Source organism: Fringilla coelebs (genome assembly GCF_963513975.1).
Source record: "Fringilla coelebs genome assembly, chromosome: 13".
Classification (NCBI taxonomy): Eukaryota; Metazoa; Chordata; class Aves; order Passeriformes; family Fringillidae; genus Fringilla; species Fringilla coelebs.
The window spans coordinates 12316038-12386851 of record NC_140039.1 but is presented as its reverse complement, the minus strand read 5'-3'; the positions used below and the strand labels follow the sequence as shown (position 1 = coordinate 12386851).

The 70814-nt window shown below is 47.0% G+C and overlaps 1 protein-coding gene across 4 annotated transcripts; it reads left to right on the top strand.

The window, feature by feature from the left end:
- The first annotated feature begins 39393 nt into the window (after positions 1-39393).
- SLC41A3 (solute carrier family 41 member 3) lies at positions 39394-65258 on the top strand. Of its 4 annotated transcripts, none has more exons than XM_084214380.1 (11): positions 39394-39517; positions 40558-40874; positions 51200-51307; positions 52116-52187; positions 52991-53135; positions 55083-55229; positions 57832-57976; positions 58862-58941; positions 60736-60870; positions 61654-61802; positions 64380-65258. In XM_084214380.1, exons 2-11 carry the CDS (start codon positions 40584-40586, stop codon positions 64563-64565), a joined length of 1458 nt encoding a protein of 485 aa, XP_084070506.1. In that variant the 5' UTR covers positions 39394-39517; positions 40558-40583; the 3' UTR covers positions 64566-65258. The 4 variants fall into 4 exon arrangements, with proteins under 4 accessions (XP_084070506.1, XP_084070507.1, XP_084070508.1 ...); XM_084214381.1 differs by having other exon boundaries at positions 39413-39891; XM_084214382.1 differs by lacking the exons at positions 39394-39517; positions 40558-40874 and adding an exon at positions 44504-45702.
- The last annotated feature ends 5556 nt before the right edge of the window (positions 65259-70814 follow it).

The window sequence follows — 70814 nt, the reverse complement described above, 5'->3', positions numbered from 1 at the left end:
ATCTTGAGTGATGCACGTAGCCTGTGGTGTTTGCATGATAAAATATTGTGAGCAGTTGAAATAGTTCCCCATTTAGATGTGCAGTCATAAAGGCTTATTCTGTTTGATGATGGAAGTTTAATAATATCCAAGCATGAATGACAAGCAATTATGTTTCTGCTGTATTATTTGCACAGAGGGACTCTCATAAAATTACTATTCAGTACCTGTCATTTGCAAAGAGAGAGCATGAAGCAAACTTGTAATAATCAAAGCACAATAAATATCCTGATCTCAGCAGGAATGTGGCAAATTCTGGCAGGCAGTGTTGTTTCTAGAATGGTCATGTCATAAGAGAGCAGTGTCCTTTTTCTGAGTAAGTACTGCCTTTCTCTATTGATCCACTTAAATGCCTTCTTGCTAAAAAATCAAAGCAATTTGGTTCCTGCCCGTGAATATCAGGGAATCACATACAGCTGGCATTAAAATTGTGGTTATTCAAAATGTTAATAATTCCCCAGTGGGGTTCTGTGCAATGAGTTGAACTTTAAACCAAAAGAAAATGTTGAAGATGGGGAAGAAAGGTACTGCTTTTGAGCAAAGCAGGAGGAATGGAACCTGCACAGGGGCTGCTGGTTCAAGGTTTCCTTATGCCCTTGCCCAGAGAGGTGTTCCACAGCCCTCTCAGAGCAGTCACTGTTCCTGCACAACCCAGCTCTTGTCCCTGCACAGCCACGGTGACTCCAGGCTGTTAATTACGTCTCTCACACCCAGTAAAGCCCAGCTCAGCTCCCCTCCATCCCCCGGCCCTGCAGATCTGGCCTCTCGCCCTTCGTGCTCCCCACACCACCTCACCCTGGTTGCACAAGTCAGCCAGCCAGCCAAGAGAAACCTCTGAGCTCTGGCTGGAGCAGCGCTTGGTGGGAGCCAGGGTTTTGCTGTATCATCCCTCCAGGGGCTGGAGGAAGGGCCAGGCTCGGGCTCAGGGGGCTGCTGGTTTCCTGGAGCTGAGAGGGACTCAGCCCTCTCCCCAAATCCTGCCCTGGCAGCCCCTGCAGCAGGGGCCCTGTGCTCTGAGCAGGATCTGTCACCTGGGACCCCTCTGGAGGCACGGTGGGTGTGAGAGGGGAGGATGGAGGGTTGGGACGCGTGCGACGACGCCCGCTCGCCAGCCTGGGGCTGATCTGTCTCTGTTGGCTGCTCTGTGTCTCCAGGATTTCCATCACTCCAAGGCACCGTGACAAGTGTTTGTTTATTGCTCTAGGCCTATTCCCGACCAGCAAAGCATAACACACAACATCTAAACAAAGAGAGTAATGTGGGCTAATTGATTCCTGATTCGGGGAAACAAAAGATAAAATCCTAAGTAAACTAAATTTCCCTAAAGTTAAATAAATAACACTTCCCACCTACTTCCTCCCCTCTTGTGCTCCTCCCTGTGTACAATAAAATGGCCACAGCTGAATTAAAAACATACTGGGCTCAGCTGGGGTTTGGAGGAGCACCAAGAGGTGATCTCCAGGTTGTGCTGAGGAGGATTTTGCTGTGTAGCACAACGTCTGAAAGCAAATGCTCCAGTGACACAGGCCAGCTTGGCCACCCTCCCCTGGGAGATGGGGCTTTGCTTGTCCAGGGTCTGAGCTGGGGCATTTGGGCTGGTGTGCTCCCAGAGGAGAGCTCAGCTCCTGGGACTCAGCTCTCCCTGTTTTCTCTGAGGCTTCTGCTCTCAGTGGCTGGAGAGCCTTCTTCAGTGGACAGTTCAGACTATATAAATCTGTATAATGAATCCTATATTGGCTTTCCTATCAGAGGGGCTCATGGATAGAAGATTTCTTAAATGCCTCAGTGGATATCTTCCCTTCTTCAGGATCCCTTGTTGCTGTTGTAGGAGCTCAGGACAGGGGATGCCATCAACTACAGACATTACACAACGTGTGCTGTGTGTCAGATGTCTGTGCCTACCTCTGTCCACACTCCATAAGGGAATGCCCACGACTCTAAACTCTTCTTCCAGCAGCAGTTGGCACCAGGGCTTCCAAGAGAAAAATTTTGTCTGCCGGGCACTACCCCTAGAGTAGAAAGACGGCTTGTCACATCACGTTTCATGTCTTCGGTGTGGGGTGGAGTTCACACCTCTTCCCTCTGCTCCGCTCCACAATTCCCCTTAACTCTGTGTGCTCGAGCATGGATTTGTATCCCCAAAGTATTTCTCCATCTCCTTGAGAGAGTCCCACTGGGTAATCTTTATTGGTGACTGTAAACTGACTGTGAAAATCTGGGCCTCCTGGGCTCTTTCCATTTCATTCTCTGTGGAGCAAATCCTGAAGGCCTTTCTTCCAGTTCCTGTAAGTCCCATAACTGGGATTTATCTTTCCCAGATTTGCTAATATCACTGTTGCTGGAGGGTATTCATGAGCTGAACACAAGATATTGGTGCTGGTCCAGGGATGGCTGGGTGATATTATATGGGCTGTTTTACACTGGGGCTCAGAAAAGATAATTTGTTTTTTAAAACTTGGGTTCAGTGGGAATATCACCTGTCAGCATTTGGCACTGTAAATTGCCATGTCAGTTTGTTGGCAGAAACTACGAATGGGACTAAAAGTGCCCCTGATTTACACCACTCAAAGCTGATACTGTTTTTTGTTAGCATCACAGGGTACACGGGAACAGCTAAAAAACTATTCTGGAAAAAAGTTGAAGTTAGACATTTTCTTCCTACTCATGGGAGCTGAAAACTCAAACTTACTGTAAACAGCCTTGGAAAACATTTTATGTTTCCAGAGTTCTGAATCCAAACATTTACATGAGGCAGTGACACAGTTTGAGAGTATCACACTTCTTTTATTTTTGTTAGTATATTTCTTGCAGTAGGTGTACAAGTATTTTAAATACCCTTCTTGCTTTTTGGGATAAACATCTCTCTTCTCAGAGCAGATTTCGGTCAGAGGTGGGGAAAGGGAAATGTGCACTTCCTTAAATAAATACCTATATGTGGTTTTAGTGTTCCTGAGAATTTCATTTTTCAAGCAGAAGCTTTCCTTTTTTTTTTTTTTTTTAATAGCCATCGTTTAGTGCTATGGAAAAATGTACAAGGTTGTTTTGGCTGGATGGAGCGAAGCAGTGGGTTAAATTTTAGCACATTGAGTAGCACAGAGATCTCTCTCCTGTGAAAGACAGGATTGTATTATGTAACAGCCAGGCTGCCAAATACTTGTGCTGGCAGTGGTCAGCCTTCTATGCACCATTGACATCAAAACCCAAGGAGGTTTGATCCAAAGGAGGGATTTGAAAGGACGTCTTGTTTTCCTTCGATCTTTACAAACTGAACTTGTTTAAGAAGAGGGTGAAAAAAAATAGATACAGAGTCTTGTTTGATAAATGAGGAAAAGCAGTGTTTTTCCTCCAAAGTTTTGGATGTTTATTGGTTTAACAGCTATTGCTCAGAACAAGTCGTTTCTATTTATGTTGTTTATCATATCATCTAACCTGGGGTGATGGATGGAGGGGGCTGGAGGTTGGTCCTGCATGTGTTTGCTCCACAGGGGCTCTCTAAGCTCACCCTAGGGTCCAATATTTACACAGAGTCCTCCTGAGCATTCAAGAAACAGGACTGAACGAGTGTCCTGCTCCCTATAGTGTTCATGCTAAATAAAATGTATCAGCAAGGACAAGAAACAGCATGCAGGGGTGCTGAGCTTGCTGAAAGCTGCCACTGAGCTAGAAGCAATATACCATGGTACTGTCCCAGAAGGAATAATCTTTTGCCAAAAAACAATTCTTACTAGCTTACCTAAAACTGTAAGGGTGTGCTGCTGGGTGAGAGCACAGGTTTGTCTAAACTGATGTTCTCTCTGGAGACAAGGGCTGGAAGGAAGGGATCAGGGCATGTGTTCAGTGGTCTGTCCCTGACAGAACGCTGCCTGGCAGGTTAGCCCATTTCTGAGCCGGTGATTTTAATAGCCTGTGACCCTGTGAAAGTGTTTAATCCCATTTTGAGCTCATGTGGTCACAAGCTCCACAGCTGGCATTGTGTGGAAAACTTCTTCCTCTGGTTTGTCTCAAACTTGCTCTCAGCTTCCCCTGACTGAGGCTGCTTTCTCCTGGTGGTTTTGTACAGAAACCCCCTGGCTCTCATGTGTGGAGAGTGCTGCTTCAGACCCTCCTGCTCGTGATTTCATTGCAGGGCAGCCACAGCTGGCTTCGGCACAGCACAGGGGGATGTCAGCTCATGAGCTTGCCTCATCATCATCATCATGTTTTAGGGTGGCAGAGTTGCTGTGATGTAAGGATTTAAATCAAGAATGAGATGGATTTTTAGGCTTTTATTAGAAGCAGCTTCCCACGAGGTGTAGTGTGGTTTGGGCACCCACGGAAAAGGGAGTATGGAGTTTCTCAATTAAAATAAATAGCAGAGCTGCTGGCACTAGCAAAATGGAGACAGGAATTCACATGTGGGTAACACATTGATTATTTTACACAAGTGTGTTGCTTGCCTTGGGAACAGATGTCAGAGCACATGTGCTTGCCTTAGCCTCACCCAGGAAGTTCAGTGTCCTCATGTTCATTTGCCAGTAGGGAAACCAGGGGATAAATACCCCAAATGAAATCACTGAAAAAGTCAGTGGCCAAGCTGGGGTTACAGGAATCCAGGAGCAATGTCTTTCAGTTATGTATTTAGTCTGATGCTTGCATTTCTGGAAAAGTATTTCTGGTCACTATATTTATTAGAGGTGTTAACTCAAATGAAGTTTGACAGTTTTGCTTGTATTTCTGCTTTCATCTTGAAAGTTTCAGGGCTCTCTTGTCTGTTCAACAAGACCTGTCAAAGCTGCTTAAGGGAAAACTACAGAGCCTGGGATTATTGGTAGTTTTTCTTGTTCATTACTTTAGCTGCTAGCAGAGCTCTTTGATGATGGTCACGTGCAGGAACAGAAACATGCTGATAAAGTGCAACTGTAGTGTCTGTGGGTTTTACTAACCATACAGGAGTAGAATATGAATGATAAACAGCACTGCCATGTGATGGACTGCATTTCATGTGCAGGTCTCAGCATCCTCTTCTCTCCCCTAGAAGAGGTCCCAGTCTGCCAGGATCCTGGAAGCTGGTTGCTTGTAAGGTAACTTGTTAGAGGGATGAGGTTGTTTCCCCCTCTCTTTTTCTCTCTTTCTCTCCCTCTATTTTCCTTCCAAAGGCTCAGCATGTTTCAGATGAATGCTGTGCCAATGAAAACTTCTGCATTTAAATGTGGCCTATGGTAAATGCAGTCTGATATCACAACACTGCAGATTTCTTCCTGTTAGGAAGGAGTAATTCTGCTGAAAGCTCTCTGGTCTAACACTGAGATGTGCAGAGGTGTCGGGACATAGACTCAGAAAACACCAAGTAAGAGCTTGACACCTTGACCTGATTTTGATATTTTGAAGTGCACAAGTTCACGTGGCTTTCAGGAGCTCTGCATCTCAGCATCTGTAAAGGCAAAGTAAATTACTGAGAGATTCTGCAGGCACCCCCTCGGGGGAGGGACTCTAATGATGGGCCACAGAGCAAAGACTAATGGGGGCAAGACTAACAGAGACCCTTGGGAAAGGGTGTGAAATTCTATCCATTTTGCTATCACATCCATTTCTCCTTTTCTATTCCAATCAAGATGGGGATAAAGAGAAGGATTAGCAAGTTATGCTTGTATATCCTGAAAACAGCAACTGTACCCCTATATTGACAGCTCCTGCATTTGTAGGAATGGGCAGTTCAGACAGACATGACTGAAACCTGAGCCAAATTTATTTGTGTGAGGATCACATTTCAAAGTGGTTTTGTCCCTCGAGAAGGCTGGTTGGGGACACAATTCTTAAACTCATCTTCATTTACTGGCTGCATTCACAGCTGAAAATCTTGGGATGGGGAGACTTGGCTAACCTTCATGCCCTGTTTGTGGTTGGCTCAGGTTTGTGTGGAGGTTTAGTTCAATCTCAAGGAATCCATGCTTGGATTGTGAGGTTTTTGATAATAAACATCACGGAATAGAAAAATTTTGTAGTTCAGTCTTGTCCTCTTAGTGAAAGTAGAAACTGGTTAGAGATGGACTTAGGAAAAAGAGAGTTTCCTAAAAGTCTGTTTTAGCACCCCAGTTTGGTCTGGCTCCACTGATTGTGGAGGAGTTGTGTTCATGTCAAAATACAGTGACAAGAGGATGAATTATGTTCTGAAATTTTTAATGCAGAAAATAAAATCACAATTTAAGTTGGAGTAATTTATAAGTATGAACCTATTCCATCAGTGAAATTTGAAGAAATAAGGGTGTCCTCTTTCTAACAGTACATAGGCCAAAACCAGAGAGCAGAGTGTCCAAATAGTTTTTCAGAAACCTGGCTCAACACCCTATTGTTGGTGCTGCTTGACAGCTAGACTCTGCTGATTGGTTATATTAATGCATAGTAAAACAGGAAAATGGTTGGGTTTTGCTTGGTAATTAATCCAAAAATGCTGGTGTCTGTAAAACCTTTACAAGATGTTATTCAATACAGGTATTGCAGCAGAACATAGCAGAGGATATTAGCATAACACCTCAAATGCACTCAAACTTTTCCCAAATACATCTATATGTGGCTACCATGGGCTTGGGAGAGTGGAGGAAAAGCACCAGACTTGGCAAACCCCAGAATGCAGGTTTGGCTTCCAGCATCTGCAAAGCAGCTTTGGTCAGTGCCCAATTTGCAAGCCAGGCAATGTGCCTAGGCCCCAATATTTTGTTCTGCCCTCGTTCTGGGAACATGGCATGTCCAAGAAGCCAAGGCAAACATGGTGTTTGCTTTTGCAGGGTTATGTTTGGCTGACATTTCCTGAAGGAAAGAGTTCAGGAAAATAAATCCTAATTTTTATTGAGCATCATAATAAGAATAATAGCAGCTCATTAAACAGAGCAGTTGCATTCACCTTACTTCTGAGAGGCAGTGTAGATTACAGTGGAGAGCAGAGATGAAATCTTCACGGATCAGGCAGAAAGTAACAGTTTACACAGAACTGTTTTGGGAATTAGTTATACTTTTGTATCTAAAAGCTGGGCTAGGTACCCCAGATCTTGTATGGCTTTTACAGGAAAAAACAACTTGCAGTTACTTAGTTCTGCTCTTAAGCCATTTGAAACGGCCACATCTTAGCATCTGTTTTACACAGGGAGCCAAATGCAAGCAGGGTCCTTTCCAGTACTCAGGAAAGTCAATAGAAGGACATAATTTGTTTTTGATTTGAACCTCAGACAAATCTAATGAGGGGGTACATTATGTGGCACTGTGGCATCTAGATTTCATGGTGATTTGTTTATTGTAAATAACGCAGAGTAAAAAAAAAACAAAAACGCCTGCAGGCAAATTTTGTAATAGCTGTAAATTCATCTCTTTCAACCACACAGATGCAATAGAACATCTGGAAAGAACAAAGTGTTCCACAAACAAGAACTGCCTACCTAAATCAGAGGTGTAGTATGAGTCAGCCTCCATATTATCAGTTGAATTCTCAAGATCAGTTCAGTGGCTGGAATTATCTGCCTCTGCTCCAGGATGTAATCTCTGTGTTTGCTTTTGCAGTGCCATCTCTGCCATTGAGATGCCAGCTTTTACTCAGAAATCTTACCTCTCTGAGATTTTTGTGTTCACTGTATTAGGGACCCTGGATACAAAAGAATAATAAAAAAAACCCCAAAACTGTTTATTTTGATAATTAAGGACTATTGTGGGATAATTATTGATACTGTGGCTCTAGAAGGTTTGCCCAGCAAAGGGATCAGAAACCAAATCCAGTAAAATGTGCAAACACCTTTGCCTTGTATAATTGTATTTGCAGCTATTTAAATCCAGTAGCAACAGCTCCCTAAGGGATAAAAGCAAAGTATTTATGATTACCTATGGGCTAACATAGGCAATTCTGCACTGCATATTGGCTCTCATGAATTTCACTGTTGCTCATGAACACATCTAACATCTAACCAACAGTAAGCATTGCAGAGCTGGCCTTTGCTGTTTGGAAACAAAAGGTAAAATCTTCATGTTTAGCAAATGTATGAACAGGCAGGATGGGAGAACTGCATCGTGGCACTGTGTGTTCTGAAAATTGATTAGGAAAGCTGTTTTTTTAAATTATTATTCAGGGAATCTGCCTTTAACAGTGCTATGCCTTTGTTCTTGGAAGGTTTGCCCTCTTAGGAGGTTTCAGGATAGACACAGTGAAATTAAGTCCCCTCAGCCATATATTGTGATTTTCAAATGAAATCTTGATGTATTTATTACTGGGGGAGGGGGAGCCCAAACCCAGCTGCAACAAATTGTTCATTCATGATACAAGGAAAGATAAACTTTTATTGGTTTATGGGTTTGCTTCCCCCTTGTCACTTGGCTGTTTCTCAGGGTCATAATCAGTACCTTTTAACACCAGAATGAAGCAGATTTGGTCCATATGTTTCATACTGAATATTGCTCCACTATCTGCTCTAGCTGTGCCCATGGCCAATGACTCCCATGTCAGTGCTGCAAGAGCCAGCAAACTGCAAGCTCTTGGCAATAGCAGCAACTATTCCCCCTGAAAATATTGCATTATATTCCCTGGCAGAGGAGAACATCTAATGGAGTACAGATGATGTGAATTAATCTTTGAATAAGCATTTAATTTGTTGGCCAAAATCTGATTGCCTTTTTTTTTTTTTGTAGTGTCCTCATAATGAACATAAAAAGATTACAAGATTTGTGAATGTAGTCAGTCCTCTGGAAGCTCTGGCAGCTGGCTAAGCTTTGACTTCTTTTTCTTCTTTTAGTAATTAAAAACACTTCTACAAACTCAGAGCCTAACCATCATTAGGGACACTTCCAGAGCAAGTTATTAGATTCATAACTAAATCACCTCAGATCCTGCTTGCCAGAGATGCTAAAGAGAAGTATCCTACTGAGAATTTGTTTGAAAAGTGTATTTCTTGCACAGGTCATTAGAATTGAACAGGTTGGCTTGTCTACAAACATATGAATTGAAAGTATTGCTATAGCTGAGATACAGAACACTTAAATTAATCCTTCCTCTTGGGTAAACCCTGCTTTCATTAGGCTCAACACAGAGCACACTGCCAGGCCTAGAATCAGTCTCACTCCCAAACCATCTCCAGAATGAGATAGTGCAGGATAGTGAGAATAGATGCTAGTAATTACACATAGGTTTGGTTATAAATACTTGGAATATATTTCAGCATCCACAAACTCATCCCCAGAGCAGAAGAGGAGGACCCTGTGGCTTTCTGTACAACAGAAAGGTCTTGCACCAGCAGTGTCATGATGGAGAGCATTAGGGAATGGAGGGAGCAGTGAAAGAGAGAAGCAGAAAATCCAAAAGGGTTATTTTGAACTGGATCCCAGAACCAGTGGGATATAGACAATACATTACAGCAAGACTTGTCTCAAAGCCTTACTGGTGAAATCAGAGGGCTGTGGGTGCTCCCAGTAGCACAGCACCAGCCTCCATCCTGCTCCATGTGGGATCTCATATTCCTGATGCAATCTCCAAGGCTCTGCTGGGCTGGCACTGGCTCTCATCTCACCTTTCCATGTAGGGCAAGGGGCTGGAACATCACACACTGCACCTGGTAAGGTCAGTGCCATGGGCAACTGGGGAGGCTCCACGGGAGAAGTGGAGTTTGCTCTTCCCCATGGCCAGGAGTGACTGAGGTCTGAAGGAATGGGGATGCAATCCAGATCTTGGCATTTAAAAAAGGAGGTGGTGACAGGAAGATTTGCAGGCAACAGATGTGGAAGGAGAAGGAGAGTTCAGGGACAAGGAAGATGGTGCAGTTGGTTCAGGTGCAAAGAGAAGGTGGCTGGAGACGGCGTGGTGGGATCTGGGCCACTTTTGAGAGTGTCTTCTCAAAAGGCTGTGGATTTTTATTTTTTTTTGTTCATTGTTAGTGCATGTGGCTGGCTGGCAGAGCTCAGAGCTATGATTACAGCCTGAGGGCTCTTGTTTGCAGAGGAAGTTTCTCTTGAGCACATGTCTGCAGGACTTGTTTTAAGAGGTGAAAATATATGGCCTTGGGCTAAAGCCAAGGAGTGGAGCAAAGATAGCTGGGGTTTATAGCTGATTCCAACACAAGTGTAAGGTTTGCAGGAGTCATTTAATCTTCTGTTTCCCTTAATGTAAAATAGAATATCTAAAAGGATATTTTAAGGCTAAATTCTTTAGTGAAGCACTTCTAAGGTAAAAACTGCTGGTGAGAGGTGAAAAGCTTTGAAAGCAGTGTTAACACACCCAGGAGTCCTGTCTTTGACTTTTAACTCTACCCCAAAGGACATCCAGGTTTTGACATCTGTCCTCCTGTTTTACAATGTTTGTGCAAGTGTGTTTGCTGTTTTCCTTGGTGTGAAGGTCAGATAACTTCTTGTCTGATCCAGAAATGTCAGACTGACTTTGACAGCAAGCTGCAGCAGGGCCCAGCCATGGACACCAGGTGCCTTCTGCAGATCTCCCCACTCTGCAGCAGTGTTGTTGGTCTGGTTTTGGGGCAGTTTAGCTGACAATTAACTGAAAATATTGAGGGAAAGGAAAAGCGAGCAACAGCAGGGAAAGTAAGTTGCAGCAGGTAACAGTGACAATCTACCTATTTCCCCTGTGAATATCTTAGGACAGAAAAATTCCCAGACCATGCATGATGCTGAGCACTCCTGTTTCCTTTTCCTTCCAACAGAGAATCAAGACATTATTTTTTATTAATCCTGGTGGACTGATTTCTAGCAAGAAACTACAAGGACGAGAAATGCAATGGCACCGTGACTTTCACATATTGACATGATGCAGGAAAATCTTAAACTTTTTGAAGTCCTCCTGTTCTGTCAAAATTAGCAATTTTTGTGTTCACCAGAGTACAGTCCAGTTTGCATTATGCACTTTGCTTTGTGTACCTTGCACAAAACAAAGTACACAGGTGTCTGTCCTCTCCCAAATATGAAAATGGCTTCAAGCACTGACTAGGGTTGTGTGTCAGGAGTGGTCAGTGTCCTGCTGGGCTGAAAACCTCAATAGATCAGAGAAGAAACCCCAGCCAGAATGGAGCACTTTTGTTCCTGGTGTATAAATGGGAGAGAAAGGCCTCAAAATGATGTGACTTTCTTGGGATTGTGGTGGATATGTGTGGCAGAGCTGCACTACAACCTCCACCCCTGGGACACAGCATTTTAGCTCAGCCACTGAACCACACTGGGTCTCTCCTGAGGCCTCAGCAGCGGCTGGTACTTTCAATCTTTGCTCAAACAGGTTGATTAAATTCCAGCTATCAGGATCTATTTGGCTATTAGTAGAACTGCTAAGTGTTTCTGTGGGGTTTCTCTCCTCTCTCCACTCCCCCTCCCTGAATTTGCTGTGTGCAGCTATGTATCCCTTAAGTTTTCCTTGAAAACTCTGATTCATTCAGTTCCATGAATGCACGATTCACAGAGGAGCTGACACATTTCATTAAGCTCAGCACATTGCGTAGAAGTTTGGCAAAGGGTCCCTGGGCTTTATTCAACCCAGACACACTGTGTGACCAGCTGTCACAGACTGGTTGTAAAATTAGAATAAAACCATAAAACACAGTTGAGGGAAAAGGAAAAAATTGCCCTTCTCTGGGGACAGCACTTTGAGCTGTGACAAAAGATTCACAGAGCACATCAGACACAGACACACACAAAAGCTCTGTGCAGAACTCAGCTGGTTTCATTTTTCATGCTTGCACATTACACCATGAGTAGGTGCCATGGTGTAAAGGATTCACCTTGTTCCAGCTTCAGCACGAAGCTCTGCTTTTAGCTCAGCTGCCCAGAGCACATTCCGTCTTTAGAGGAACAGTGTTTCCTTTTAACCAGGCTGCAGGGCTGAAAACAAGCGGTAGAAACTTGCTGTGCCACATGAGAACAGCGGGAGAATGGAGAGCTGTGCAGCCCTTCTTCCAGGAGCGAGCTGAGATGTGTTTCCTCAGACCTGTGCCAGCCTGTGTGAGGCAGACACTCGCACTGTCCCTGTTCCCAGAGCCCTTTCCCCGCTCGGGGAGGGAGCGCACTGTGCGGCTCCTCACCCCACAGAGGCACCTGGGCACGGATGTTTGTTCCTGCAGCTCCTCAGCGGCCCAGCCCCAAGCAAAGACATGAGCCCTTGCTTTGTCTCCATGTGGGAAACGGAGCTGGGGGGCTGCTGCAGTGCATTTAATGCTGCAGTGCATTTATTGCTGCAGTGCATTTAATGCTGCAGTGTGTTCCGCCACTGGGCCTCTCCTGGCCGGATAGCGAGACGGGCCCAGGGTTCCTCAGGCGAGCAGTCTCGGGCCGGGCAGCTCAGCCTTCAGCAGGCCGAGTGTCTGAGCCCTAAATGCCCTTAGCCTGACACCTTAGCAAGCTCAGTGATTATCAGCTCTTAGTGATTTTCAGCTCTTTCATAATTTCAGCTCTTTGCTCTTTTATAATTTCAGCTCTTTGCTTGCTAAGATGCTGGCCTCAGTGGCACCCACAGAGCAGACGGGGAGAGAGGAGAAGGCGGCCTCGGAGATTCCACGATGGTTTATTTGCAGGGAGTTTGTGAAGGGTTCCAACAGCAGCTCTCCTACCCAGAATGGGCCAGGGAGGCTGCTTATATAGGGTTAGGGGGGATTGAAAACTGACCAATTGTAAGGGTTAGTGAAAACTAGCCTGTAGGGTCACAGAGATAAGCTAGGCCAGAGGACCTAAGTGAGGACTCCAGGCTTAGCTATTCTGACTCAGCAAATGCTTATCTCAGGCTTACATCCTCCACGGGGCCCTAGCCATCTCAGTGTCCACTACACTGCAGCAGGAGAGAGGGATCTGCACTGCAGCTGCTCCAGGCACCTTTTGGGGGGAACATCAGGCAGGAATCAGCTGCTGCATGGGGCTTGTTATATCTGATTAAATGGCTAAGGAATCAGTTCAGAGTTGAATTGTAGGACTCTCTGCTGCATTTGGGAGCTCACTTGGAGGCAGTGAGAGATTGATTTGTAGAGTACCTATATTTTCTCTTGGTAGAGATCTTGATTGTCTGGAACAGGAATTCCCAGATTAGTGGATATGAAGAAACTGTGGCCTGAGCTGACCACAAATAACAAGTGAATAACAGAGCTGGGGCAAAATTTCCATTTCCTGACTTTCACTCTTGCAGTTTAACTACAAGGTGTGATTTTTATTGTCACTGTTAGGTAATTGGATGATGTATAAGTAGGTCATAACTTTGGCAAAGAAATTATTGAAGACCTCAAGGCCCTGATAGGTGACTACTCTAGATGCTAACAAAATTAGTTAATCAACAGTGATGAAATGATATCATGATAGAGTAAGTAAAGCATGCAAACAGCATGACTGGAGCCTGTTTAACACCTGTTGTTTACCTTGATTCTTGCCAATTTATAAAATGGGTTAAGCTATTTCCATTCCAGCATCCTGTTCTCCATGCGGGAGCAATTTTGTCTAGTGAAATGTGTTCAACTGAAAAATTATTTTTTGAGGCTCTTTAATTTCTTTCTTCTGTGATAAGGAGGTGCACTTCCATGTCCATGCTGAATTCTGACCCCTCTGGAGCAGAGAAGGTGGCAAAGCATGCAATCAGGAAATTATTTTCTTATGTTTCTTTGTGCTTCATGGTAGGACTGCATCTGGGATGGGATGGATGGATGGATGGATGGATGGATGGATGGATGGATGGATGGATGGATGGATGGATGGATTTGGGCCAGGGAAAGGCCACACAGCTCTACTTCAGCAGGTACCCTGCATTTTACTCTTCCTAGGTGTAGTAAGATGCTATGAATCTAATTTACAGAATTTATTAGGCTAATCCTGCCTGGTTCACTCTGTAGGAACAGAAGTGGCTTTTTGCAATATATAGACAGAGGTTCCACCTACAGCATTATTTTATTCATAAATGTATTTTAAAATCCCCAGAAACAAAAAAAATAATCACTTCTGATAATGGGAAGCAGTAGGCTGGTACCTGATTCCAAAATGGGCATCTTGATTGTGAGCATGGGTCTGATAATATGAGGAAAATGAAATCATGATCCAGGGGTTTAAGTTGCCTTATTCAGAAGGAGGTGACAATGTTCAGCATCTCACAGGATTTAACCCTGCAAGGGATATCTGGCATTTCTCAACACTTCTACTGTGATTCTATAAATCCTCAACATAAGATTTTTTTAAATAAAACTTTTCAAAAATTGCTTTTATAAGAACAAATGTCAGGTACAGACACACTGACTCACACAGAGACACTTGTCCCTGAGGAGATTTGGGATTTCACAGCCCTTTTTTTTCCTTTCCTTTTTCTATTTTTTCCTTTATTTTTTTTTTCTTTCCCTATTCCAGCCAGGGATCTGAGGAACAAGGCTGTTTGTCAGGCAGGGTTTTTGTCTGAAGTGGGATGTGCCTGGCCTTCCCAATGAAAGGCTTTGAAATGGGCTGCCTGAGGGATCTCCCAGCCAACTCACCCTGCTGCAAGAGTGAGAGGCTCTGCTGTGGCTGGGCAGGCAGGATGGACACACAGGAGTGCAGGCTCCTGAGCAGTGGAGCCAGCTGGAGTGTCCTCTTGACTGAGCAAATCCTAAAGAGACTCCTTATTCTGCTGGGAGGACACGGTGGGATTGGCTTTGCTGCCAGCCTCTGGCAAGAGGGAGCTGCTGGTGGCAGGGGAGGGCTTTGTCCCCAGGCACTTGTGATGTGGCTTTGCTCTGTGTCTGGGACAGAGCTGGCCTGCCCAGGAAGGGGGCCAGGGGAGACACTCTTGAAGTGAGAGTGATCCTAAAATTGCTTCAGTGGCAACATGAGTTCAACCAGACCCCAAACCTGAGGAGCATGGATATTACTTTGTGTTACTTGTCTTCTTTGCTTGTCCTTTGCTCCCTCAGTGTTTCCAGAAATCCCTTCATGCTTTGTGTCTTACTGGCCATTTGCTGCTCTTTATTTTTGCAGACAGGTGTTTGTATGGGTTCTGATATGATCAAGTGCTTAGTGTTGTGCCCAGTCCTGTTATTAGGCATTTTTAAGTGCATAAAACTGCCTGGCTGGCACATGCAGTATTGCATTGCCTGGAGATTCAGACGGGGTTTTTTTCATTTGAAGCAAAGGTTTTTCACTCTAAAGCATCTTCCCCAAGCAGGTAATAGAAGCATTTTTCCCTTTAAACAAATAATACCCCCAGGAAATAAAGGAAAATGCTAATGCTGCTGTTCCCTTGGGGTTTTATATCCTGAAGGGCCCCTCACCAAAAAAAAAAACTACTGCCAGGCTGGGCAGGAGGGTTGGACCTTCAGAAATGTGGTGGCTTAGGGCTTTTAAATGCAAATCCATGTTTCTGGGATCCCATTTAACAGAAAGAGCTGGTGTGAAAACACCACCTTTAAGTATGGGCAGTTTTAAAAAATCTCTTCATTTGAAAAATAATTTAGCTTTGGCAATTTCCTGTTCATATGACAATTAATACATTTTTCATGGTAATGGCTATATTCTTAAAGCTGGAAAAAAAATCATACTTCTATTAATCAGGGATAACACAGACTCAGTCTAGTTTGTGTAGACTTGCTGATTTCTCAGAGACTTTAGCAAAGGACTCCTTTCTGAAGTGAGAATTACCACTAGCATTAGAGAATACTTGAGATTAAATTCTGCTCTCAGCAAATTCAAGTCTTGAATATAGAGAATGACAGACAGCACTTGACTTACTAATTGCTGTCTAAAAAATAATCCAACTGGGCAAAATTCACAGGCACAAAATCATTTGCACAGGTCTGCAGTGAGGTATCCCTGGGTGTGTAAATTGCCCTAAGCAAGAGCACAGAGCAAGGCAGGGCAAATGCATGGGAAGCCGGGGGCTACACCTTCATTCAGCTTTCTGTTTCTACACCTCAGTCTTTCAGTTTGTGATCTGGGAGCAAGGAACTCTTAAAACTGTTGTGAAACTTCATGGGGGAGAATTTATAGAATGATTTGAGGTCCTCTCCAGTGGGGTGGCATATTATTAGTATTGGAACTGCACCAGATACTGAGTTCATGCATGGGCCCTGGGGACCATTGCTTGACTCAGATGCTGTAGGTAAATTTAAATCTGTGCCACAGTTGCTACGTCTGCAGAGAATGGCTGTTTTCCTTTTAATCTGCTGTTCTTCAATGGGTTTCCAGCCTTTGCTAGCCTGTCTTTGTGAAATGAATTTTCACCATTCAAAAGCAGCAGTGTTTTATTTTTGTTTTAGCTGTGCTTGGGAATGCAGAGCAATTCAATCAAGAGGAAAATACACCATGAAAAGCTCTGAAAGCCCTGAGGTCAAGGATCTGAAGTTACCCACAATATTAATGACAAACCAGTGGCTGCACCATGGCAACGGACAGAAGAATACGTGGCGTGGAAACCATAAGTAGTTTGGGGCTTTGAAAGAGCACAAACGGGAGAAAAATGGAAATTACATCATGTTCTCTCTGTTCTGTGCTAGGACAGCCATGTACAGTCTAATTCCCAGTGCTGGTGAGTCCAAGACTTTCACAAGGGCCCCATAAGAGAAAGAGAAAGGCTTTGGAGCTAGAATTGGACCCGTGAACAGTCTTGTTGAAAGGGGGAAAGGCTTGGATGGGAGCAAGTGAGATGAAGTTACTTGAAAAAAAAGGATGCTGATGCTATGGGATCTCCCTTCTTGGGCTCTCCTCTGGGATCCCCTGCTGGGTCCAAGTGAGTCACTGAAAAATCAAACATTGGTGTTGAAGCTGATTAGAAATATGAACCTCAGCTCCTTTGCCTGAGCTGGGAATTAATGGCAATAGGTTGTGCTGTTGACTTCAGAGGGTGTTGTTTCCTGATTAAGACAAGAAGGGATTGTTTCCAAAAACTCCTCTAGATAGGATGGATTGTTATTCTTTATTTTTAATGAAAGATTACGTTTCTGTGACCATCCCTGCTGGCTGTAGCACATAAGATAATAAAGAGCAGAATATATGGAGATATATATGAACTGTCCAGCTCTGGCATCTCATGACAGTGCTATTGAGCAGGGATGGGGGAGAGAATTGGAAGAGTTAAAGTGAGAAAACTCATGAACTGAGATAAAGGTGATTTAGTAAGTAACCCAAAAGCTGAGCACACAAACAAAGCAGAACAAGGCATTCATTCCCCCCTTGCCATGGGCAGGCAGATGCTCAGCCATCCCCAGGAAAGCAAGGCTCCATAGTGTGTGTTATGGTCACTGGGGAGGACAATGGCCATCACTCCCAGTGTCCCCTGCTCCTTTTTCTTCCTTGAGTTCTGTGAGCAGAGCAGGATGCCATGTGGTGTGGGACATCCCTCGGGTCACCTGGGGTCAGCTGTCCCCTCCCACATTCCTGTGTACCCCCAGCTGACTTGCTGGTGGGGTGAGGGGGAGACAGAAAAGGGCTTGACTCGTGTGCAAACTCTGCTCAGCATTAATGAAGCATCCCTGTATTATCCACACAGTTTTCAGCACAAATCCAAAACACAGCCCCATACCAGCTATTGTGAGCAAAATTACCCTTCTTACAGCCAAAACCAGCACACAGTGGTAGAACTGAGCTCTACAAACCAGTGATGATCCCCATGGCCATACTTGGCTGCCCCAGTCTTGAGTTAGGTGTGGATTTTTGCTGTAGTGCAGCATGTGCTGAAGCTCTGCCCAGCTCTCATGTGGCAGATATTAACGTCATGGCTTGGACAATGCTGGCAGCTGCAGCTCTGCATTTTATTTTGCACAAATGCCTTTTTTTTTTCTCTTTTCTTCAGCTGTACGAACACATCAGCCATAGAACCATCCACATAGCTTTTTATGGAATAAATGTGAATTTTTCTTTTTTTAAGTCAAGCTCCTACATTTTGGGACACCAGTGGTACAGACTCAAAACTGGGTCATGGTAAACTGCGTCACTGAACAGCCCAGAGTTCCACAACATCTGTTGCTGCAGCATTTGTTGTGTACACTTGCAACCAATGACCTAATTCTCTTTGTGTGAGCAAGGAGTGCACTTGGGCAGGGAGAGGGCTGAGAACATCTTGAGGAGAGCCCTGTGCAGGAATCTGTCCATTCAGTCCAGCTGGGTAGATTGCAACAGCTCAGTTGCAACAACTGAAAGAGAAGAGAGGCATGGAAGGCAGCATGACTTTGTGGAAGAACAAGAAACATCCTTGAGGGAGTGGGCAAAAAAGCCATTTAAAATCAAAACAGGAAGATTTTAAAATAAACACCAAATTTCCCCTGATAAAGGCAAGAGAGGAAGCGGTGAGCTTGTTGCAGTAAATGCTGCAAATGATCACTTGGTGACTAAAATATACCCATAAGTCCTTTTAATGGCATGGAAGGCAGTAGCTCAAGAGGTGTTAAATTTGAGACAGGAGTGCTGTGCAGGGCACTCTGGTGAAGGGTTTCCTTTGAAGCACTCTGATGACTTGGGAAAAGCTGGGATTAAATGACAGAAGGGGACAGAAAGTTCAGCTGCTGGGACATGAGTTCAACTGCTGAGAAATGTGACTGTGTTTCTTCTTGCTCTTGGTCGGCATTTCTTGAATCCCTTTTAATTTCTTGCTCAGTGCATTGTTCAGTGTCTATCCAGATGACCTTGGGTGTTTTACTTCTGAACATGATTTGCTTCTTTCCATATTTTCTAATGCTTGTGGTGACTTAGCCCCTCAACAAAGAGAAATGAGATTAAACTGCATAGTCATGAGTACACTTATTTCCTGAGAGCATTCTTCTTTCCAAAATAATCCTAATTATACCAGTTTACCTATTTTTTAGCTGCCTTCTTTTCTCCTCATACTTGTTGAAATGCCTGACATGGTTGTGAATAGATAGGAATGGAGATGAAGAGCAAGAGGAGGAGTGATGGTGAAATGTGCATCTGAGCAGTCAGGGTGATCCACACTTCAGTTTCTGTGGAATTGTTTTCCTGACTAGTGTTCCCAGGGCAGGGCCATGCTCTGGATTCCTGCTCCTTTTCTGTGACTGGCCAGAACTGGCTGGCAGCAGAGTTTGGTCCCATGGAAGATCTGCAGGAATTTGGCATCTGACTTAGAGGGAATGAGCAGGACAAGACTGATGGCCAGGTCTGGGGCAGAACAGAAATGTTGTTTGTCTGATGGTGAAGGAACCTGTGTGGGTTTTGGACTTCAGTTGCTTCCAAAAATTTTTAACAGCAGGATCTTCTAGGAGGGAGAAAGGTAAAAATAGTGGGCGCCCCATCTTAAATGACTCTTTAGAAAGTTGTCACAGGGAAATCTGGGAGGAATTTTTGTAACATCCTTGTTCTCTTGTGCTCTTGCTTTCTCTGAGGCTTGTTTTGCTGATCAAGCCAGATATTGAATACTCTAAGCTACTCTCCACTAAAAAATAGCCCAGATGTTCCACTTGGACTAAGAAGGACAAATCTGCCTCTCTCTGGCTGTTTACTTGGCTACCCTCATTAGTGCCTTGATCTTCCTCAGGATGGTTGTGTGGCTCTGGAGCCACAGCTGCCTCCTAAGCACAGCTCCTCACGCACTGACTGTGTCACACAGCACCACTGGGGTCTGCAGGGCCCTGGGGGCTTCTCTGTCACTGCAGAGCTCTCTGCAAGCCAGCCAGGAGGGGGCTGAGCTGCTGCTGACAGCGCGTCCAGCCTGGTGCCAGCACACACCGGAGCAGTGAGACCCCAGGGGAGCTGCTGTCCTTTCCTTCTGGGATATTCCCAGCCTTGCAGGATGTGTCTTGTGGCTGTTGGCCCTGCAAGACTCTCAGTATGCAAAGGAGGGTTGGCCACTGCTCTTCCAGCTGTTCCTAAAGCGTTCCCTGCCAGTGGTAACCCTTTGTATAATATCAGAAACAGCAGCTAGAGATGGAAAATCACCAAAGTGCAAGGCGTGCTGACGTGCCCAACGCCTGACATCAGATTCCTCAGAAAGGATCCTGAGGAATCCGGGAACTGTGGCACATGATGGATTATTTCTGGTTTGGCCTGTCTCCCCTGTGCAACTTATTTCTGTCAGTCTCTGCTCCTCTTGACAGCTGGAGGGTTGTGGAAATGCAACTTGTCTCTCGCTGCCTTTACTATTCCAGCTCTGCTAACAGGCTGGCGTAACTCTGAGGGTGACACACACGGATGGTGATCATATGTCCTGAGGTGACAAAGTCCTGGAGTACAGTCTGCTCTGTTCTTTCCAGCAAGGATGCAAAAATAATCGTGCCTGCTTGCTGGAAGCAAAAGGCATGATAAAACTCCAGCCCCTGTGTCCCTTCACAGTTTGTAAGCAATTAGGCACCCAGAAAAAGAGCTTGCATGGGTTATAGGGAAAAGGCAGATTTAAAGTCACTGCTATCTTCTGATCCCTTCAGGCTGCTCCCAGGCCTTTCTAGCTCACTGGGGGGCATGCTCCAAGCTCTCCCACCCCAGCTCTTTCCCTGACCTTGTTGCTGCAGTCAGATGTTAGCAGTCTGCCCGGGCAGCATTGGGCACAGCTTGCAAATTGTGGAGCACCATGTCCCCTGCCTGCCAAGCCCTCTGCAAGGCTCTGAGCTCTGTGCAAGCGCAGGGTGAGACACAGGGAAAGATGTTCTATGACAGCACAAGCTTAGGGCCCAGCCTGTCAAAGGCTAAAAGCTCCTCAGTGATGCCACTGGGGCTCAGGATAGTCAGTGCCTGGTGTGTGGAGGGGCTTGCTCAGATATAACAAGAATGGTTTTTATTTCAGGCTTGAGTGATCCTACTTTGGTGTGGGAGACGTGGCTTAGGCAGCTTCTTTTGTTCCAGCCTGTTTCCAAAAGACTCAAAGAACAGTGCTTCAACTCTGTGAAGTTCTGATAGTTCAGCTTTCACCCTCTAAGAATGTCCAACAGCAGGAAGTAATCTGTCCAAATCTTACCCTGAAGCATGCAGATTCAAAAAAAAAAAAAAAAAATAGAGAACAAGAAATCAAGCAATGTTGCTGGATAATCCCACATCTGTAGTGGGTCTAAACCCAGGGCTGAAGTCAAGTTTGCAGCAGCATCTTCACTCTGGATCCAAGTCTTCTTTTACAGTCATATGTTTATGCACTGTGAGTATGGTGGTGGCTGGACTCACAAGAGGTTACCAAGTAACTATTTTGTGTGGTTAATGCTGGGGTCAATACTAAACAGCCAGTCCCTTTCACTAACATTGAATTTTCATTTCACTCTGCACAGAAATTTATCCCACAGCTCAGGGCTTAGTAGGGTCAACCTATCTTTGTGTTCTTTCTCTACAGGGTGGGGCAGAGAACCTTTTCTAGCAGAGATCACAGGAAAATAAAGGCACTTGTGGGAAGGGTGATCTCACCCCAAGGATTGTTTGAATCCTTTCGCACAGGTAGAAGGAGGGGCTCACTGCAGAGACCAGTCTTTTCTGGGCACTGGGGCCAAATTTGTTCTGTCAGCAAATACACTCTGGTAGCACATGACACCTTCTAGGTATGCAAAGGGGGCAAGATGAGCCAGAAGCTCCTGCAAGAGTTCCAAAAAAAGAATGAAACTCCTGCACTGCTTGTTCATGGCCTCCCTGGAGTCAGCACAGGGGGAATTTAGAGCCTTCCCCTGCCATCTTGCTTCCCATGAGTACCTGGCAAAGAATGCCTGATGCAAAAAATAAACCATGGCAAATGCTCTGTTTCCATTACTGTATGGGGAATGACTGGCTTATGTAATGTGCAGTGTGAAACCACTGCAGGGATCAAATATAAATATTGCCCTATTGTGGAATGCACTGGTGGCATAGCTGATATTTTTGTGGCTGATGAAAAATCAAAGCTCATTATCACTCCTGAGGTTTGCCCTCTGTGTGTGTGTTGGTGTGTGGGTCTCTCTATTTCTATGTATTAAAGGCTCTGGGTCAAATCCTGATAATTCTATTTTTACTTTGTCACTACTCAGGCAAAACTTTCACTGACACTAATCGGAACGCTACCTAAGGAAGGGTGTTGAGGGAGTTGAGAAGCTGGCTGTAACTTGCCTTGATTTTGGTTTGTGAAAATCTCTTTCTTGAGATTTACTTTATATTACATGTACTTCTTAATGCAAGTTTAAAGTTGGTGCAAATTTACGCTGCACCACTGGAGCCATACATGGGTTCATTTCAGCTGGGGTCTGTTTTGCTCTGCATTTAGGGTAGAGGTGTCCTGTGTGCCTGTGGATCTGCACTTTGCAGCCCTTTCCCCAGGGAAGGGCTGAGGGAGGATCTGTGTTTGAATGGCAGTGGGGCAGTGCTGACTTTCACTGGCTGTACTTCTGGCATGCAGAGTATTCATCTTTTTTGGCTTTTTTCCCCTTTCATCACTGAAGGCATTTGGAGTTTGATGGAGGGATTCAAACAAGTCCCCTTCAATCTCAGCGCTTTTTCCTGCTCTTTTCCTTCCAGCTTGCTGCTTCCAAGCTTGTTCTCTCTGAACTGCTGCCACTATCTGACACGAAGGTGGCAGTTTGTCACTTGGCAGGGAAGACCCCACGTGAGAGACACCTGGGGAAGAGCTGGCTTGTGGAGTGAGAGGCTTATCCAGCAGAAGAAACATGAGGGGCATATCCAGCAGATGAAACAATCATCTGGCAGTGAGCTGGAAATGCTTGCCAGGTGGGAACCCTGAAGGAGGGGCAGTCAGAAAGATGTGTCTTCTCTCATCATTAGCCTGCTTTTTGATTTTGGACTCGTTCAAATTGTGTACTTGGTTCTCAGGAAGAACTTGGTTTGGGGAAAAACAGACAAATCCATTCTGGACAGATGGTGCTGCAAAAAAGAGTGGCAGAGAGGTGGCAGGAAAGCAAAGGGAGGAGTGGGTGTGAAAGGAGGATGGAGAGAGGGAATATGTCTGATGCAGGCTGGAGCAAGCCTGTGAGGAATGGTGTGAGCCAGCCCCTGAAGGGAGCCAGGGAGCTCGCGGTACGTGAAAATCGTGTCAATAAGAAGGAGCTGGTGTGAGTGCACAGAGCTTTCTTTTCCCTTCAGTGGCACTAATGAGAGTTGTCAAGCTGCAGCTACTTGCTGGACACAGTCACAGGCTTTGTTCTTGTCTTTCTCTCCACATCCTGAGCTTCTCTTCTTTGGTGCTACCACTCAAACTAGCTCCCAAACTCCCCTGGGAACTCGGGAACAACCCATCCAAATCCTTTCTTACCACCCTTTCTTGCCACCAGCCTGTTTTAACCAATTGGGATATTTTCTAACTATTCCTAGAGAGTGTGGATGAGACCATGCTTTGGGCCACAGTGGCGTCATGGAAAAAAAAAGCATGGGAAATATTCTGATTAATGTCATGTTTTGTTATTAGGCAACCAGCAGTGGAAGAGCTGCCAAGAGCTCATCGCTGAGCAGAGAAGAGGTTCCCAAATTGCACAGTTACATTTAGTGGTACTCAAAGTCCTCTTTGCTGTTATCAGGCCTCTGAATCTCTCCAGAAAAGGGGTTTATCCAGCCTGTGCTCCCACACCTACAGGAAGGTGCTGTCCTGCCAGAACAACCTTTGAGAAGAGATGGTGAATAGATCAGGAAATAAACAGGTTGGTTATTCTCAGTGGCACATGAAGCTCTCTGGAGACAGCAGAAGGAATATCTCTCCAAAAGCAGAGGTGCTTTTACTCTGGCAATATCCACAGAACAAGAAATTTCTTCTTTGTCAATCAACTTTACCATCAGGTAAAACTTCAGGTTTGATATGTTTGATATGACATGTTGTCCAGCTATTGGTCTAGCTATTGATTCAGCTGCAAGAAGGTAAATTAGGCTTCAGATGCAGCCCTGGACTTCTGGGGAAACCATGCTGCTTTTCCTGGGATATCTGTAGAAACAATAAAATGTAGAAACCTCTTTTATTACAAGCCTTTTTCATGAAGTTGCTGACTGACTATTTGGAAAACAGAAAGGACTGTGTAATTTGGGTAATTTTGCATATGAAGGCTCTCATGTTTCTCATCTTCATTCATTACTATACTTAATGTATAATTACAGTCAGCTATTAGCCATTAGCAGTTAATTCCCTGTTACTGATGAAGATGGAATTGAGTTGCCACTTCCAAGTGTCTTATTTCATGCTTCTTAGTGTCTGAGCCTCCAGAGAAACATCTCTGAAATATCTCTGTAGGGCAGGCAAAGCATGACCTTCCTAGAGCTGGGCTGGAATTGTGTTGCAATCTAAACAATAAGCATTCAGGATTTTCATTCAGTTTTTCATTTCACAACATTTGAAAATGTTTTGGAGCCCTCCAGGAGGTTCCCAGGATTAAATGAGCTCCCCAGGCAGGTGGTTTTCCTTTTGTGTGGATGGCCAGCATGACTTTCTGTGTTTAGAAATGTCCGTGTATGACTCCAGCTTCAAATCTAGATTTTCATCCCTCCTTCCCACTGACAGTGCAGGAAGACAGGAGGTGAAGGTTTTGGCCAGTTCATCACCTGAAGTTTTCTTCCACTGCACTGGGAGAGGAGTTTTTCCCCTGTGAGAATGTGGGGTCCCTCCCACAGACACAGTTCTCAGTGAACTTCTCCAGTATGGTTCCAATCTCACCAGCAGCAGCCCTACCCCCCTGCTGCAACGTGAATTCCCCCCACAGGCAGACAGTGCTCCCAAAACTGCTGCAGCGTGGGTCTGTCTTCCCAGGGGGTGCAGTCGTCCAAGGACAGGCTGCCCCAGCCTGGCAGCAGGGCCCCCTCTCCCCCCTGGGTCTCCCACTGGATCACAGCCTCCTCCAGGCACCCACTGCTCCAGCATGGGCAGCTCTGCCACAGGCTGCGGGTGGATCCCGGCATCCCCATGGATCTCTGCATCCCCATGGATCTCTGCATCCCCATGGATCTCTGCATCCCCATGGATCTCTGCATCCCCACGGATCCCCAGGGGCTGTGGGTGGATCTCTGCATCCCCATGGATCTCTGCATCCCCCATGCATCCCTGCGCATGGATCCCCACGGGCTGCAGGTTTTTCCAGCCCACAGTGTGTGTGTGATCCACAGGAGTGCACTGAAGAGTAAGCACATAGCACAGCTCTCTGCACTGAGAAAAATCCTAAGGGTGCTGTGCCCTGGAGTGAGCTTGATCCTTTTTAAACAGATATGTTACTTGTTTAAGAGCAAAGAAAGGACTGGACATCGCTTTAGAGCCTGAGCCTGCCATGGAATAGACTCCTGCAAAGTACTGGGTGACCTCCAGGCACTGATGAGTGTGAAAGCCAAAGCTTATAGCACATAGCAAGATCAGCTCCTTAATAAAAGTTGTGTGATGTGGGTTGAGCAAAATTTCCCTTCCTGCGCCAAGAAGGAAATGAAACATCTTCTGCAGGCATCTCTTGCACTCTGAGACACTCATTCTGTGTTTCTTTATGCACCTACTTTGATCCTCTGGACAAGAAGTTTCCGTCTTAAAAAACCTGAGCCTCTGTTCCCAGTCTGGTTGCTTCCAAAATGCTCCTTCCTCTCAGGCAGCTCAGTGGAGTGGCTTTTCTGATCACTCATTTCCTGGGACCATGCCAGCCCTTTAAAGAGTTCACGTTCAATTGCTCCTCTGTGCCGCTTTCTGGTCACCAAGGAAATGCCTCCAGCCATCAAGGAGGCAGCTGATGAGGATGTTTCCAGCCAAATCCCTCAGCAGGAGGGTAAAAAGACACAGAAACTTCTCAGAAAGCCATGCTCAAAGTAAGAAGTGATCACTTTAGGAGTATCCATTCACACCTTCCCTCCAGCTTGCCTCTAGATCATAACATCCTTTAAAAATAATTATTGCTGCTACTATGGTTTGGGCAATCTTGAAATAGGGGAAACTCTAGAGAAAAAATAAATCTAAATATACCTGTCAACCGCACAGGATAGTTTCATATGTAGCTTGCAAAGATGTTGTATGAATAATTGATGGCATGGTTGATATTGTGCCATTGATTAGCTAGGCACTGATTGAACCATCCACCCCACCCTATGGGGATGAAGGGCTGAATATTTTTGTTGTCATTATCATAATTCTGGCTTTCAGTTCCATGGACAAGGGCCAGAACTGAAACTCCAGCTCCAGCCCCCCCAGACACAGGTGGTGTTAGGAAGCTGACCCACAACTGAGTTCCAAGGTTAGCAAATCTTTGTCATGGCAGAAACCCCCAGGTGTGACCAACCTGGGGTCAGTCTCTGGCCTCACTTGAATCAGCAGGGTTTTGGATGTGGCTAGATTTGGGGACAGGAGTTCTGGCTAGTGAATTTCAAGCCAGGATTGTATTTACAACTTGATTGTACCTTAAATTGGATACCTAAGTGTTCCTTGGTTCGTACCCTCTCCTAAGGATCTAGGTAGAAGCCAGCTAATTAACAATGTTGTCTTAAGTGTCTTGTTCTCAGCCATTGGGGAAAATGTTATGATCTTGTGGGATCCACAAGTCCATTATTAGATGTTCTCACTGCAAATGGTTTAGCAGGTTAGCCCATCATTTCTGGAAGCATGTAGGGAATTTTGTGCTCTGAAGGATATTTACCCCTTTAGCCATCAGTGTCCCTCTAACAGCAGGCTTTCACTCACTGGGAAATGGGTGAGATGAGGGTGGAAGTCCTTGATGGGAATGTGTTATGAGGACCTCTGCCAGAGCCAGTGTTGTCTGTAGCTGGTTGTAGTCAATCTAATCTGGCAACCTTGTCCTCCCAGGGACAGCTCAGGTTTCTCTGTCTGAAGAAGACCCTTGTATTAAGGTGATGATTTTATTCTTCTTGTCAATACACAGAGGTTGGAGGTGAAAAGAAAAAAAGAGCTGCTTCTTGCAACCACCTCTGTTCCTTTTGCACTTGCATTGTGGCCAAACTTGAGTGGCTGTCAGGCACACACATGCCAAAACACACTGAGTGCTGTGCTTGGAATGAAGGGAGCCAGAGCCAGCCCTGTGCCAGCTGTGCAGCAGCTGCTGCCCTGGGGTGGGCTGTGTGCCTGCTGTGTGACACTGCCTGGTTTGTGACCCTGCTCAGGGTGTGCCTGCTGTGTGACAATGCCTGGTGTATGTGACACTGCTCAGTGTGTGCCTGGTGTGTGACACTGCCTGGTGTGTGACACTGCTCAGTGTGTGCCTGCTGTGTGTGACACTGCCTGGTGTGTGACACTGCTCAGTGTGTGCCTGGTGTGTGACACTGCCTGGTGTGTGACACTGCTCAGTGTGTGCCTGGTGTGTGACACTGCCTGATGTATGTGACACTGCTCAGTGTGTGCCTGCCCAGGCTGGCTGTGACCACAGCACAGGGCTCTGGCACCCAGCCTGCTTTCTGCAACTCTTAACCACATTACTCTGCCCCTTTCCAGCTTGGCTCTCCATTTCCAAAGGCTTTAATCTTCTGATGAGTTTTGAGCTTGAGGATCCATTTCTTCAGGCACAGGTAAAGGAGAAGTAACACACTGAAAAATGAATGTGTTATGGAAGTGTCTGTACTACTGGTGCAGAGGATGGTTTGTCAGTAGGCAGAGGCAGACATTAGTGAACTTTTCTGCTGCCTGGGACAGGGCAGGATATTGGGCAGGCACTGGCAAGTGAAACAGCTGTGTGACAAGGAGCAGTAAGTGATCTGTATTTTACTCTGGGGAACTCTACCAAGCCATATCAGTATATCTCATCATGGGCTTTACTTTTTCCTTGCTCTAAGAGGGTCACATTGTCAGCATCAGGAAAGGAATGCTGAACACTTGTATTCCAGTGTCTCCTTACGCAGAATCCATTGCTATGTGCAAAAGATGCAATGACCTGAGGCACTTAGCATGAACTGTGAGGATTAAGGCTATAACGTGGGAAAATGTTGGGCAGGTTTCTCTTGAGAGGCTCTCACAGTGTTCCTGCAATACAAACCTCCCTGCATAGCTGCAGGGCTGAGATAAGCAGCTCTGCCAAAAGAGTAGTTAGCCAGATGAGAAGAAATCCACCTCAGTCTACAGGCATGAGCCCTGAAGCCACTTGGATCCTGTGTTCACTGTAGTCTGAGCAGAAAGCCTTCCTCCTTGTCCTTGTTTAACCAAAACCAGCACATCCATTACAAGCAGAGAGGTGGGCAGTGTTACTAGGCTTTGTTTACTGCTGAAGATTTCTTCCAGACTCATGTTGTCTGTTTACTTTAAAATTCAGTGTTTAAGGCGGATTCCTTCCATAGCCAGCAGAGAACAATGAGCACTTTTACTGGGTCCCATCTGAAGAGATGTGTTTAAGATGGATTTGATGATTTGCTCCCTGGCTCTCTAGCCTTCCTGATGTTTAATGGGTATGATCCAGCCTGTTTCAATTTTGACATATTCAGTCAGGGGGTTTAGGCATTACTCATCTGGGTTAACAGTGCTCACAGCTTACATTTTCCTCCTTATCTATGAAAAGCAAAGATTTATGTAGCTCAGCTGACGTGCAGTAGCTGAGTAAACCAGAGCAACTCAGTTGAGTGTCTGAGAATGAGACACATTTAACTGCAATTTATGAAATACAAAAGGATGTACCTCTAGTTGCTTACACTTCATTACTTTCAGAAAGTGGGTAGTTGATGTTTATCACAGCTAATTAACAAACTGTGCAGTGGGAAGGCAACTCTAAAAGCCTTCTCATCCATCCTCTGCTGCAGCTACCTGTGCTTAGAGGTTTATGCCTGTCAAGATGTCAATTATTGGAGACCTGCTGGCCCAATGCTTCATTATCTCAGTAGCCTGGAAGCTCTTCCTAAGCTGAAGCCAAATTTACCATGTCTTTGTGGGTGCTTGTTAGCATTTCAACATAGGTAATTTAACTAATGTATTAATGAACAACAAAATATCCCAAAGGATGTTTAAGTGGACAAGGGAGGAGAAGGGAGGTGGCAATACATCTGCAGACATGACTAGATTCTGACAGTGAGAAGATAGTGACTGTCTATAGTGTTGAAGAGGTGTTTTAGGAAGTGCTCTGTTTGTGGAAGGTTGGAACATTTACCTTTTTTTAAGTCACTTTCTTTGGAAAAACTGCAAGTGACTTTGAGGGCTCTTCCAGTTCAAGTTAATAAATATTTAATTATAGAGCAATTTGAAAAGTCAGGAGAGCTTCAGCAAGGTCCTTTTTGCACCTGTACACAAGACTCTCTCTGGTCCTTGTGATGTGGTATTTGTTCAGTTGGAGTGATAGTCCCTTGGTGTTAGAGATGGGAAGGAAGTTGTTTCAAAGCTCATTCCCAGGCAGAGCTTGCTGGAAGGGTGCAAATTCTTCAAAAGCTCATTAAATTATTACCTTCATCCTGGGGTGCACACTGCAAAACATTTACTCCTGGTTCTTAGTGCCACCATCCATTCAGACTCATGATTACAGGGCAGGTCAGGGATGTAATGTACTGCTGACAGTGCTGCCACAGGCTCCACACGCCCCACAAATATGGGAAGCTCAGGGCTCACATTCTCATGGCTCCCATTACTCCAAACCACTTTGCTGCCAGCTCAGAGCTTGCAGGCAGGGCAAGGCAGTGTCCATTCACCAGTGTCTGTCTCTTGAGGCACAGCAGAACATTAAACACATGGTGCTCAGCAGATTGGGGCTCCTCAGCAGCTTGGCTCTCCACACAGACAAACCTGTTTGTCTGTCATTTCAAGGACTCTGGTTTTTTGCTTAGCACACAGGGACATAAATAGATCTTGTGTTAAGATATCAAAGCTGCTTTGGGTCCTATTTGTGGCAGAAGCTAACTGCTAATGGAATGAAAATCCATAAATGTTGTGGGCAGCTTTTATCACCCAAATGTTTAAGGCAGCTTTACCAGACTGTGCTCAGTTGTTAACTGTAATTATCCTGGTAGCAGACATGAGAAGACTGAGAACAGGAGACTAAAATGCTGCTCAAACTAGCAGCACATGCAGTTGTAAGTTTTGCTTTGCCTCCTCCAAAGCTGCTTTTTCAGCAGCTGAGCTGTGCTGCTTCTGAAGTGCCCAGCACTGCCAGAATCCTTCAGAATCATATCAAAACTTTTGGTAAACAGATTGAAGAGCTACTTAGCATATATCATGTGCTATGGCTGCTCATTGTTTCTGAACCAGAAGGGCTCTGCATTCAATATAACCAATATAACTGCTGATTAAGGCAAGCAAAGGTTCTCCCTATGGCCAGGAGTGTGTGGGGGATTGAGTAATATTGCAGGTACAGGTTCCTGAGAAGCAAAGGCATGTGATGGCTGCTGCCAGCAGGCTGGTATGAGACCTGCAGGCAGCATGTGGGTTGCACACCCATGGGCAGGGCCCTGTCTGACCATGCACTTCTTGCATGCAGGAACGGAGAATTCCCCTGCACCACATGAATGGTGGCACACAAGCAAGAACACGAGGCCTTTTCCCTTTGCCCAGGCTGCAAATGAAAGGAAAAAAACAAGATTTCCTAGAATTATGTTTGTCTCTGGTGATTACACACACATTTGCATGTAATCAGAATTCTAAGCTACTTTGACAGAGTATTTGGGCTGGCATATCAGGATGAGATCTCTTTGCATGGCAGGGTATAGGAACAGCCCAGATTAGAGTCTGAGTCTGGAAAAATGTTCCTCATTATTAGGGAGAAGAGGTTAGAGAATAATGAAAGTGATACAATCTAGAGGTTACAGAGTCTTTTTTTTTACTTGTTCTTCTACAGATATGTCTGTAGCTTTGTGTGAGTTAATTAGAGCTCCTTGTGTCTGAGTTTCTTTAATGTAACACAAGAGAAATGAAGCCTAAGTTGGAAAGGGAGCTCTATGTAAATGTTCTAGCCAAGTATCTCTAAAGTCTCTCACAAATAGAAAGTCAGTTTCAAAACAAGCTCAGCTGGACAGGGTAGAATGAAAGGCACAGAAATAGTGTCTCCTGCTCCTGGAATGTACCCATGTCTGGGACTGAATGTTACAGCAGGGCTTTTTTCACAGCCTGGCACAGTAGTTCACAGCAGGGTGGAGGGATCATGCACTGCATACCTTTGAAGAAGAAATGGTGATGCAAATTTGAAGAATGTAATCTCCCCATGCTGAAACTCAGAGATTATCTGCACAAGAAACTTCTTTCCTTCAGTTTGCACCCATGTTTGACAGCATTTCTTTGCCTTTGTGCTCTGGTGGCAGGAGACTGACTGCAGAGAACTGTGAGGTGTTGGCAGGGCAGCTCCAGAAGCATCTGTGGGTGAGTGTCTGCCTGCATCCAGCTGTGTTCTGCACGTGGGCACTGCAGCTGCTGCACTGCCTCACTGCATGGAGGCATGCAGAAATACATGCTCACATTTCCTTCAAAGTGGGCACCCCCCAGAAGATCTTCTGCAGTGTTTCTAAACTTGCTGTTTAGGTGGGAGCATGCCCTTGAGTTTGGGCTCAAATGGCAGAAGTGATCTTACTACAAGATCACAGGACAGGGGCTCATGTGGTACCAAAGGCTGCAGCACAAAGCATCAAGTGTATTCAAACTCCAATTCTCTTTTTCAAGTACAAAACAAGAACTCAGAAAAACCTTGAAAATTACTGCCTTCCTTTCCTCTTAACTGTGCAATTCTAAGTCTGGATCTTCTGACAGGTTGAGAATAAACTAATCCCTCTCTAAGCAGTAAACAATTATGCTATGGGACTCCACTCTGTGGAAGACTGGACCTGGAAATATTATAAGTATAGTAGCTTATGCTCAAATAGAACCAAACAAGTCCCCAAACCTAATACTACCGGGGTTAATCAGCTGGGAACACTTTCTATTAAATATAGAAACCACTTTTCCATCTCACAAGCCAGTTATAAATAAATACCTTTTCCCTTGTCTTTTTTTTTTTTTTTTTTTTCAGGAGAGCCTGGCACAGCCCCAGTGAGCCTGATCAGCCTCTGCTGTGGAGCTGAGCAACAGCAAACACACTAAACACAGGAGCAGGCTGGCAGGCTGCAGCCCAGCTGCAGAGCAGGGACACCAGTTTTCCCCCTCATTTCTCTCTGCCTGGGGGTGACAGGCTCTGAACAGGGCTGCAGTGGCTGAGGATGAGCAACATCCCTTTCTCATTCCTGCCCGTGGAGAGCACATTGATGGGGAAAAGAAACTGGGCACTTTGCTTGGTGTTTGGGAGAAAAGTCACGGCTGAAACAGAACTGAAAAAGTTGTTGCTGTTGGTTTTCAGCGAGGGGAGTTTGTTAGGTTGGGACTGGCACAAATAAATGATACCATGAGCAAGAGTTTGCAGGTGTGCAGACCTGCAGCCAGGGAAGCACCGTGGGAGTGCAGGGTAACTGATGGGGGGATCCCCTCAGTATTTGCACTTCGAAGGGGAGTCTGGGCTCTGTAATTTGCCTTTTTGTGCCTAATAACAGCAGCATCAGCACATTTATGTAACATTTATCAACTTTCAGAACGCTACTTAACAAATAAATCTTCCTGAGGAAGCTCGTAAATTGCTCCAAGATCCTTGGAGGAAATCTGACTCTGTTATTTTCATGCTGCCACCAAGCCACAGCAGACCCTGCTCTTAGGAGGTGATCTGTGACATTTCTGTGTGTCTGTTCCACGACAGGGGTAGGACACTGGGCCCCCAGGTGACCAAGGGCTGGCTGAGCAAAGAGCAGAGCCTGAGGGTGTTGTCAGGGGAGTGTGCCCTGACCTTGGTGCCTCCCATGGCTCCCAAAAGGTCCAAATGCTGTCCTGTGGGAGTTTTGCATTGAGATGTCTGGGGGATTAAAATACATTTGCATAATAACTATGTGCAAGCCTTGAGGCAGGGTACACAAAATGCACCTGCCTTGTTAGATGACTCCTTTGAAAAGGTGTTCCTGAAACCCTATAACTATGCTTTTTAAAAGCCTATTTTTGGTAATGAATGTGTCCACACTCAGACTCCATCGTCTTCTTTAAGCCCTGAGTTTTCTGCTAAAACTACCAAGCTTGAGGCCATTTCTTATGGTGATCCTTGGGACACTTCAAGTGCATATTCTGTTTTGCTAAACAATATTGTTTGGTCTTCCCAGATCCTTTCTCAAGAAACCTTCAGCTGTTCTGGAAAGAGTTCAGAGAGGAAAGTTTGTTGCTATTTGCAGCAGCAAACAGCTAAGAAATCAAAGGCAACAATTCATAACACAGATCAGCAAAAGGTAAGAATGAAACTGTTTCCTGAGGAAATATCCTAACAAACCAGAACAACATTTCAAAATGATATTTTTTAAGTCACTTAATAATATTCATTTCAGTACAGCTGTGCCCTAAGGAATAAGTGTGTATATTTAATTCCTCTTAAGCAAGAGGCATTTGTCTGTAGGGAAAGGTTGCTTTGTTTGTCTTCCTTGGGGGCAGTGACACAGCTCCAAAAACATTCAATAGTATCCAAGTTTCTGCAAAACTGAGTGATTTTGAAAGATGGTTTATTTTAAGAGCTATTAAAAAAAAAAAAAATGAGTAGAAGGATCACTGGCTTACTTTGAGGTATCAGTTCCAGGCAGAACTGAATGGAAGAAATTATGCTCCTGTTACCTACATTTGGAGCTGCTGCATCCCAGCAGAAAGAAAAACCCTATTATGAGGCTGTGTCCTATACCAGGGCTGTGCAAGTGTCAGTGTTCTTGAATGGTTCTGCAAGCTGTCTTGAAGTGATCACTGCAAACTGGGAAACTGAGAAATACTGAGTACAGCCTTTACCTCATACTCTGGTGAGAACTACAGGGAACTAATTGTAGGGCTTAGCATAAATACAGCCATCTTATTTCTTACCAAAGGTGCAGTTATGCTAAATTAAACATGCTGAGATGACTAAGAATAACTATTCATCATGATATCTTACTGAATTTTCAGGGGTCAGGAAGATGACTCCCTTTTTAATACTAAAAATAGCATTAGCTGAACAGAGCACATTTGATGTAGTCATGAGTAAGCTTGGGAGATGAAGCAGACTGAGTAACTGCCTGTTGGTAACTAGAAAAAAACTCTGCCCATGGCAAGGGTGTTGGAAATAGATGATCTTAATAATTCCTTCCAACTGTGATTCTGTGAAAACACTGATTTTGGTTTTTTTTTTTTCTCTCCTTCTTACTCAGTAGCCTGAGCTGTTGGTGGTGGTGAGAAATGTACCCTGCAGAGGCAGCAAAGCACAGGTATGTTCCAGGAGAATGGAAAAAAGGCTGTGCTGTGTGTCACTGCTTGTGACAGTGTTATTAGTCAAAATAATGGAAGAGCTCAGAGGTGACTCATGAATGAAAATAACTGGGTAATTAACACCAGAGAACATTTATTTAGGAAAAAAACGGGTCCCTTCAAATTAATCCAGTTAGGCTGACGGGTTACAGGCAGAGATCTGTTACTGATGGGCTGGAGTGACACTGTAACACAGTGACAGCCTCCTGCTGCACAGGCAAACAACCAGCACTTCAGCTGTGAAAATCCATGGGTCAATGGGCCAGTCTTCAAAGGTCTAGCAGGGCTAAAATGGTCACAGGTTTGACAAAAAAGGTGTGGTGCCATAGGGCAGATAGCATGGTTCTCTCTGGATTCAGCACTACTGGGCTCTGTGGTTTTGCACACTGCTTGGAAAGTGAGTTAAGTGGGAAGTTTTGGGGAGACCCACACAAGTGAGTGGAAGCCAGTTTGATTGTCCTAATGTGAGGAACTCAAGGAGAATGACAAAAAAGGAAAGGGCAGCTTGCAAATGAGCTTATAATGTCATAAAAATGTAACTGTTTTCAGGGGCTGAAAGATGAAATGGGTAAAATTTAGCCTCATCAAGGCTAAACAGAATATTCTAACATTCAGACATTCTAACAGAACATTCTAACAGAATTTCTATCAGAAATGCTCCACTTCAACCAGGAGCTAATCTGATGACAAGTTGTGTGCTTTGAGTCACACAGGACAAGGGTCCTCTCTGGCCTTTCAGGATATCAATCATGGATGTGCTGAAACCACAGGCTTCCAGTCTGGGATCTGAGCCTCCTAATCAGATTGGTGAGGTTTGTGTTAAATGAAATAAAAAATGAATACATTATAATCTGTTTCCTCCCATTTTGCTTCAGGGGCACTAACTGTGGGAAAATCACAAGGACCTTGAATTCTTCCCAAGCTTGGGCAATAGCCCACATCTCAGAGGCAAGATGGCACATGAAACATTTCCCGTTTCCAAGCATTTCCTGTGGGGCCACCAGGTGCCCCTTTCCTGCAGTCCTGTAACCTGTGCTGCTAATTCAGCATGGAGCTGGTGAGGAAGGACAGATTCCCTAATGCATTTCTGTGTTTTTACTGTACTGCCCATGGCACTCCAGAGAGCCCAGCGATGCAAACATACCCAGATGTGTGAAACATGCCCTTGGCCTCTCTGCCATGCTGCTCTGGGAGTGCTGTGGAGCATTTCCATTCTGGGTTACCAGTTCCAGTGGGAAGGGGCTGTTTGGACAAGAGTACCCACGTGTACAGCGGGCCTGCCTGCATGTCCTTAAAATAAAACAGCTGGATCCCATCCCTGGCTCACACTGGCATTTTCTGTTGTGTGGTGGCACTGGCACCATGAAATGTCAGCTCTCAAAATGGAAATGGCTGGCATTGTTTAGGACTGGTTCCAGCAGATGCCTTTTGGATAGAAGCACTCTCTTGCTGCCCCTTCTCCGCTACCTCGTGAGGAGAAGTATCTCAAATAGGTCATTGTTACACATGGAGAGAGCCCTGCTCCCTAAGCTCCCTGTGTTTCCAAGTAAACGAGCTTTGGAGGTAAGTTAGCAAAAGAGGCTGATTCATTAGCAGCAGGGGAAATCTGTGTGTTGGAGGGCAGCCCAGCTGCCCAGAGGGATTTACGTAGTGACATGCTTCTCAAATCTTCATAGAACAAGCTGAGTGATACACACACAGGCTTGAACTGTATCACAATCACATGCTTGCTAGGCTCAGTTCTTATCTCATGGGTTTCTCTGGAGAGTATCAGTTGCTCCAGTCCTTCACAGGGCTTTAAAATTGTAAGGGAAGAAGTCACAGTGAGATGTCCTTTAATGTGAGAAAATTCTGTATCTGTTTTCTTTTCCAAATTAGGTCACCTTGTAAGGCAGTTCTGGATGGAGTTTGTCCCTGCAGTTATAGAGGCTGTAAATAACATAGGTATTACAACATGTTTGACAGGATTTCATTGCGCCATCACTACTCTGTCCGAATATCATATCTCAAATTAATAACAAATTAATTTTATCTGCTGAAAGACCCCAACTGTCACCCTGCTGCCCAGAATGAGATAATTCTGGGCAGTTATCTTAGAGGAGGAATGGGGCCAGCACATTCTTCTGGCATCATTACCGAGGGCAGCACAGGGATGAGTGCTCCCCTTTGTCCAGTCATACGGAGCTCAGGGAGGAGAATTCGTCTCTTTGGAGCATCTTCTGCCTCTTTGTTGGCGTGTCAAGCACTGGTGCCAATTGGTGCCAGCGATGAGAAGGGCACTCCTCCACAAGATCAGAAGAGAAACGCACAAACTGCTCTCACAGGGGACGCTGAGCAGCTGTCGGATTACAAAGATCTCTGGCCCCTCCTGACCCGGGCCAGATTTGAACCATTGACCTAGAAGTGAAAAGCTCGAAATCCCTGCACAAGCCACGGGATAAACAGGACTTGCAGAGCCCCATTCGCATTCAGTTGCTGCCATCTAACGGCAGATAGAGAGTGGAAGGGCCTCAGGCAATAGAAAGCAACATAAATCTCACCCTTGGGACTCGGGTAGGTGGTAAACCTGCACAGATGGTTCTCATCAGAGTGCTGGGGAAGGGAGGGGATTTAGGCTGGTTTAATTCCTCTGGAGAATGGCTTGACAAAGGACTGCTGTGCTGCAGCTCAACACAGAAGTGTTCCACTACTAACACCAGGTCTTCACACTGCTTGTGCTCCTCTCTGCTGGGTTGTTTCCATACAGGAAACCTGAGGGAGAGTCTGTTATTGTAGCCTGGCTCAACAACTGCCCCAAGGGCAAAGCCAACTCAGAGTTGAGTGCCTGCAACAAGAGGAGGTGATGAGAAAAAGAAGGTAGGAGATGGCACTTTTAACTTTCCTTAGTAACACTGGTGCACAGAAAACATCTGGACTTTCCAGAACTTTGTATCAGAAAGAGAAGGAGGTGGGGATTAGAACAAAACACAACTATCTAAACTATCTATTCTAACTATCACAACTATCTATAAGCTATCTATTTATTATCTGGCCCAGCAGACAGTAAAGCTCACTTTCCTTCAAATATTACATAAAGGAAAACCAAAGAAAAGAGATGTCTCCTTCTCCCCCTTTATCAGCTCCAGCAAGTTCCTGCTGTTTTCTGCCTCTAAACCCACAGATTTATAATGGAAAAAGGATTGATTACATGTCAGTTTTGCACTGCCTGTTTCTGTCTGTGCACATGTCTCCAAATATTTTTTTTAAGCCACACCAGCTAACACTGTCTCACAGAGGAGAAAGGCTAGAGAATGGATATTCCTTTATGCATCCCTGACCTGCAGCAGGTGGGTATCCAGAGGCATGTCCCATGGTGGGAATGCAGCCTGATGAGCCATGCAGCAGTCTCCAGCAGCCTTAACACAGCCCCACTGGTGACATGGGAGCTTGCAAGGCCCAGGAGTCCAACTAAGTATGTGACCAGGGCTAACTGAGGCAATAAATCGAGATTTATATTTGAGAAATGTCTCCAGTAGTCCCTGGTCACACAAGAAATGCCATTTTATAGGAGAAAACTGGGAAGGAAATAAAAAAATCACATCTTCGGAGAGAACACTGAAGAAAGCTGTAAAATTCCACTCTTCTTGGCTGAGGGAATAATTGCTGGGAAGTCCAGTTGTGAAGCAACATGGAGGTGACAAAGGGAATACCAATATTATTCTTTTTTTCACTGCTGAAGGAAAGAGGCTTCAAATGCACTGCAGGGAGAAAGAGAAATGAGTGTATTGAGCCCTCACCTTGCGACTGCTGGTGCTGCCTGGACATCTGTGAGAGAGCAGAGGAAAGCAGCACATGAGAATTACAACTCAAGGGGGAGATAAAACATTTTAGCATGAGGTGGCTCAGCTTTGTGCCATCAGGCACTTCCCGGGCTGCAAGGAGCAGCTGAGCTGTCCTATCTAAAGGGTCACTGCAGCTCTGTTTGCAATCCAGGTCCAGCCACTGCTCCCTTACGTCAAAGCCAGGATCTATCCAAACAGTGCTGCTGCACTTCCGAGAAAGTGCAGCTGTGTGCTGCTGCTGAGAGGCAGCCTACTCAAATATAGCCCCTGGGGATGCTCCAGGGACTGCAGCCTGCGACAGCAGGTCATGGCACACGGGCAGGGCTGGGAGCCGTTCCTGCGGCTGCTGCTCAGACCCAGGTGTGAGATCGTGTAGAACAGCTGCATTCCTGAGCTGGGAGCATTACCGAAGTGCCCTTGTCAATCATGTTCCCCCGGGAGACTTTGTGCTTGCTCTGTAGATATTTTACTTCGAAGCTCATTGGTAAAATGATAGGAGAATACACTTAACAGGTCTAAAACTGTCTTGGTAACGTTGTTACTTTTTAAAACCGCGTTCCTTCCCCTCTTGTTTCTCGCACCAAGACGCCATCTTCTGACCACTCTCAGGGAAGCATCAGCTGCAAAGTAAAGACGTAAAATTACACCAAGTGAGCTGAAATTTAAAGCCTTGCCCTTATAGAGTGACGTTCAACAGCCACCGTGCACCCTCAACACCCAGCAGCTGCAGGGCTTCGTGACTGTCACTTGCAAAAACCTTCAACTCCTTTTGGTGTGCCCTGCTTTGAGCCAGGGGCACTATTTTATCTGTAAGAGCCCTTTAGCATAGCATGACATCTGAGAGACTTCAGCAGGATATAAGTTTGCTCTGGTACTGAGGTATGATTTAATGTCCTCAATTGTTCTGGAAATTTGAGCTGCATGATTCAGGAGACTTGCATGAGTACGGTTACTCCAGCGCTTACTGAGATTTATGTGCTTAAATGTGATGGATGCTGTAATCACATTTCTAACACGCTGATTCAGAACGGGAGGGGGAGAAAATCCGAATCAACGGGATCTGTGCTCTGCCGGTGGCGGGGGCAGGCTTTTGCACAGGAAGCTCGCAACACGAGCTCTCGCAAATGCCAAAATGAGGAGGAGAAAAACCCCGCCAACCAACCCAACAAAAAACACCCGGACGAACCCAAACAGAGGAAACGTCTTTCCGCAGCTCTTTATTGCAGCCTCCTGTTTACGCTGCCCACGCTGGAAGCTGTCACCCTTTCCCTACCACCCTCCCCGGGCTCCGGGAGCGGCGGGGGGAGAGCGGGGAGCGCTCCGGGCCGTCCCCCGAGCGACACCCGTCCTGGCCGGGAGCGTCCCCGCCGCGCCCGGGGGGCACCGGGAGGGGCCGGGGCCGCTGCCGGCGTGGCGGGGCGTGCGGCAGCGGAGGTGCGGGCACGGCGCCGGGGCAGGACCGGCGGCTGCCACTCACGGCGCCGCCTCCGCCTCCGCGGGCGGGGGCCGGGCTCGAACCCGCGGCCGCCGCCGCGCCCCGCCGTGGCGGGAGCCGCCCGCGCTCCAGCGCCCCGGCCGCGCCCCGGCCCCCGGGGACAGCCCCGGCACGGGCAGCGCCCCGCAGCACACCCAGCCGGTAAGCGCCGCGCACGGACGGGGCCGCGGATCCTCCGCCCGCTGAGCGGGACTTTCCTCCCATCTTCCCTCCCTCCCTGCCCATCTTTCCTCCCTCCCTCCCTCCGCTCTCCAGCGGTTATTGGGGCCTCCCAGCTGTTCCCTCCGCTCTCCAGATGTTGGGGCGAGAAGAGGGCTGGTCCTACCTGGGATAGCGCAGGGACTCGGGGTGTTCCATCGTGAAAATGAGAGCATCAGGGAACATCTGGCGGAGGTTAATGCCGATGAGGGCTGGCAGGAGGTGATGGGTGAAAGACTTGGGGCACTGCCTGGGCCAGCAGTTTGAGTGACAGTTCCATCAGGAAATGGGATTTGATGGCAGCAAAAGGGCTACTGGTAAGAATTTTGCATGTTTATTTCTTCTTGTGAGATGCTGTGGGGTCATGGCAACTTCTCTGTAGATGGATGAGTCATGTAGTGCATGTGTGTCAACTAGGGCACAAAAGGAAGGAAAAGTATCCAGATTAGCACAAAGATCAAACAATTGTCTTGTTACTGGCAAGTGGTGGACAGCTATGCTAGGTAGTAAGCACAGTACACACCTGGATGCTAGTCCTTTGCTGGGCTGTGGGATGCTAGGATACAAGGAAGTCAGCTGTTCCCATTTCTTGGCTAAGGGTCAGGTCCTGAAAAGGCTTGGATTCTGCTGGGCTCATAAGTTCTTTGTGACTCCCAGTGTGAGAACTGGTGGGTCAAGAGTTCAGGCCATGTGCAGCACTATTCTTCTGGACATTCTCAGGGGAACAGCCAGGATGCACAGCAAGCACTGCAGCGTGAACACAGGCCTAGGAAGAGATGCAAGTACAGAAAGGGAGATTGGTTCCACACTGTACAAAGTTGAAGGTAAACTAAGTACTAGTATTGGAGCTAGCAGAGCATCTTGGGGAGTAAGTGGTAGTTTGCCTTCAGGTTAATGGAGTGCACACAATGCCAAATTTCCTGTCTCTCACCTATCTGATACTTCTTTTTTGTTATCTCATTGTTTCTAACTTTGTTTTTCAGAAAAACTGTGATTCAAGAACACCACCATGAAAGGTGAGGAAGTTCGGCAGAGGAGGAAAGAGGGCAGGTCCAGGAATGGAGAGCGACCCCGGCACAGAGGGAAGAGCAAGGGTAAACACAGAGAGAGCAGACTTGGCAGCCAGGAGCCAGAGGATGTCCTTCTGCATGCACAGCAGAAGCTGCTGGCTGAGGAGAAAGCAGCCATGGCAAAGTCACAGGAAGAGTCAGCAATCTCAATTTGCCTGCAAGTGCTCCTGCCATACCTCCTGGCTGGGCTTGGCATGGTCTTGGCAGGCATGGTCTTGGATTATGTTCAGGTAAGGGGAAGAAACTCATCTGACATACCTGTTGTGGGATAAGTGGGGGACTTTTTTTCACAGGCAGGGGATTTGCTCTGGGAATGGCATAGCAAGGGAGGATTTGCAGCAGTGTCCTGTGCCAGCATGTCCCTCAAAGTCAGCTGTTATGTGCTGGGCAGCTCTCAAGAGACGTGGTGCTTTTCTGGTGCCTTTCCTCCTCTGGATAAAAAAGAGAACATGTGGAGTCCTAATTGATTAGCGATTAGGAAAAGATATGCAGAGATCTCCCCTTGGTCCTGGGAGAGGGTGGGTGAGCACAGCCTGGGGTGGCACACTGCTTTCCTGCAGCAGACACAGAGGTGACATCACTCAGGGTTGTAGCTCTGGACAGTCCTGCGCCCGCTGCTTCCTTGCACAAGGCATCAGCTGTTAACCACTGTTAACATTTCATACAACAGCTCAGCCCTGCCTGTGCACCACGTCCTTTCCTAAGGCCTCACTGTATCAGTGAAGACTTGAATTCCTTAAGTCCCATTTCTGACTCTGTGGTGATCAGGATGAGGCCTGCAGCAATACAGACCTTTAAGGCAATGATCAGCACCTAATTTTAGACAGTTTAAAGCTGATTATAAATTGCCATGCCTTTGCACTCTGGGTTCCTCTAACAGCATGCCTTTTTGTTAACCTTGTTATTTGACTAACTAGCTGGGAGGTCAAACTACCCTGACCTATCTGATACAGGGACACAGAAGCTACAGTGCTTACATTGACAACTTCCACAAATATGGAGCTGTGTTCCTTTGTCATTAACCCGGGGCTGATCTCCCTGAGCTGGAGGAGCTAAGGCTTAGGAATGACACAGTATCCTTAACTGACCTTAGCATGTACTTGATACCCAGCAGAATGTCTAGTCAGATCACAGAACACCAGGCAAATGCAGAACCCAGTGTCAAACTACTTTTTGTCTCCTTAGACATTATTCCCAAGAGCCTTGAACACCGAGCAGCCGCTTCTGTTTTTAGTTTTTAGACTTTCTAGAGCTGCCTGTTCCAAAGGATCTCTGACATTAAATGTATGTTTCTTCCTACTGTGAGTTATTAAAGTGTGAAATGGATTGCAGATGGGTTTGTGATGTTGGAAGAGGACTTTTCCTTCAGAGTTTCTTCCCTGAGAGGTTTTCTTTTTTCCAAGGGGGAACTGAGCCACTAATATGAACAGAATGTGAGGCAAATCTCATTCTCCTCTGAAACTGCAAAAGTCTGTTTTCTGGTTTTGCAAATACAGAGCTCACTAAAAACCATCATAGTAGCGCTGAAAGTATGGGAAATCAACCCGTGCAACATCTCCTACTGTTTGTGCATGACCATGGGCTGCCTGAGCACATCTCAGCAAGGACTTGCTGCTGCCCTTCTTTCCTGAGCCAGTCCTGGCCTTTGCCTGGCTGCTGCTGTTGTTTCCGTGGGGCAGCAGCGGATCCCTGAGAGTCCCTGAGCCCCAGGCGCTCTCCATCTGCCTGCCTTCCAGCTCTGCACAAAAGTTCTCTTCTCTGCCCCTTCCTAAAGTGGGGAGGAGAAGAGCAAGGTTAGAAACAAAAATTCACTTCTTGGTGTAGCAGAGAGCTCCCAGAGTCAGGAGTGGTAGTGCTGGAGCAGCTGGGATGTGCAGTCCCTGGAATGCACCCTCAGGTTCTCCTGTGAGCCCCTGCTTGTTGGATAGTGCTGCCAGCACTGCCATGCTGTGAGAGCACTCTGGCATTTCTCGCTCCTTTGCAGGGATGGCAAGGTAGGTATGAAACTCTGCTCTCAGACACTTTCTGTCTCTCTGTTCTGTTTCTTGTACTGTGCCAGCGGATGGGGGATCAGTATCAGGGTCAGGACTCGCTCAAGAGGGTGTTTCTGCTTTGGCTCCTCCAGGGCAGTGCTACTTGTCGACTAGTTGGCAACATGAGGATGTATCTGTGTGCAGAGCAGGGCAGCAGTGCACCTCTCCAGGTTTTGCCATCTTGAGTGGCACAGCCATGAGCTGTTGGGTTTTATTTTTAGTTTTTTCACTAGCTAGTTACAATCTTTTTCCCGCTGTTGAGCAATGCTCTCTTTCTTCTCAAACCTGATGTATGTTTTCTGGACAAATAAGGTATATTTCTTTGCCAGGAAAATGTGGTACATCTCTCTGCTGATAAATATGGTGTGGCTCTTTATCAGAGGCTCCTTAAATGCATAGTAAAATGGCCCAGTGTACACACATGGGTCACCTGAACCAATTACCTCTCTGCATACTGATTTATTGGTTGAGGGCTTTTTATGGTGCTTGTTTAGAAGGAGAGAGATGGAGGATGATAAACTCCTAAACCCTGTCAGGCTGATGCTTTAGTACAGGATGTGTTGCTGCTGTGTTTTTTAATGTCATTTGAGTCATTCAGTCTCATTGATATTTCCTTTACATTAATGCTTCTGCCTGTCATTAATCCAGCTAGCTGATACAATGACATATGGGACTAGGTAGGCACATTATTAGAACAGAAAAACCTATTTTTTTGTCCAGAAGTTTTGTCCAGAAACTGTCTTTTATTTCCTTGAAGCCTCTGTGGATGACTAACTAGAACTGGGCCTTCATACTGTCATTTCTCTCTTCCCCGCTGGTATAAAGAGGTTGGGTCATTTGTGATTATTACAGGATTTTTATTAGCCTGGCTCTTTCAGATATTGTGGGACTTTTTTTCCAGTTAGATCAGCAGAAATGTGCTCTCCTGTTAGCTTTCAGCTAACTGGACCATTGTTAGGTGGTGGAGACACTACACACCAAGGCAGCTGGGAGTGGAGAAGGTTTTAGGGGCTGTACCAAAATAACAGCCTAGAAAGCAGCAAAGGACAGAGCCTCTGCAGCTCCCGTTTGTTTTCTGCCTTGCTTCCAGGGAGATCTGCTCTGTCACCTCAGCTGGTGTGAGCTCAGACCAAAGAAACACTGTCTGAATGGCCCAGAGCTTCCTCAGTTCCCAATTTAGCTGCAAGCATGCCATGTTCTCTCCAACGCCCCCGCAGCGCTGGGCACCCTGTCACAAGGACAGAGTCCACAAGCCATTAGCCTTTTCCTCTCTGCAGGGAATGTGAGGGAAGGCGTTGATCCATCCTAAAGGGGGGTTTTTAAAGCTTTTTGACCCTCTGATTCTATTAGTTTGCCCAAAATAATTACTAGAAAGAAGCCCAGGCATAATACCATGATTCTTTTCCCTACATGCCTGACTTTGAGCTGAAGCCTTTACGGAGCAGGATACAAATTTTTTGGCCGTATGTAGCCACGGTGCAGCTCTGATTTTTGACCTTGTGTAAGCTCCTTAACCATGAAGCTCTGGGGTGAGACCCCCTCTCTCATAGCCAGTATTCCCAGGAGCATGCAGGAGCAGCATGTTTCACTTTAGAGCAGGAAGGGTGACCAGCTCACAGCGTGCCCTTTCTCTCCCTTGCCTGTTGTGCAGAGAGATTATGGAGCTACCTTAAATGAGCTCCAGCTAGGACTCTTATCTCGGCCTTTGCAAACTAGCAGAAAGTTGAAGTGATGACAGCAGATAAGGGCGCTCACTTTTGAAGCTTATTGGCTGGTTCTCTGAACTTTTTTTCCCCCGAGAGCCAGTCATTCAGAGGTACAGCTGGCACAGCCTGACTGCTCCGTCCCACGGACACCATGGAGCGGACACGAGGGGCCGGGGTCTAGAAGGGCAGATCCTGTGTCACCAGCCGGCTCAGCTGTGTCACCTGCCCAGGGCCGGGGTCTGGAAGGGCAGATCCTGTGTCACCAGCCGGCTCAGCTGTGTCACCTGCCCAGGGCTGGGGTCTGGAAGGGCAGATCCTGTGTCACCAGCCGGCTCAGCTGTGTCACCTGCCCAGGGCCGGGGTCTAGAAGGGCAGATCCTGTGTCACCAGCCGGCTCAGCTGCGTCACCTGCCTGGGGACGAGACCTGCGTAACGCCGTCAGCTGAGAGAAACGTGGGCTCCTGCTCTCCTTGACCTTTCTTCACCTTGGAGAAGTGCAGAATGGACCCTGGTTGGTAATTCCCCTCCTCCTCAGCCTCGGGACGGTGAGGAAAGTTCAGCAGTGCCTGTGGTGGCAGCGAGGGAGCCGGGCTGGTTGGCAGTTGGCAGCAGCTTACACATTAAACCCTCGCAGCAAACGCGCGCCGCGCTCTGACAAGAGATGTAACCCGAGCAGAAAGGACACCAGAGTGTTTGAGCACGCCGAGGGATTCTTGTGTGACTTGTTACTCTTTCAGTGCTGTAGCCTGAGCAGGTCTTACTGGTTTTTACCGAAGTGGTGGGAGCTGAATGGGGTGTGGGCTCGTTTCTATTCGTCCACAAGCATCTCTACAATCTTCTCTTCTCTTTTTTAATTCTCCCCTGGATATAAATCAGAGAAATTGTGTCCATCGAGTTTGCTGCCACCTGGGCACAACCCAGCTGAACCAATTTTGGAGGATACCCTTGCTGCAATCGTCTGGACGTGCTCCTAGAAGGAGAAGAAACGAAAGGAATTTGGCATCATTGCTGTAGTTTGAGGAAAAACATTCCTTCTGGCTTTGGAGAGAGCTGCAAAGAGGATCTGTGTCATGTCCTGATCTCCCTCCATTTTCCTGCTGAGCATGGGGTAACAGTGTGTGACCATGGTGGTCACCCAGTTACAGCTGGAACTGTGCTTCCATGGCAAGAAGCTGAGAGGTTTCACCTGCAAGCTGACCAGGTCAGCCAGTGGATTTCTCCCAGAGACTTCATTCTCCATTGCCTCCCAGATTTTTGTGCCATTCCTCCTGGCTGGCTTGGGAATGGTAGCTGCTGGCCTCTTGATGGATGTTGTTCAAGTAGGTACCTGTGATTAGACAACTTGTAGTGAGAGGGTGGGCTAAGGCTCTGACCTTGAGCATTTGAGCTCGTTTGTTTTTAATGAATGTGGTCCTAGCAGCTAGTCAGCAGTATGGCTGTAGGCTTTTTCTGTGCTGGAGAGACATCATCCATCTCCTTTAGATCAGGAGCTGGGTTCCTTGTGGTGTGGGATACTGGTTGTCAGATGGCTGCCTAGCACTGCTCTGGGTGTGTTAGACTGGGTGCTCCCTTTTCTCTGTGGAGCTGAACACTTTGGTAGAGGCTCCTGTGAAACAACTGGATCAGGCTGCAGCATATTCCCCTGTTGCATGATATCATTTCTTTCCTTCAAAAATTGCTGATAAGGAGATCTAGGTCAGGGTTGTTATTAACTACCTGTTTGACTTAGAGGCAAGTTCATGCTTTCGGTTCTTTGGAAACAACCTAATATAATCTTTGGTCTAGAAAGCATTTAGATACTGTGATGAGAGGCATGCCACCATAAAATGATTAGCCTTGCCTACAAACTGAGTGCTTCTTGGGCCGTTCCTGAGGTGGGTATAAATTTAGAATAACTTCCCCTGACTGCCAGGGAGTGCTGTAGCATTTACACCATTGTGCTCCCAACCAGGATCTATCCATCTTTCCTTTGTGCTGGTGGCACAAATAGAAATGCAAAATTTGATCTCGTTTGGGCATCTCATGCTGGTGGATTTACAAATCAAAAGGCTGGCAGAGTTTCCCAAGGATATATCCTGCACTCTGAGCTCACTGGAGTACATTGGATTCTCTGGCATTAATACCACAGGAGGAGCTAAATATGGATACTTGAGTGTTTGGAAAGACAATACCTTGCTTGTTTTTATCTTGCACTGGAAGAAACAAAGAAGGCAGAGCAGTTGAACTAAAGGGAGCACGAGGAATATCAAAGAAGGGTTAACTGGAGTGGCACAGGATCTCTCTGGGCTGTGTTTGTCATCTCCACCTTGTGCTGTGCTTAGGCACAGACCTGTCTTGCAGCATTGCAGAAGTTCTCAAACTACCCAAGATGTTATGTTGATAGTTAGCATTTGTCTCAAAGAAGGAGAAAGACACAGCACATACCCACTCTGCACCTTGGAGTGAATAGGTCTTTGTCTAGAAGAAATTAACTCACTTGCTAAGAACTGAGCTGTGTTCAAAAATGTAACTGTATCCAAACTGATGGGAAACACAGGCCGTGTATGCCTGCCTTGCACCTGTCCTTTAAATGACAATGTGCAATTTAGTTTGTGTATTTGCTCACTTGACTCATAGAAATGGGGTCAGGTGTAAACCACAACCACAGGAAGTGCACATTTGGGTGAAGTATGTTGAAATAGGAATGGTCAGTCCAGGGGTTCAGCTCCCAGAGGAGGGAGCCCAGTGCACTGAGAGTCACAAGTGGCACAGGAGAGATGTTAGTGAGGTGAGCTGCTATGGTATCAACAACCCCACAGCTAAAAACAAAACCAGCAGCTGGGAAAATGCAGAGATCTCGGCCTTTAAAGGTTTGGGATATTCTTCTGTGCTTCTTTGTCTTTGAGCTGTTTATTTTCAACTTCCTGCAAGTGTGAGAGATAGAAACTCACAGTCCCTCCAACTAAAACCTGACACTAAGTCTGTTTGCTTGAGGCCAGGTACCATGAGACTCATATTGCCAGGCATGAGGGCTCACATACTGAAACTACAGGTTTTTCAAGTCCAGAAGTCTGTGGTTTGCCCATTTTCTAGTGGTTCTTCTGGCTAAGGAATGTTTTACCCTAGTGACTGCAAAACATTCTTAGGAAACTCTGTGTCTGCCTTGTACAGGGAGATACATGGGCAAGCTTAAGGATGATATCTGGGGCATAGATAATACTGAGTTTAATCCTGCTGCCCTTCTTTTATTACATTCAAAATATCTCAAAATAACTTGGTTCTGTGTTGTGAGTCCAGCTGATGCTGTCTTTTGCAGGGTTCATACTGCTGTAAAGAGTGTAGATTGCTCATTTGTATCCTATCAAACTTGGCAGGATTTTAGCAGATTCTGATCTGCTCTGGGATGAAACCAAGAACTGTTCATATTACTGTTTGAGAGAAAAATCAACAGAAGGATTTATCTAGCCCAGTTGACTCCAAGGCCCAGACCTGGGTCTCCCATGCTGTAGGAAAAGGATGCCCAAAGATGATATTTGCCATTTCCCCTTCCTGTGTGTGCAGGGGATGCAGTCTCTCTGCAGGGCTGATAGCAAGGCACAGGTTTGTTCCTTCTGGACATTTCTGCCTCTGTTCCAGTGGTCCTTGGCTGCCGGTCCATCTGGATTCTGGGCTGGCTGGCACTGCTGGAGAACTTGCAGGGCCCTGCCAGTGTTTGGCCCACTTTTTTACAGTAAGGTGAAGAATCACATTGAAGCTGGCTGATCAGATTTCCAACCAGAGAATTCAGGAGGAATGCCTCCCTTTCATTTTCCCTTTCCACGCCACTGGAGTGGGACACAGTCCAAATAAAAGTCACAGATATAAGATATCTCTGTCCTTTGTTGACAAAAGCCCATGAGATGATTAGCTTTGAAAAGGATTTTGAATTGGCTTGCATTCTGTACTCTAGGATATTTTGATCTTTCTGTTGACTTGTTCAGAGCCAAGGGAAAACCTCAGAGGCTTCTGAGCTTCTGCCATGGGAGGTGGATGTCCTGGGCAGGTAACAGGACAGGCTGGGTCTGTGAGGAGTGTGAGGCGATGCAGCAGGGCTGCACTGGGGCTGGGACTGGCTCAGTGCATCCTTGATAACCTCTCTTCTACTGGGAGACCCCATGAGCAGATCCAGCTGCTGTGGGGAGAACATGGAATTATTAACCAAGCTTCTTCAGAGCTGAGTTTTAGGGCTGAAACTCCATTATGGAAATGTGAAGTGGGAAAGAGTCTCCTTCAGGCTCTGTGTCTGCCTGTGTGGGTTTGCAGCGCTGCATGGAATGTTTTTGTTCTTTCCAGGCCAGTTTTTGTCTCAAAGGACAGAGACATTTCCTAGGCTTTGTCCAGGTGTCTTCATTCAGGTAGTTCCTTGCCTGCATGGCTCCAAACTGCCCCACCAGCCACTCCTCCAGCTGACAGTCCTGCAAGTTGATGGCACAGGCATCATCTGTTTATTCTGTATTTCTGCATCACTAACACAATGGAGTCCTGGCTGTTGTGGTATAAATCATTAGGAATCTTTCCTTAGGCTCTCAGTGAGTCACTAATGAGACTCAAATAGAGGCAATTAAGTCAGCTTTTTTTTTTTTTTATTAGTACAGTTGCATGATTATTAATTGTTCACAGCTTTCAGGTGTAATTATATGTAAGGCAGAGTCCCAAAAAGTCATACCTCATATGCTGAACCTTCTGCTCTAATGGCCTGAGACCTGCAAAATCTATTATGTCACAAGGATTGGAGCTTACCTAGATATACCAAAGTCATATTTCCCAAATGTGGCATGCACAGAAAATACAAACACTTGAGTTTTTCTGTTGCTTTCTATTTATGTCTTTTTATGTGCAAAATCTGCAAGGTTTTAAGTCTGAATTTCTGCATGCCTCTGTGCTTTAAATGATTGGGAGTTCTATATTGTGACTGTGAAGTCTGTGTTTTCTCCTCTTTCTTTTGAAGGTGTCAAACATGTGTTTGGATCTTTATTCTTAATTAAAGAGAGAGGAGAGAGGGGGATATGAATCTCTAAAAGAGATGCCCACCCCTAGCTTTTCTCAGGTATTTAAGTTGCATGTTAACAAATTTAAACAAAACTGTAGTGTGTCAAATAAGGAGAGAATTTTTGTGTTGTTGCTTGTTTATGCACCAGTAATGTACCTTGCACATTTTGAAACGTGCTTGTTCCACCACTGCCAGGAAAAGTGCCTTTTTTGTATTGATAATAATGTTTTGCCTGTTATCTGCACTTCTGAGGTGCCTTGCACCACATGCTCAGGACTGGCTCAGCCCAAATTTCATCCATCCTGAGAAGGAAGCTGTGAGGTCTTCCCAACAGAGAGACACCACCACCTCCCCACAGCTCCCATGGCACCACCAGAGGAAAACACTGAGCTGTTCCACCCTGTATATATTTCCTTACAGGCTGGCAGCTGAATGTGTCACCATTTGTTGAGTCTGTCCAGCCACCTGGGTATTCAGGTTTATGGAATCCCAGTGGATGTGAAAAAGGTGGGTAGGGATGTGCTGGTTTGTTTTGTCCTCTAGTGCCAGAATTCAGGAGCACCATGGGTACTAGCCAGTAGCAAGGTGGAAAGAATGAACAAATTCATCCTTCATGGGAACTATAGAAATCTTTGCCACAGGATGGCACATGGCTTGGAGGGGGGAGTTTGGATGAGGACCTGAAAGAGAAAGCCTTTCAACTCTGGGAAGTGTGCAGAAAACCCCCAGCAGCTCAGTACCCCGTGGAGATAGTCAGAGTCTGGAAAATACACAGGAGAGTTACCCCATTTACTTGTTGTTTTTGTTTTATACACCCAGACTGGATTATTGGCAGAGCTAAGGATGGGTTAGATGGACCTTTGATCTGGCTCATTGCAGCCACCCTTTTTTCCTTATCTTCTGCTCTTAGATGTAGGACTCGTTACTTTTCCTTCATGCTGAGTGGCCTCATTCTGTGATTTCATCCTGATTTAAACCTCTCTGCCTACAGCAGGGCTTGGCCAACACCCTTGAATGCACAGAGGAGGGATGAATTCTGTCCAAGGCACTGTATGGTACAAAAATCAGAGAAGACACGTCAGTCAACAAAGTTTGTTACGTTTTTAGATTGTCTCTGGTGTTGCAGCTGGTTCAACAGCTTTGTACAGTTCAGCTTCAGAGGAGAAACAACAGTCAAGATATTGGCCCAGCAGTCTGGCTTATGAGATACCTTAATTCAAAAACCTTTTTCCAGCTGTACCAAGAATGAGCTTGGGGTAACAGATAGATTTAGGAACTGCCTGTGGAGAAGAGAGGCAAAAATCTCATTCCCTCCCCCCACCAGTCTTAGATGCTTGACTTGAAGTTTGGTAAGAAAAGACAGACACAGCTTCTTGTGAGATCATTTTCCAGATCTTTGGTTTTGTTCTTACAAGTTTGGTGAGCAGTAGAGGTTCCTAGGTTCTGCTCACAGAGGTTCTGCCCACAGAGGTTCTAGAGGATGGAGAACACGCACTGTATAATTCAGTTTGTGAACCTTAATTACTTTTAACATTGGTCTTGACTGCTGCTAAAGGCAGGTTTTAGTTGGTGGGTTTCCAAAACCTTCTGTTTCCCCTAGAAGGAAAGATCCTTCCCCATTAGGGCAATGGTTTTTTGTGCATGAGATGAGAGAGAATACTGCAAGCTGAAAATTCCTTCCTTCCCTCCCAAAATGCAAACCATGAAATGCATCAGGGCAGCATCTGCCCTGTGTGCACAGGACACTGGAGGTGCTGAGACAAGACCCTGCTGCCCTGGGCTGAGGTCATGCCTTTGTTCCCCTCCAGCACTGGGACGTGTTCCGGACGATTACAGAAGTGTTCATCCTGGTTCCTGCCCTGGTTGGTCTGAAGGGAAATCTGGAGATGACACTGGCATCCAGGCTCTCCACTGCTGTGAGTGTTAACAAGCTGGGTAATTTTGGGAGGGTGGTGATTAGCAGGAGACATCAGGAGATTCTTCATTTATATAATCACACTGTGTATGAGAGATGCCCTTTGCTGCTAACTAGAAACTAGTGGGGTGTGAGCATTAAAATAATGTGTTTGCCCTCATTTTGTAACTGGAACAGAGAATTTCCATCTGCTCTTTGAAGGTGAATTAATCCCTGGGTGGCCACTTGCTGGTATTTGGGGCCCTGTGACACATGAAGGAGACAAAGCCAGGGCTCCACAGCTGTCAGCTTCAGTGCTGGATTGCTTTTCTGTGGGTATTGATCCTTGAGGGCTTCCCAGCAATCCTACCCTGGGGGGGCAGACTGAGGCTTCTTGGAACCTGCAGCAGCTTTTCCTGCTCTGTATTTGATCTCTTCTATCTCCCTAAGCAATTTTGTTTACTTTGGTCTTTTTTTTTATTATGCCTCAGGAGAAATTGTAGCTTACCAGAGCAATTTAGGGGGAAAAAAGGACGAAAAATGGTTTAATTTGTTCAGTTTTTGTCTGTGTGGGCTGTGGTGGATATGCCAGCTTCACTTTTAGCACAACCCTTCAATACCTCTGCACTTCCAGTGTGAGCCTCTGATGCCCCTGGGACACTGGGCTGGTGGAAAAGTCTCAAGAAGGAAGTGCAGGGAAGGATGGGAGATGGTGACCTGCATTTGCCTCTCTCTGACAGCCCCTTTCCCCCAGGGACCAGGTGAAACTGCCTTCAGCAGCCACCTGCACCACAGGAACAGCTTTTCAGGGTATCTCTCTTGACTCCTAGGCTAACACTGGACAGATGGATGATGCTCAGAAGCAATGGAAAATGGCCACCTGCAATTTAGCCCTTATCCAGGTGAGTCACCTCAGCTGGGAGATGCAGAAATCCCTTTTCTCTTGCTAAGTTGCAGACCAGCAGCATCTGTTCCAGCAGTGCTGAATGCAGAGCTGGTGATTTGGGGCAGGTATCCTCAACACAGCCAAGCAGAGCCAGAACTCGACCTCCAGTAAAGCTCTGTGTGGCCCCAGAGTTTGTAGTTTAGCTATAAAACACATCTGGGCATTCACTGCCTTTGTGGACAAACTGAACTAATAAAGCTCCTTTTGCAGCAGGAGCTGTGGCACAGTCCCTGTTTCACAGCAGCCCTTGGATAAAGCCTGTCATTTACTGGCACTGCTTGGGAATCAGCCTTGGGCAGGAGGGGAGAGATGGCAGAAATTGCCTCTTGTAAAGGCAATTCTTCTGCTTGTTAAAACCCAGGAGCCAGCCTAGAGTTTGCACATGGCAAGACTCAGGGCTGGCAGCATGAGTCTGTGTGCTTTCCCTTATCTCCCTGCACAGCTCCCAGCCTCCCAGGAGTGCAGAGCTGATGGGAGCCCATCTTTGTCTTGACCAGGGCTATTCCTTTGCTGCTGGACTCGGTGTCCTTTGCTGAAGTGTTATCTGCCCTTTGCAGGCCCCCAGAGATTTTCTGCAAACTTTGTCAGGATTTCTTTTTTGATCTAGTGGAGCCTTGCAGGGATGCTGTTTAAATACTCAAACAATCAGCATCTGTGCCAGGCTTTGCCCTGCAGGCTGTGGCAGCGCTGCAGTTGTGGAGCCAGGGCTGCCAGGAGCAGATGTGGGTGAGTGCTCACCAGCTGTCCTTTGGTCCCCAGGTCCAGGCCACTGTGGTGGGGCTGCTGGCTGCTGTGGCTGCTGTGATCCTGGGAGCCATCTCCAAGGGCTCTGTGGAGCTGAGCCAGGCTGCTGTGCTGTGTGCCAGCAGTGTGACCACGGCCTTCATAGCTGCACTTTCCCTTGGTGAGTGGTTCTGCTTCCTCAGATCAACCGTGCAGCCTCGGGTGGGGAATGAACTGCCCCTTCCACCAGGGAGGCCCAGCTGGCATCCCTCTGCTCTGGCAGAGGGAGGAGGGGTGCAGGGAGCTGTGTCTGCTGCTTTCATCCTCTCTGCATCCTGCCTTTGCTTCGCTTCCCCCGTGGTCTGTTGCTCTCAGCATCCACAGGCAGCAGTAAAAATGTCCTTTACCTGGTGTGCACAGCTGTACAAACACCCCCACTCCGTGTCCCTGGGGTGTCACACGAGCCATCTACACTGTCCCTTTCCCAGGGAAGGGTGAAATAATGTCACCAGGGAATGGAGGGTCTGTTAGCTGACAAATGCAGACCACGCTCAAGATGGACTTGGAGGGCTGTGGCCAGCCCTGCAGTTTGCCTGCTGTCAGCTGGGAACCGGGCATCCTCTGCCCTGGCTCTTCCTCTTCCAGGGGAATGTGATGGGCTGGGCAGCAGGAGCTGTTCTCTGAAGATCTCCAGTTTGTGGGTCTGCCATAGGAGGGCAGCATGATACCCTGAATAGAGCAGCTGGCACAGAGGATGCTGCAAGTTTTCTAAATGAAAGGGACAAGTTAGAACAACTGCATATCCTGAAGCTGGAGTCAAAGGGTGATTGGAGATGCCTTTGATGAAAAACGTGGGATGAGGCAGTTGTTAAAAACCAGCAGCTCAGCTTTCATTACTCTCCCCTACAATCTCCCTGCTTGGTGTGGTACAGAGAGGCTTTGCTGCTGCACTCTCTCAGGTTTGACATCAGTTTTTTCCCTGGACATGTCACAGGCAGCCTGTGTGTAGGTGGCACAATGGGAAGCTGCTGTTTTTATGGCCAGGGAGGGGAGTGTGGGTGTCTGGGAGGGCTGCTGTGGAAATGCCATATTGTGTGAGGATGTGTTTTTGTCTAAGGGATGTTGTATCAGGGAAGATGCATGTGTAGCATTCACTGATGCTCCTGTGCATGCTCAGGAGGGGCTGTGTAGACTGGCACAGTGAGGTTGTGAGCTGCAGGGGGAATCACCATTTCTTGGAATCCTTGGGTGCAGCCTGTGAGCCGCAGAGGGACTTTGAAGGGATGTCTTTTGTCTCAAGGCTGCCTTTGCTAGTTAGCAGTAGAGCCTGGCCAGGGCTTATTCCAGGTGCTTTTTCCACAGCCCTGTGGGAGATCTGATAGCTCAGGGATTCCCACCAGGGTTTGGGGTTTGTACTCCCAAACTTACTTGGGCAAGCAAAACCTCTCTTCTCCCCAGCAATGCTGAAAGGCAGCTCAATATTCCAGGTGCACCTCAGAGGACGAGGGAGGAGATGTGGGCCAGCACCATAACCCCTTGACTCTGGAGCTGCTCACAGCATCAATATCCACCCAGTGCAAATTAAAGCAGCCCCAAAGGCTCAGTCTGATGGCTGGGCTGAAAGGCTGATGCAGGCTACTGTGAGGAAGCTCATTGCTCCTCGGTGATTCAAACTTGGAGAAATTTCAGTCTAATATGGAAAATATCTTTGTGCTGTGGAATCCAGAGGAGGGGATGGCACCCAGAGGCTGCTGCATGCCTGCTGTGAGCTTATCTATCAGTGTGCTTCATGCCTGCTCCTGCTTCAAGGCAGCAAAGATTAGGCTGCTCAGGAGGGGAGCTTCTACATTTGGGCCGCCTGCTGGTATCTGCTTTGATCCCTGGAATTTGCTTGTGTGCCTCTGGGCCCTTGGTGCAGTTCATAAGGACAGAGTCATGCACTTCAGGTTGGTGAAAACAAAAGGACAAATTCCTGGGGGTGCCCAATCTCCAGCTGCATGGAGCTGTTGTGGGTAGAGTGCTTCTTGCTTCTCTTTGACCCCCACGTCCCTCTGGGAACCAGGGCAGCAGCTCTGGGGTAAAACACAGCCAAATGCTCTCTCTGATGCCTGCTCTGTGTCTTCTCTAGGTCTGGTGATGATTGGTGTGATCATTGGAGCCAGGAAAGTTGGGATCAATCCAGACAATGTCGCCACACCCATAGCAGCGAGCCTGGGAGATTTGATAACCCTTTCCCTCCTGGCAGGAATCAGCAGCACACTCTTCAAATACATAGGTACAGTGTTCAGCAGGGAGCTGCAGCTCAGCAAGGGAGCTCACAAATCCTTGGGAAATTACTGCAGGCTGCCTCAACATTTCTGGCATGATTCAGAATGGAGGCTGTCATGCCACTGGGGTAGAAAAATGACCAAAGAGGCTTTTTCCAGACTGTCTTTTAGTAACAAACTGGAAGGCAGAGCCTAGTAAACACAACTGGGATTTGTCAAAGAAATGACCAACATCTATTGTGCAGCTTTGGAACAGGAGGCTGACATATGTGACACTGAGTCTGTTCCTCGATCTGTCACTAGCCAGGCAAAACTGCTTCCTGTGCATGGGTAAGAGCAGGTCCTTCTTCACAAGGCAATTCCAGGGTTTTGGCACTAGTAAAAATATCCTCTCTCATGGAGAGTCATGGATGAACAAGATATTCAGTTGGAGGGAAGTAGTCTGCAGTGTTTTTTGCCTGCAGGACTGAGTAGGAGTTGTGGTCTGGGGTTAGCTGTGCTGCTGGTTGCCAAAGGCTTGGGCACCTGATGACCCTCAGAAGTCCAAAACATTGGTGATGTGTGTCTGTTGCTTTTAAAGTGTTAGGCTATTTACTGAGAGCCTAAGCTAGAACAGAAACGGGAAAATAAAAAGATCCAGCAAACTCAATTCCATTTGAAAGCCAAACTGTTTCTCCAGACTGAGCAGAAGCAGTGAGGCAGCTGTTCTCAGTTTGCATAACTCATTCCATGTGCAAGCACAAGTGAGGGAGTGAAGGAGCCCACACTGCAGGGAGAGGCCTATGAATTGTTTCCATCCTGTCCTCCTTGAGCTACAGAGGCGCTTTTTTTTAATAGGATTTTTCCATGATGCCATTGCACCTGCCTCTGTAAAGCTAATCTATCTTTCAGTTGCTGTGTCTCAGATAATATCTCCCAGGGAGCACAGGGCAGAACAGCATGATAAACTCTGTGGCTGTGACCAGAGAGCATTTCTGGGGTTGCCAGAGTAGTTTAAAGAACCTCTTGAGATGGAAAATAGGCAGCACACAGACACCAAGTCATTGGGAGCATGAAGTGAAGCAGGTAGAAGGGTGGCACTGCTGATGGTGCTTGAACAAATCCATTTCCCTGCCCAGGGTGTAATAAGGTGCAGGTCACACTCTAAAAACTTGTGGGTCCTACCAAAATGTGTATGTATCCTTCAAAAATACTGATGAGCCTGTAAAGTTTGAAGTACTGTGTGCCACCTGATGCAGCACCTTCTCCTTCTGCAGAATATCTTCTTGCTAGAGAAGATTCTCAATTTTTTTTTTAATTGCCTCTGGTCCTTCTCAGTCCTGCATAAAGGGGATACAAACTGTGCCAAAGGGTGTCAGCTTGCTTATGGGCTGCCTGTGAGAGAATGTGGCAGAACTGGAATGTGGAGCCTGAAGACCATTCTCCCCACCAGGAGCCTTTCTGTGGGCTCTGATAAGGTTTGATCAACTCCAGTGCTCTGTGCCTGCATTATTTAAGAAGGAATTAATTGCTCAAAACAACATGTGGTGTGGATAAGAGACCCAGTTCAGCAGCTAAGTCTGTCATACAACCCACCTGTCCTGGATGACTCTAGGGGGTAAATTGCACTGACCAAACTCTTAACTCCCAGAGGAGTTTCATTTCAGTGCCCACTGAAACCTCTCATGAAGAATTGCACCTCTTTGTTTGCACCTCTTTGTGTAAGAACCTTTCACTCCCAGAAGATGCCATCATGTCAGAGCTGTCTTACCCAGGCAGCCCAAGGCCCTGGCAGTGGTGTTGTTAAAAATGCACACTTTGAGCTGCTTCATCTCCCAGACTACCTGCAAAGGCAGCATTACATCCCACTGCCTTTGGCCCCAGCTCAGAGACCAGATGGAGAGCTTTGTTGAAGAAGCATTTTTGTATCAAAAGGGTTGGCATCAGCCCCATTGCTCGAAGGTGTTTCTCATGCTTCTGAGTCATGTTTATTTTCTTTTAGTGCTGCACATGTACTTATTTTTTAATTTCTTTGCTTCTAAAGATCCAAGGCTATGCCTCTGCTGAATGGAAAAAGCACCTAATGGAAACACTTGCAAGCTAGCACAAAAGAAACCCCAGGTCTGAACTGGCTTATATGTGCCAGAGAACATTTGTTCCTATAGAGCAGACCAGCTGCTCAGCAATTCTGCTAGCTTGCCTCCTAAAGTGCTTCTTACCTCTAGTTTTAGGTGAAGGTATGAGGTGTCTGCCCTGAGTGGGATACAGCTTCCACACAGGAGTTTCCCCCTTGCCCTGCTGTTTGATTTGCTCTCTGAAGCCAGAAATTTTGTAACTTTTTGCCTTTCTTAGTTGGAATTGGAGAGTTGTTCATCTTCAAATATAACTGGCTTTGAATCCTGCTGATTTTCAAACAGCATCCTCTAGCAGTGAATTTCAGGGATTAATTATGGATTTCTGTGGTGGAATGAGGTGGTTTTGTGGGGACTATCATGCTTCATGTGATTTTTCCTGTAACATAACTCGGTGGGAGCAAGAATCCTGCTGCATTTCTTCCCATCTTTGTGCATTACGATTTTGGCAACCAGTGAAGCTACGGGTATTCAATTCAATATTTCTTTTCCTTGCCAGATGTGAAGTACCTTTCTCCTCTGATCTGTGCTGTATTCATTGTCATGATCCCTCTCTGGGTTGCTATTGCCAAGCAAAGTCCATCCCTGGCTGAAGTCCTGAAGTCTGGGTGGCAGCCAGTCATTGTTGCCATGAGCATCAGCAGGTAAACGAGGCACGGCTCCCAGCCCTGTGTGCACCTGCAGAGACACCCTGGGCTCACTCAGAGGGCCACCAAAGGTGACACTGGCAGGGACAGCAGCAGGGTATTTGCCCAGAGCTTCTCAGCCATTGGTGACTCTCCAACAGACTCTCTTATGAGTCTGTAAAGTTTGAAGTACTGTGTCACCTGATGCAGCGCCTTCTCCTGCTGCAGAATATCCTCTTGCCAGAGAAGATTATCAATTTTGGGTTTTTTTTAACTGCCTCTGGTCCTTCTCAGTCCTGAACAAAGGAGATACAAACTGTGCCAAAGGATTTCAGTCTGTCTCTCTTATTTGTGAGACAGCTGATAAGGAGCCCCCAAAGGACTGGGGAAACCAAATCATTCTGAGTCTCACTCGCACATCCAGGCACCACATGGGTGAAAGCCAGGAAACTGAAAGCACAGATGATGATCATCACAAATTGTCAGGCTTCAACCTCATTCTTATCCAGCTGTAAAGAGAAAATACTGGTAAATGTAGAGCCAGGTAGTTCCTTCTTCCTGTGCTGCATCTTTCAGCCGAGATCTGGAAGAGAATTTTTTAAACCTGCTAAGTCCAGTATAGAAGTGTACCAAAACTTTGTGGGAGGATGATAATTCTTTCCTAACCACTACCAGTTTTGCTTGGGGGTGGGCCAGGATGTCCTTCTGAACTCATTATGCCATTAACAAAATCTGTAATGCTTTCTGTTGGTGGAAGCTGAGCTGTAAAAGGAGTACATGGTGAACAGTCCAGCCCTGGCAATGGGGAAGGTGCAGTAATCCATGGCAGGGGGCTGTTTTCAGAGTAGGAATTGCCCTGGGAAAAGATTGGTCCAACATCATTTGCTTTTCTTTTCTTAACAGCATTGGTGGGCTCATCCTGGACAAAACTGTAACTGACCCAAACTTTGAAGGCATGGCAGTTTTCACACCTGTGATTAATGGTAGGCTGAGCGTGGGAGTTCTATGCATGCTTTTATTTGTACCTCCCCTTCCTCACAAGGCTTCTGGCATCTACCATTGCCCCTACAAAGAGATCAGTGTTCAATTGGCTGCTCCCATCGTGAGTGGAAGTGAAGCTACTGGTCCCCATCACGTTCCTGCTTATGTTTTGAAGTGTCTCTGGAGCAAAACAGCAGTGAGGACAGAGCTGTGCAAAAAGGTCAACAGCATCTCTGAGAGCTACGTTGACACTTTTCATAAAATCAAACCTACTGGGATGTCACATTTTCCCTCATTTCCTTCTCTCCACTCAGTGATTTGTGTGGTGCAATCTGCTCCTATACAGAATGTTGATAAACTAGTAATATAATTAGATTATACATGTGTATGTATCTGAGAGATTATATGCATGGATTAGATATAATTCAATTTATATATATATATATACCTCAACATATTTTGTGTTTATATCTATATCTAATCTATATCTATATCTGTATCTATATATCTATATTTATATTTATATCTATCTATGTATATCTATATCTATATTCACAGTACTTTTATGCACACACCTATCAGTACAAACTGCTGGGGATCCTGGTGTCACTGAAGATCCACTAGCTTATTTTTCTGCTCTTATAACATTCTTGTGGGACAGGCCCATTCCAATGGAAACCCAGGTTCCTAGGGCCTTGTGCCACCCTCAAAGCACAGTGTCCTGTGGCAGGGCCAGAGGCTGTCACCCAGCTGCCACCTTCCTGGGTCTGCATAAGGACAACCCCCCTGCTGACAAACCCTTTCCAGCATGGCTAGTCAAGGAGCCAGCCTGGGCAGACAGCAGGGGTTTAGCTGAGCAGTGGCAGCCCCAGACCTGGCTCTGTGGGCACAGGGGACCCTTTTGGCAGAGCTGTGGCAGAGCTGTGCAGCACTCTGTCTTTGCACAGGCAGCTCCTCACTCTGCCTGTGCAAAGCATGGCAGTGCATGGCTCAGGTCCCATCTTCAGCTACAGTGAGAATGCCTGAGTATTTTCACTTTGATTCCCATCTGGAAAATCTCACATTTAATGATGATTTCTTCTCCAAGGAAGGGAAGGCATGAGAAGCCTGTAGCATCTGGCTCACCATTATCTTTTCTGTGGCATTTCCACCCTGAAAACACTTAGCTAAAATACTTAGGGGGGTGGAAGTTTGCTCCACAGATCATTATCCCTCTATTTCCCACTGGAAAATGTAGCTGCTTTTTCATGTTTGCTACAATTAATCAGTCTGGAATGAATTAATTTACTTAATTAGCTAACATTTTTTGGGTTCTATTTCATCCTCATGATTCCTTCTCGTTGAACAAGTGTGTTAGGTACCTTCAGACAGACATATAGCTACTCTCTGTGATGTTTTGTTGTCTTTCAAACAATGATGGTTCTCTGAGTGAGTAAATCCAAGAAGTGGCCATGAGCAGCATCTGCACAGCTTTCCCCAGGTGTTGCTCACAGACTGTGTCCAACCAGGTGCAATTACATCATCTCCAGAGGCCACATCCAGTGCTGGGGAGAAAGGGAAAATGTTTTCAGCCAGCAGTCAGGAGAATACAATTACTGGAGCCTTCCTGATTTTTAGGAGCTGTTCCTGCAAAGTGAATAGTTCAGCACCCCTAGGGATGCAGGGATCAGGTTTTCCCTTTCTCTCACTGCTGCTCTCAGTGAATGCAGATTGACTCACCTTAGGCTGGGTTCTGGACTGATGTTTCCTGCTGTGCTGAAGGTGGTTTACAGGTTTTCTGTGTTTTGTCCTCACAGGTGTTGGAGGGAATCTGGTTGCCATCCAAGCCAGCCGAATTTCTACATTCCTGCACTTCTGGAGCATGCCTGGAGTTTTGCCATACAAGATGAGGCAGAACTGGCCCAACCCATGCACCACATTCTTCTCGTCAGGTAGACCCTGCACCCTTGGTGTCCATGTCTCTGTGCCATCACAGATAGCTCCTTTCCCAAGCCTGGCTGGTGAAGGACTGCCTGGGTTTCAAAGGCAGAACTTTCCCCTTCCTCAGAGAATACTCAGATCAGAGAGGAAGCATCCTTGCAGTGGGCAGCATGGAAAAAAGGCTTAAGGCATATTTGCTCACTGGCATGCAAAGAAAGTGGCCTTCAGGGAGCACTAAAGAAAGTAATTGAAAAAGAATCTTAGATTTGATCTAACAGAAAGTCATTTTAATGGCCAGCCTACAGCCATCACCTGTGGACAGAGCAGTGAATAGACCATAATCTTGCTGAAAATCAGCAATTCCTCCATCTTCAATGCTGGAAATACTTAAGCTCCAGCAAAACTCAATTTTGTGTCTGTTGTCTTTATAGCGTTCCTCTTGATTTTCCCTGTTAGGTTGAGAGTTAGTGCTAGATCAAACTATAAACTGGGAAAATCTGTTGCAGTGAGGCAGAGCAGAAGCTGTGGGAGGCAGGGAGCAGCTGAGAGGAGTGTTTGCAAGAATCAGAGTGGATCAGCACGGAGCACAAAGCCTTTGGCATGCAGTTTCAGTGCTAGACAAAGCTGCTGGGCTGATCCTGCAGATGCTTCCTATGTGTGTGTGATCTAGAGAAGGCATTGGCAATGGGGTTGGTGGGAGGGGGCAGCCCCAGGTTTATACATTGAAATATGCACTGTGTCCTGTCCTCCCCTCCCCAGCTGCTGTTAGCCCTCTTTCTGTCTCTGCTCTGCAGGGGTGAATTCCAAGTCAGCCCGGGTCCTGTTCCTCCTGGTCATCCCAGGGCACCTGGTGTTCCTCTACACCATCCACCTGCTGCAGGGAGGCCACACATCCCTGTCCTTCACCTTTGTGATGTTCTATCTGGCTGCTGCTTTGCTGCAGGTAAACCCCAAACTCTCACCCAAAAGGAATCTGTCAGCTAACACAAAACCAGCGTTCTCCAGGTTAAAAAGGAGCCACAGTAAAACCTTCAGCAGCAGCCTCTGTTTCCTGTCATTTCAGGTGTGCTTCTGCCAGGAATCATGCACATTCTGTAGCTCCAGTAGTACTTCACCCAAATTGCCAGGCTCTAGTTTCCCACATGAGCACAACTGTGCTTTGGGGTGAGTGAGGGATCAGGTGTGAGAGGAGGAAAAACTTTTCAACATCCACTGAGCTGCAGTAAGTGTGCAGAGACACACTTAGCAAGAAGTACCTTGCTTTAAAATGTTCACTCCTTGAGTCTCTAAGCTCCAAGTATTTCCAGGCTGCCACTACTCATCCCAGCAAGGTGAGAAGCACTGAACTGCAGCCAGCAGGTTTCCCCACTCCTTTTGGAAACCACTGTCGCGTTTTATGGTGAAAACCTAGGGAATTCCTCTGGGCAGGGCCATGTGGGCAAAAAACAAAGGGAAAGCCCAGGCCCTGAGCAGTTCATCTTCAAAAGATAAAAGCTCCTGGTAGGCAATGAGCAGATCATCTGATTTGTTCTGCTTGTTCCCTTTTGCTGCTTTTCCTGCCCTGTAAACTTTATTTTTCTCACTCAGAAATGCATGTGGCTGTTGCCTGAACTCACAGAGGCTCTGGCTTCACTTGCCCTTCTAAATGAGTGATTCATTGATTTGCATGATGAGGTGGCTGACTCTCCCTTTGCCTTACAAGCAGCCTTGTGTCTGAGGGTGAATTCCTTGTGTGTGTAAACAATCAGTTTTCCTCGACCTTTGCACAGCCCTAAGCCCAGAAGCACAGCCACAGTTTAAAGGAAAATATTTATTCTTCTCTTTATGCATCGAGGTAACTCCTCAACCAAAGCCAGGCATGAAAATACAAGAATAAATGACAGCATAAAGAGCAGCATCCCAGCAACACCACTGACCCCAAAAGATTCCCATGGAGGCCAGTGGAGGAGGGTACACTCAGCCTGGCCCTTTTTCCCCCTCTGCTATACTTTATAAAGAAAGACAGAAAGAAAAAGGGTTGGGGGGAAAGTTTGGGTAGTTGGAGGAAGCCCAGGATCAGAGGCCCAGAAAACATGACCTCAGAGGAGTGATTGAATGGACTGGGGTTAACTAGTCCAAAGTAGAGAGACTTGGGAAAAGTCTGCTTAGCAGCCTTTAAAATGCCAAATTTCTGTAGGAAGGGACAGAATAACATTTGCCATGTGGTCATTAGGGCTGGAAACATGAAATCATGGATTTCAAATGGAAAAAGGCAGATTTATGTTAGGCCTTGGAAAAAACAAAAATGGGGGGGAAAAACCTATGGGGCTGATTGCTTTAAGTGTGGCATCTCCATCTGTGAGAGTTTTTTGGCAGAGGTTAAACATGTTTTCCATCAGGAAAAATGTGGATGTATTTGATCCTGAATTGAGGAAGACAAATGATCTGTGTAAAACTCTCGAGTTTCCAGCCAGCTTTAGTTTCTGTGATTCTTTTATTTAATTTACTTCCCCCATCTCTCCTCCTTCCTTTCTCCCAACCCAGCTTGCAGTTTTCACCTTTGGAAATGCTGCCTCAGGCTTTGGTTCCTGATGTGCTGTGGTCTCCCATGGAGGGACCACAGATGTGGGGTGCAAATTCTCTCTCCCTTCTTAATTCAATTAACTAGACAGTCTTTAATCTTTAACCGAAGAATTTTTTTTCTGCCATCTGTTTATCAGAATTGGGAATGAAATAAGAATTAAAAGAAATCACAACAAAGATTTTTAAAGTGTTGAGATGAAAAAAAAGGGGTTTTTTTTTTATCATGTCAGTTCTGCTTGGGATGGCTTTGATGTACAAACTGCCTCAAACTCCAGTTGTCCACTGAGACTTTTAGGAAAAACAAAGCAGACATGATCTGAATTTCTAATGGAAAAAAGAAGGATGAAGAGTAAAAAGCCTGGCTACGAACTTATCCTTTGGGGTTGCCTACATAGTCACAGAAACCCTTCGTCTGGTGGAGTGAGTGGGAGCACTCCCATTCAAGGCACAGGGATAGGAACTGTACTTTTGGGAGATGCTTTTGGTGTGGCCAGCCTCTGGTTTGGGCAGGCAGTGCTGGTGAGCAGGTCAAGCAGGGTCTCTGCACTTGTGGCTGGCAGCTGTGGCACTGTGGGTTATGTGATGCCAAAGGGTAGGAGCCAGCTGCACCCATGCCATGCCATGCCATGCCACGCCACCCCACCCCACCCCATCCCACCCCATCCCATCCCACCCCATCCCATCCCACCCCACCCCACCCCATGCCACGCCATCCCATCCCATCCCATCCCATCCCATCCCATCCCATCCCATCCCATCCCATCCCATCCCATCCCATCCCATCCCATCCCATCCCATCCCACCCCATCTCAGTGAGGAGCCCCAGCTCTCAGGGGAAGGTGTGAATGCTCAGTGGTCCCTGTAAGCTCTGGTTCCCTGCCACGGCCGCCTCCCTTTGGCTTTGGGCCCAGGGTTTGTCTCTTTCCCTCTCCGTGCCCTCCTGTCTTGCCTCTCCCAGGTGGGGATCCTGCTCTACGTGGCCGACCTGATCGTGCGCCTGATGTGGAGGAAGGCTCTGGACCCAGACAATTTCTCCATCCCCTACCTCACTGCCCTGGGGGACCTCCTGGGCACCGGGTTCCTGGCCATCTGCTTCCGCCTGGTTTGGCTCATCCACGGCACAGACATGAACCTGGGCAACTGAGAGTCCCCGTGCTGCTCTCATCCCTGGTGTGACACGGTGCCAGCTGGGGGCCTGGCACTCTGTGCTGGCTCACCTGGCTGGGCTGGGCCTCCCCTGCCACCCTGCCACCCCCTGCCCTCCCCACCGTGCCTTACAGCTGGCCCCGAGGAATCAGCACCCACAAACTCCTGCCCTTGGAGGGGAGCAAAGCGGATTTAAGGAGCACCCACTGCTCACAGCTGGCAAAAAGGCAACAAGGAGCAGTGGGGCCACTGGGGAGGGAGGAAAGAAGGAAGGAAGGAAGGAGCATTTGGGCCGTGGTGTCAATCTCCAGCGCTGAGACAGCCCCGAGGCTGCTCCAAAGCCTGCCGAGGTCACTGCGTCTGATCCTGCAAGTGGAGGTTGCAGCCCCTCCATCAGACTCTGACTTTCCACCAAGGGAAATTCTTTATTCACCCCACTTTTCTCCTTCTCCTGGAGTGGCAGAGCAACCAGGTCAGAGGCTTAGGATCTGAGGCAGTGAGCTGCTGGCTCATGCCCAGTGGAGGTTATCTAGGGATACCACCTACCTGCCCTGACAGCATCGCTGGTGTCTGACCAAAAAGCTGGTTAGGTTGCATTTTGGGGGCAGGAAGGTTTGTTTTTACGGTTTATGAAATGTCCAGTAGTTAAAATGTTTATAGAAACACACACATAAATAAAGTGGGTAAAAAAAATAGAGTAATGCTGTGGATTTGCACGTTGCTTTTTTCTTGCCTGGTTTTAGTTCTTGCCAGGTAGAACTTCTTGGTTTTTTCTTATCTGTTCAGGGTTGGACAACACAATTTTAATAGGGTTTCAGGAAAATCAGTTTCCTAACAGACTGTTTTGACACCCACATGTTTAGGTCAGAATTAAAGCCTCTCCCACAGTCACCATCCACTCATTACCAGCTGCTCTGGAATGAGTCCAGGACTGCCTGTGTTGGTCTGGGTGATGATCAGGCACAAGGCTGTGGCCAGTGACTCCTCAGGTCCTTGCTCCAGGGTGGCAATCTAGTGCTACCAAGGACATGTCAGGGAGGCTTTTGGGGCTGGAAGCAGCCAATTCTCCCTGAAATTGAAGAAGCACAAGAGTCCTCCAGATAATAAGATGCTGAAGAGTCGGGAGCCGAGGAGATGGATCAAACCTTTGAAAAATGTCACTAGGCCTCACCTTTATTAATTATCTGCCTTCTTGTTGGAGAAGGGAAAAGGAGAGGTCAAGTCCCCTATGATGCCTTATTCAAGGACCTGGCCAGCTCTAAAGCACTTGAACCTCAGCTGTGTCGAGTGCCTGCAGGCCTTGGGTGTAGCATTGCTCCAGGCTCTGCTCTGGTGTCCCAGAGCCTCTGCAGAGCTGGGGTTCCACACATGGCTGAAGGTCCCTAGCAGTGGAAGCTGAGCAGCTCTGGGCTGCCAGGCATGGGGAAAAGCACACCCCGAAAAATAAAAGAGCTGTAGTCTCCCCTTTCCCCAAGTTTCCCCTTCCTTTTTTTTTATCATGAAGGACAAATTGCTTGGTGCTGCTGAGCTGGAGAGGCTGTGCACAGCAGCTCCCTGGCAGGGAGGTGTCAGCACACCCTGCCCTGCCTTGGTGTCACTGCTTTATCCCCTGCTGCAGCCCGTGGGGAAAGCAGAGCACCTGACTGGCAGTCCCACTTTGAGGGGCACCTTAGAGGATGTGTACATACATATTTTAATAACTTCAGCTTAGTGCTTTACTTTGTAAAGCTTTAATAGCTCAAATTTGTCACTGGATTGAGCAGTCCTGGCAAGTAACTCCTCCTGCCCCAACACCATGTTTCCTCCTCCTTGCTGCATCATCCCCACCACCTCAGAGAGCTTCTCTCTGGAGCCTGGTGCTTGTGCTGGTCTTGTGAAACAGGTAAGGCTGGTGCTCAAACCAAGCTGCTGGGGACACCCCAGCCCTCTACAGGATCCTGAACATGTGAAACTCCTTCTGCTTTTCTCTTATTAGCACACATTTGGCCCTGCTTCCTCCAATCCTGCAAAAGACCTAGACTGGAGCCAGTGACTGGTGCAAGGGACCCCAGTCACACTCCTCCAGCATCAAATCCCAGTGCTCACTGCACAGCTGCTTCTCTGCTGTGTGCTTGCAGCAAATCCCTGGCACTGGCACATCCCTCCACTGGGGGATTTCTGGGCAGAACTCAGCTTAATCTGGTTGTCACTGTTGACAGAGGGCAGGGATGGGAACACGTAATGGATGCCATCTGTGTCCTACTTGTGGCACTCTGCTGTGCCAAGGTGACCCATGCTGCACCTTGCCTGTGCTGGACTTGGGGTTTGCCCCCCTGCAGGAGGCACTGGGGCTCAGGGCTGCTGTGGGGCAGTGACAGAGGGCACAGCAAGATGTGCTGCTCTCCAGGGCACTCCTTGGTGGGCAGCCAAACTTCAGCCTTGTGCCTGTGGACTTAGTGCAGGGAAGGCACTTAAGACTTCAAATTGCTTCCAGCCTCAAGAGAAATGATATAACCAAAGGAAATGGTTTCAATAAAAAGGGATTCTTCCTTTTTTATTTTTTTAATAAGGGCAATGAGAGGCTAGTTATTTGGCTGCTCAATGTTTACTCTTTCCTCTTTTTTTCTTGTCTGTGCAAATGAGAGAGGGTCTTTGCTCACAAAGCTGATATGTAACCCCAGAGCACAGCTTGGATCAGCATTCCTGTGACTCTGTCTGAACTTGCTTCCCTAAGAAAGCACCCCCAGCCCTCCCAGTGAATGGGCAGCACTGCTCTGTCCCCTGGCACCAGTTGCCCCAGCCATCCCAGCAGAGCCAGAAGCCCCTGAGTTGTCCAGGCATCCTCCCCCTTCCCTCCCCTTAAAAGCAGAAATTTGATGCTTAAATACCTGCAGGTTCCTCAGCTTCTAAGAATTTTCAGTACATCACAGCAGGCCCTACCTGGTTTTATGCTTGCTGTGGTGTTGTGTTGGAGCAATTTGGCCAGAGAGATTTGGGGATGGGGTTGTTTGACTCCCTTTTCTTCCACAAATTTCAGTTTCAGAGCAGACTTGTGTGGGTAGCAGAGCCCAGACAGGGTGGGGACATTTCATAGGGATTTCTGTCTAACCCAGCAGGGAAATCACTGCCAGCATGGCTTCTCTGCTGCTGCGTCTGTGTCATTACTGTGCCCAGCTTGTCACTGGGCTGGACCCACCCTGCCAGAGACACCAGCACCTCAGTTTCAGCCAACAGTGACTTTTATTTGTATTTAGTCCTCATAGCTCCCAAATAAGCAATAGCCTTAAAAAAGGAGGAGGTAGAAGAAGAGTTTCATTTGTGGTGCTCTTTAGTATTTGGCTGCTGAGCTGCCCCTTTGGGCTCACTGCTGGTCCTGGACTGAGAAACCCAGTCAGTGCTGTGAGATGCTTGTGGCAGACTTACCCTGCTGTAATCTTTAGAGGGAATAAAGGAAAATGTGGAGTGTGTGCAGAGAATGAGATTGGCCATTTCTGAACCCCGTGCAGCCATCAGCAGCTGATCTAGACTCTAGTAGTGGGCAGTGAAACAGTATATATATTTTTTTAAGGCCCCATGGTTTTATTTCCCAGTGTATTAGCAGTGCAGGCAGGCTCCCTCCTGCCATCAGCCACTCGCTGGCCCCCAATAAACCAAACCTCAGGCTCCTGTCAGTGTTGTGGGATGGGGCTGAGGAAGAGCACTGGAGTTTGGGAGGGCGTGGGTGCCTTCCCTGGAGCACCACAGGTGTTGGGGTGCTGGGACCTTGGGGAGATCCCAGATGAACACCCTGGGGAGGAAGGTCAGTCAGGGGTTCCCCCATTCCTGGGTCTATAAGGGTTCTTCTTTGCAGGCAAAGGAGAGGCTGTAGATGCAGATGGGAACAGGGCTTTGTTTTCAGGGATAGTCAAATCATTTATTTTTCTCCCCCCACTGCTTCCACTCACTGCCTCCATCCTAACACAGTAATTTTCCAGAAACTCTCTGTGAGATGGAGCTTCCTTACCAGTGACAAGCAAAGTGCCAGCCAGCAAACACAGTAAGTCTGAAAAGCCTCCTTCAAGGGAGACACTGCTTCCAAGACACACTTTGAATACACTTTTTTTTTTTCTCTTCAATGACAGTCTGTTTAATCCTCCAGCTGGTAAACAACCCAATCTGTGGTGCACAGGAAAGTCTGGAAGGAAACCTCCTGATCACTGAAGCTCCATTTTGTTCCACTGGAAGGAGGAACTCAACAGCCTCACATGGGCCATGAGGAATGGGGCCAGGAGCCTGGCAAACCCACAGCCCAGAGTGCTCAGCACACTCACCAGGCTGGAGCTGCTGGAGGCATGGGAGGAAGGGGCTGGCTCTTCATTAACTCCTGAGCCACCCTGGGCTGTGGCAAAGCTCAACAGAGCAGCAAGGGAAGGTACTCTGCCTTTTGTGCTGGGGGGTATATGAGTATTTATATAATAAACAGGATGGTGTACAGACACACATATGTAGACAAACATAAACCAAATGTCTATTAAGTATTATAACCATATACAAATGTAATCAGTATATAATATTTAGATTGACCCAGCAGTAATTCTATTATACATTATAATATAATAATTATTTTTGTTTTATATTTGTGCACACATGAACGTATCAAAGAGTGAGGCTGTTCTTGTTTCTTGTATCCCTGGTGCTCTGAGAGCTCCCCAGTAGCTCCCAAGCCTTGGGCCAGACTCCAGGACCAGCCTGACTCATTTAGAGGCGCTGCAGCCTGGGGCCAGGATGGGACCCTTTCAGGGGGCTGGGGACATTACTGCCATGGTGGTACCATTACTGGTGCTCTCTTCAGCCAGGCCAGGACTGGCAGCTGCTGCTGCTGACATTCCCTGCTCAGAGAGGGCTGCTGGGACAGGCCCGAGGGGGCGATGCCCTGCCCTGCTCCGGGGGCAGCCCCTGGGCATCCCCCTGGAGGTGATGCCCCAGCTGCACATCTGCCGCTGCCACATCCCCACTTCCAAGGGGAGGAGAAAACCAAATCCACTCACACTCTAGAGATGGCCCAGGCCTCCTTGATGCTTTCTTCCTCTAAAAAGAAAAACGGACCCAGTGAAACAGTTTGCAAAGCCCAACCAACCGGGAGCCCCCAGAGAAATTGTTCCCAGCACTCGTACAGGGAATTTCACCGCCTGTAGTTGGGATCTCCGGGCACACGGGGTCCTCCTCGCTCCGTCCTGCTCCCGTCCTCCCGCGCTTTCCGTCGGACCGGGAAGGGTCGAACCGTGCCTGCGGCGAGGGCGGCGGCTGCCGGCCCCGGCCCCACAGCATCCCGGCCCCGCAGCATCTCGGCCCCGCAGCATCTTAACCCCGCAGCATCTTAACCCCGCAGCATCTCGGCCCCGCAGCATCTTAACCCCGCAGCATCCTGACCCCACAGCATCCCGGCCCCGCAGCATCCCGGCCCCGCAGCATCTTAACACCGTAGCATCCCTGCCCCACAGTATCTCAAACCCGCAGCATCCTGACCCCACAGCATCCCGACCCCGCACAATCCTGACCCCACAGCAACCCGACCTCACAGCATCTTAACCCCGCAGGATCCCTGCCCCACAGCATCTCAACCCCGCAGCATCCCTGCCCCGCAGCATCCCGGCCCCACAGCATCCCGACCCCGTCCCGCAGCATCCCGATTTCAGAGCTGGCCCCGGAACACCCCGGTCCCAGCAATCCGGCTTTGGCATGGGCTGAGCGATTCCTGTCCCAAAAAAGCTCCAGCCCAGGCTGAAAGTGTTTGCTTCAGAAATACAAAGTGCCCCTTTTCTCTTTGCATGGTGAGGTTTTCCTTTGGAAAGCTTTGGGTTTAAGCACAGAGGAAGCCAAGGGTATGACCGAAATGGTTTAGATTGTGGGTGTTGCCTGTGGGGATTTTACAGAAGCAGCCCAAAGGTGGGTATTTCTAAAGGTCCAATTATCAAATGACCCAAACCACACCTTTACAGGGTCCTGCTTTCAGAAGCTCAAGGCCAAGGCTGCAGGGCTGCATTTGGTCCATTGGTGTGTGGCTGGGCCGGTGATTGGGTCGGTGGGCCAGGTCTGATGGGGATGCCAGGACAGGCTGCCAGTCCAACAGCCATTCACAGCTGGGACCACCTCCCCATTGCCACTGTTGCAGGGAAGATTAGAAACCACCTGGCTGAAGAACAAAGCCCAGAGGCTTCTGTTCCCTCACTTTCACACCAAAGAAAGCCCAAAGCAGTTCCCAGCCAGCCAAATATTGTCTGAACACCCA

Bases quoted from the DNA above. Each gene is read 5' to 3' on its own strand.
- SLC41A3 (XM_084214380.1), top strand. From the start codon at position 40,584: ATGAAAGGTGAGGAAGTTCGGCAGAGGAGGAAAGAGGGCAGGTCCAGG. The intron at 51,308-52,115 runs GTGAGTGTTAAC...CTTGACTCCTAG, and splicing joins CATCCAGGCTCTCCACTGCT to GCTAACACTGGACAGATGGA. The intron at 53,136-55,082 runs GTGAGTGGTTCT...TGTCTTCTCTAG, and splicing joins CATAGCTGCACTTTCCCTTG to GTCTGGTGATGATTGGTGTG.